The following is a 72,089-nucleotide window of genomic DNA, read 5'->3' as shown; positions in this document are numbered from 1 at the left end:
CTTCTCCTCTTGACCACAGACACATCAATTTGAACAGCAGAAAAAGGTTGGACACACGCGTCCCAGGAAGAAACGCCTGAGTGGAAAGTTACCTCTCCCCCTGGAGACCTAAAGATAACCTTGTGTCAGCCAAGTGAATGACCGAAACGGATCAGATAAGTTGCACAAAGCCTGGATGCAAATGTTACCCATTTGTGTATTTTAAATGCGAATATTGTAACGAGGTGTGGGTCACGCCTTGTAGAAGGGGATATTGGCCGAAGGGCTTGTGTGATAAGTGCCTAGAGGACAAACTGTATCTGACTAACCGTGTCTTAGAGCTCGCCACTAGTCTGGGTATAATAGAATTAGATTCCTGGGTGTGGTTTCGCCTGTTTCAAAATGGGGTGGGAGGAAAATTAAACTCAAAGGCTCAAATCATAACAGTTGCGTGTCGGAGATTAAATAAAGTACCCTGCAGCACAGATGCAGTTAAACTATCGAGGTGGGGCGCCTTTAAGAGGAGGTATACAGCTCGGTCCCAGTACAAAACCCCGGAAGAATATTCTTGCTGCCAAGAAGACGGCTTACCTTGCCGCTGGTGGCAACCCAGTGGGCGTAGGCAAAGGCAGAGGAATACAAATATGGGGAATCCTGATGAGCCTGAGTCTAGCCGTGTGCCGCACGACTAGTATGCACTTGGAAAACTCGCCCAGCATGAGGGGGCGGAGTCCAAGTAATGAGTGCGTACAGTGCATGCAGACTGTCCTGGGAGGACAAGGAGAGGCAGAGGCTTCAGCATACCCAGCCCCAAGAGACTGCAGCAAGGGTAAGCAAAGCGGGTACTGTTCCGTAAATGGCACTCAGCATGGGATATGTGAATTAAATGGAAAAATAATATGTTACAAAAGGCGACATCTAAGGACGGGCAGTCAGAACATAAAATATATAAGAGGGATGTTGGACAAATACCTATTCCTGTCTGTGATAAATATAATCGCACAGTATGGATCAGAGGGAAAATTGAGTCAGTATTTGTAGCTTATTTTCAGGCTAATAAAATGTGTTATGATAATAATCAGCTGGAAATGTGTGTAATGGGAGGAAAAACGTACTGGGTCGGAAGGAACTTGAAATATGAAAATAAGCTGTCTCTCAAAGATGATCCGGTTATTCTTGACCTCCTTGAGGATCATGATGACAGAGATTGTCTACAGTTTGATAGGATATTCTGCTTTTCAAGAAATAAAGAGGGAGTAGACCCAGAAAGTAAAATGAAGCAGGTAGCGCAGGAACTAAAAAGACAGGAGTCAGAGATGAGGAAAAGAAGGGTAGAACAAGAAAGGTTAAAACCCCTGAGTGAGCAATATGACCAACTGGAGAAACAGTATAACAATTGGGGATTGCCTGCTTCAGACAGGAACTTATTTATAGACTTGATGCAGGAAATTGCGACAGAATTGGGATTGTCCAATTGCTGGATTTGCGGAGGGCTCAAGTCAGCAGAAAAATGGCTTTGGAAAGGTGAGAGTCTAGCTCCAGAGCAACTTTTAAAATGGGATAATGCTAGAATTTTGACAGCAATAAAGAGACCTGAGGGATGGGTCTTAGATAAGAGAGTAATTGGAACAATTTGTATTAGCAGGAAAGGAAAAGAGCATACTGAAGTATTGGGATATACCCTGTGTATATCCACTCTAGCGGTAAACTCACATAACAAAAGCAGGGTTTGCAACCAGAACCTCCTGTGGGGTACTGGAGCCGTGAAAAAGGGACTAAATGTGAATGGAGTGATAAAATTGGACTCTGCTGGAACAAAGGCTCTGGAGCTAATCCTTACCAATCCCAGGAAGAACTAAGGGGTTACTGGAACGAGCCAGAAAGTACAAAAATTAGATGGAAAGCTCCTAATGGTATTTATTGGATTTGTGGAAAAAAAGGCATACAGCGAACTACCCCAAAAATGGAAAGGGTCATATGCTCTAAGGCTGATAAGACCTGTTTTCTTCACACTACCCCGGTCAGAAAGTAGCTCATTAGGAGCACCCTTGTATGAAACTTTAAATAGAAAGAAAAAGGAAGTGAAGAAAAAATTCCCTATTTTTGGTGGAAGTCAGACATGGGGTGAAGAGGAATGGCCTGCAGAGAGGATAATAGAATATTATGGCCCTGCAACGTGAGCCCAGGATGGGAGTTGGGGGTATAGAACCCAAATCTATCTATTAAACAGATTAATAAGACTCCAGGCAGTAGTAGAAATCATCTCAAACCACACCTCAGATGCCCTAGAACTGTTATCCAAGCAACATTCCCAAATGAGGGCTTTTGTATATCAGAACCGGATAGCGCTAGATTATTTGTTAGCCGAAGAAGGGGGAGTCTGTGGGAAGTTCAATGAATCAGAATGTTGTATAGAAATCAATGATTACGGAGAGACCATCAGAGGTCTGGTGTCAGAAATTAAAAGGGTAGCACATGTTCCAGTCCAGAAATGGAATTCCATCCTCCAAGCATCCTGGTGGGACCATTTGTTTGATGGAGTTTGGTGGAAGAAAGTAGTATTCCTCGTATTATGTTCAGTAGCTGGGGTCATATTCCTACCCTGCTTGATACCATGTTTTATCAGACTAATACACTCAGTGGTACAAGGCATGCAAATAGCAGCCATGCCCATGGACCCGGACTGTGCTACTGGAAAATTAAATCAGGTATCTAAAATAATGAAATTGGAAGAAGGAGAACTAAACAGTAAGGCAGCAGATGCCCTAGCCAAATTTGAGAAGCAAATAAAAGAAGACGGGGTTGTTTATAAAATGTATCAAGAAATACCATGGGAAAAGTGGGATAAAGATACTGAGTCTGGAGAGAACTAAGAGTTTTTAGGAGCACCAAATAATTAGAGCATGGAATAGTTACACGGGTTCAAGGGAAAATTCACCGGTAGCTGAAAAATGTAAGGGTTTTTAGAAGAAAAGCACAAATTAATGTGTTTATGTAGAAGGGGAGGGATTGTTATGTGTATTTTGGATAATTTGTGCTTATGAGAAATAGACGTATTAAATATGTTATGTTGATAAGAAATATTCTTATAAGGTTTATTAAGCACACAAGCCAGAGTTGGGAAGATTGCTTCACGGTATTTCGAAACCACAGCAGGCAGCAGAGAGAAAAGGACCTAATTTGCAAGAGAATGAATGTGGCTCCCTCAGAGATGGGTCCTTCTCCAAGGTGATCTGAGGAACACCCAAGTGATGAATACTCGATAAATATCTAAGATTGAGATAGCCAGAGCCATCAGGAAGATGCATCTCAAAGCTGAGTTCCAGTAACTCGATGATTGGCATACATCGCTTCCCGGACACGGTTTTGTTCAGCTCTATGCAGAGAAAAGAAACTACATGAATATGTGAAACTCTGAAAAGAAGAAAAGAAACCCTGCCTCAGGCAGAATAGACAGTATAAGAACTGCTCAGACTGAACAGTCGGTGTGAACATAGGAGATCCGATGCTGTAGAGGTTGGACCTGTGTTTCACCCAGCGCTGATCCCCGGGCTCAGCACTGTTTGTTTTTTTCTTTTTTTGATTGTGGCTATCTGCGACTGAATCTCAGTCACGAAATAAAAATCTATTTTATTAATTATTAATTTGGCTTGATAATTTTTTACTTATAACAACATCATAAAAATAAACGGTCATGGTTTGACACTGGCGCAATGCCAGCGCCCCCATGAAAATGCACCTTCCCTAAATAAATGCTGTGAGATGTTATCAGGAACAGAGCAGAGCAGGCCCAAGCTTAATAACAGAGGAAAAAAAAAACTTTATTAAACTACTACTACTACAGAAAACACATAAGCTAAATCCAGGATGAAGACCTTTTAAAACACCCCTCCTCCTCCCAATTCCAAAAACACCCACCATGAAACATCACCCGGGATTCCTGATCAAATTACCACCCTTCAGATAATCAATACTCAAACTATCAAGGGAGAGAGAAGTCTCTCTTGCGCCACAGACCCCCCAGGAAACACAGTTGCCACCTCCTGTGTTTCCCTGTCACACATGGCAACTGCCCGGAAAAAATCTGCCAGTGTGACACTCTCCATTCCATGTCACAGTGCTCTCACCACCATGCATGGACAGACTGCTCATAGGGCTCCTTTAAGGATGCTTTGCCATGGACCCAAAGATACAACAGTTCAGCTTCTCATCCTGGGACTACAGTCCCCCCCATTTTCCCCTGGGGCCGAGGGTCCAAGAACAGGAATCATCTTCTTCCCGAAGACAGAGGGTCTCCTTGGGTCACCACTGCATCCCCCTAAAATGCAGTCTCTATTGCAGGAGATTTTGGTTCAGTCCCTGGCTAACAAGAAAAGTCCAGCCAAAAGCTACTTCATCATCTCCTCCCACCTAAATATTTCTTCTTCTAACATCTCAGGTCCCGGACTATCTCTCTTCCACTACAAATCAAGGAGGAGTAATATTTTACAAAGCCCTCATTTCCTGGAAAGGGTTAAAAGTTCAGACTCCCTGGACGGCTGATATCTTGGTCCGGCGTTCCGTCTCCCACGCTGGGCACTATCCCCCCCCCCTTTCTCCTTCTCCTCTGCTGGCAAATTTCCAGGTGCCGTCAGGCTCTCTGTCACTTTCCCTCTGTGGGGGGGGGAACAAAGGCATCTCCGCTTCTCTCCACCCTTCCATCCAGGAGCTGGCTCGGTTCCAGACCCTCAGCCCCCTCGGCCTACCTGGACAAGGCCGCGTGGCTTCCCCTTCCCCGCCCAGCCTAAGGCTGGGCAGGGGAGAGTCTGCACTCTCTGACGACCAGAACCAAAAAGAGACAGTTCCCTTGGGAGTTCTTGCTTTTAACCCCCTGTGTTCTCAGAGGCGTGTCCATACTTTCAGTGGTCACTCCAGGTGCCAATATCTGAACCTGACCACTGATTGGTTTGACCCAACTTCCTGGAAAAAATTCACTTCCATGTCAAACCATGACATAAACCAAAAATAAAAATTTGCCATATAAATACCCATATCCTCAAAAATAAAACTAAATAAAAAAATAAAATAAGAATAAAATAAAGCTAGAATAAAACACCAAAATAATCAACAAATAAATCAAACTACAAAAATAAAAATATCAAAAATAAACTTAAATTAACAACACAAAAAGAAAACTATTCCTAACTAAACTCGTAATACCTCAAATCACCAAAATAAAAATACTACCTATAAATAAACACAATACCATAAAATAAGTTTAACCATAAACAATATTTCACAAATTATCCATAACTATAAAACATATACTATAATCGAACAAACCAAACAACTAAAACCCCTTTAATATAATAAATAATAATCCAAATATAACTAAAAAAACCCAAAACCCTACCAAATTACATCACACTACCCCAAACACACCAAAATAAACACTTTATACTCACAATAATACAAGCCACCACTAAATAATTAAAAACCTACCCTATACCTCATACTTCAACCCATAACACCACCCTAAACCTTAAAAAACATTCTATAAAAACATAATACCCCTAAAAAAATTAAATCAAACAACAAAACTCATTTCAAAAAGAATCTTATCAATACTTAAACTAAAAAAACATAACATTAAATAAACATACCATATTCCCTACCATACACCAACTATGAACAAAATACAAAAAAAAAAAAAAAAAAGGGAAGAAAAGGAAAGAAAGAAAGGAAAAATAATACAATAAACTATTAAGAACCACCTTAAAATCATTAAATAATATATCTTTCAAGAGTGTTATTAATATGACATGAATGTTTGCAAAAGGTTGTCTTAACCCCTTCAAATGCTTGCTGCTATTATATTGTTTATATAATGTGAATTCACTGATTTTTGTGATAAGAATTATTTATAAGGTGTTGTTATAGTATTTACAGCTGTCTTTCATATGTTTTACTATCTCTTTGTGTGATCACCTAAAAGATCACCTAAAAGTGTCTCTTCAGGATCCTGCCTTTATTTTCTAACTGCTTATACATCTTCTTTATCCAGACTGTTAGTCTCATAGTTTTCTTCAGTTATTATTACAGAGGTACTCCAGTAAATCAAAAATAACACCTAACAAAAACCACCTAATTAATTAACACCCGAAACTCTACCAACCAAATAAACCCTACCCACTCAAAACCCCCTACATATAATAAACAAAAACAAAATCCTGATAATACATATCAAAAATTTATTAAGGAAAAAAAAAAAAACACATTTAAATAAATTCTACCTCGAATACAAACAAACCTATCCATAAAATTATCTCTATTCAAAAACCAAATTGCACATAATAAATAATAATTAAAAAAGCAACACAATATATGCATCAAAAAAACTAATTGCTAAGTAAAAACTATATATAAATATCACTCTTTACTAAATATTACTACCATTATCTAGCTATAACTAAAATATATTTTAATTTTAATAATAAACTGTCAATATAACAACAACCAAAAAAAAAAAGAGGTGCAATTTACAGATTCTATTAAGACTCTGAATGATGCCAAGAAATTGCTGGGAAGCATCAGTTGGTTACGTCCTTATTTAGGGCTAACCACGACACAATTGTCCCTGCTGTTTAACATTCTAAAGGGGGACCCTGATCTGAATTCACCTTGGAAATTGACTCCTGTGGTGCAGCGAGTGCTGGAGGAAGTCCAACAAGCTATTTCTGCTCGTCAGGTTTATCGAGTAGATCCTTCCATTGATATCATGGTTTTCATTCCCGATCCAGATTTTCATCCTACAGGTATCATTGACCAATGGAGTGAAAAATGGTCCGATCCTTTGCACATTTTGGAATGGGTCTTCTTGCCCCATCAACCGAAAAAGACAGCACCCACGTTGTTTGAATTGATTGCTCATTTGATAATCAAATGCTGTCAACGGTGTTTGCAATTAATGGCAGCTGATCCTGCAAAAATTATTCTTCCAGTAGAACGGGAAGACTTTGATTAGAGCTTTGTTAACAGTACTCCTTTGCAAAGTCGGCTGCAAAACTTTTTAGGGCAGATTGCCTATCATCTGCCCAGTCATAAGTTGTTGCAGTTGGCAAAATCAACCAATTTGTCTTTGAAGCCAAAAAATAGTTGGGTGCCAGTGCAAGGACCCACCGTCTTCACTGATGGCTCAGGAGAAACAGGGAAAGCCATTGTTACTTGGAAGGATGAATCTGAGTGGCAGGTGCTGGAAGGCCATGAGTCAGGCTCAGCCCAGTTGGTTGAATTGAAGGCTGTTGCCATGGCATTCCAGTGATTTTCTCAGGTACCTCTGAATCTGGTCACTGATTCTGCTTATATAGCAGACATAACCAAACGTTTAGATTGTTCGCTTCTGAAAGAAGTCAATAATGCAGCTTTGTTTCAGTTGTTGAAAACTTTGTGGTGTGCAATTCAGGCCCGAATTCATCCATACTATATCCTGCATATTCAGAGTCACACCAATTTACCAGGTTTCATAACAGAAGGTAATGCCAGGGCTGACAGGTTAGCTAACCCTGCGTGGGTAGCACCTCAGCCTGACAAAATTGCGCAAGCCAAAGCATCGCATGATTTTTTTCCATCAAAGTGCACATACTTTGCAGAAACAATTTCAGTTAATGCCAACTGAGGCTCTTGACATTGTCAGTTCTTGCGCTGACCGTCATGGACTTCCTGCACCTCTACCAGTGGGGGTAAACCCTAGAGGCCTAAAGGCCTTGCAGCTTTGGCAAACGGATGTCACTCATATTGCTGAATTTGGCCGACTTAGGTATGTGCACGTGTCTATTGACACCTTCTCCTCTGCTATGTGGGCATCTGCTCATACTGGAGAAAAGGGTTGTGATGTTATTGCCCATTGGAGGATGGCTATTGCGATCTTAGGTATACCTTCTTCTGTGAAAACTGATAATGGTCCCACCTACGTCTCGCAGAAGACGCAGCAGTTTTTAAGTTTATGGGGAGTGTTGCATGAATTTGGTGTTCCACATTCTCCAACTTCTCATGGCACTTTAAAGCGTGTTCTTGAAAAACAAAAAGGGGGAATGCCTGGAGAAACCCTGCACAGCCGATTGGAAAAAGCTCTATATACAATTAATCACCTTACAGTCACAAAAAATTCAAACAATCCTGTCATTCAAAATCACTTTCTTTTGTTGCAGTCTTCAGGCGAGACGCACCTGCCTCGAGTGAAAGTCTGGGTATGAGATCTAACCACTAATAAGTGGGAGGGCTCGTGTGAGCTTAGCACTTAGGGCCATGGGTATGCATGCGTTTCCACAGATATTGGGGTACGGTGGATACCTGCAAGGTGTGTTTGCCCTGATTTCCAACACCAAAAGTAGAATGTAGCCAACAGGCAACATTTGAGTGATGATCAGAATGCCGATCATCAATCGGATGGTCCTTCTACAAGTAGAGAATGAGCATTCTTTTTCTTTCTTTGTTTCTGGAGTAGTGAATGTTGACAAGTTACACTGACAGTTCTTTGAGCAGACTAATGATGTTTTCTTTACTGTATTAGAATTAGCAACTGACTACTTACAAGAATGAACAACAAGACTTGATATTAGTTCTCCTGGACCATTATAAATCAGTGTCTGATTTAGGTTCTGTTTAGTAACCAGCAAATTACTAAAGGGACTTCTTGAGCTGTGCTTGTTCTCCTTCCTGCAAGAGCCCTGACGGGGATTTAAAATGCTGCCTTCTTTTTTAAAACAAAAAGGGGAAGTTGTGGACGCTGAGAGTCTGGTTAGAGAGAAAGTCAGATAAACTTTCCCAGACATTGCTCTGGGAAGTTTTGAGAAAGCTCAGAGAAAGAATTAAAGCAATCCTGCAGCTGATGTTTTGAACATCTTGTTTACTTGTAAGAGGTGCAAGAAGGGTGTTGTTCCTAATTAGCCAATGGTGTGAGGGGGTGTTGATTAAGCACCAATCAGGTCCGACCTTATCGGAATTATCTATAAAAGAATGTGTGGTTTCTAATAAACTTTGCATTTGCCTTCTGAGACCTTGGAGTCTATATGTCGCTTTATTCACCTGTCCTCAATACAACAGCAACAGTTACCCAAGACAATTTCACCTCATCTCTGAATGCTAAATGAAACAAGTCTTTCAGCAGCACCAGCCGTTGTACGATATAATTAGCATCTAACGAATATTTGAACCCTTCGAAAGCTGGTGAGGTATGCCCAAAGAAATGGGCGAAGGGTTGGGAGAAAACTTCCCCTGGTGTTACTTCCTCACAATGGATACCATTATAAATTAAACCCCAAAACATACACCTAGTGTGTGATAGCCATGTATCCACGTGCCCACATTCCAGAGGAAGTGAAAAATCCATTAATTCCTCACCTTATTGACCCATTGTGCAAACTGGATAACAGCCACAGCAGCCTTAGTCATAGGACCCATGTTTAGATAAGGATCTGCAAATGGGAAAAATGTAGCCACAACCATGTGCCAACCGAACCAGGGTAGGCTAGATCACATCATGCCGCTTAATGCGGTTTCTATATTCAGCACACAAAAATAGGTTACCCAGGAACTGGTATTCCTTTTTCACACTTTTCTCTTGATGCCCTCAGGCCCCACTGTTGGGCACCAAAATCTGTCCTGTTTTGAAGGACAGGTGTCTGCCAAGGAGGGCGGGAACCTCCCTTGGAATGGAAAATGTGACTCACTTCCCTCTGAATTATTATAACTTTGAAATTAGGGGGCTTTCAGGCAAATATATGGGAAAAGGAATAACAGTTCTTTACTAGAATATATATATATGACAAAGCAAAAAAACAACAACAGCAGCAATAAAAAACAGAAACAGAAACCCAACAACAGCTTTCTCTCAGCTGTCTAGCACTTTCCCCTTTTGTGTAGTTATGGTCACAGCCGGCAGGGGTGCTGTTGGCTCCCGGCCAGGCAGGGTGGGTACAATGATTCCCCCATGGCTGCAGGGGGCACTGTGGTGTGAGCTCAGTCATGCCTCTCTGCACATGGGTAATGGTGGGCAATCCAGCAGAAGAAATAGAAAAGGGGCTTCCTTTACAAACTCACAGGGGCAGCAGGTCTCAGTGCCTCTCCAGATGGTGAATTGGACTGTAGCAGGAACCTCAGAGCAGCAAGCTGGAACAGCAGAGGCGAGCAGACCCTGGGGTGGCTAACAAAGTATAGCAGAAACTCCACAGCTGTAGCAGGAACCGTGGGGGGGTCAGGCAGACATAGGGTGTTGGGTTAAAAGGTAGCAAAAATCCCAAAGCAGCAGCAGAGAAACAGCAGGGCTGGGCAGTAGCAGCCGGGTTTCTGCAAGCATCTGCCACGCACAGCCAGAAGACACCCCCTCTGGGAAGGGGTCGAGGGTTGGGGTCTCCTGCCCAGTGAGGTCAGGTTTTGGAAAGGTCCCAGTTCAACAGCTGCTCTTGTGAGCAGAAGCTGCCCCACAGTAAGTAAAAGCCATGCAGGATGAGAAATCCACAGTGGCAGTGAATCCTCTGGATAGTAACAGTCCGGCACCGAAAACTGCACCTCTCCACTCCGTTCCTGAGAGTAAGAGAGAGGAGCTGAGCCCAGCCCCTCACCCCCCAGCCAAAATTTCACAGTATCTCCACCCTTCCCAAGAGAAGACCCTCCCAGCTAAGAAAGTAGCCATGTACACCCTTTCCCCTCCTTGGTCACTTTTTTCTCTCTTAAGTACCAGTCGTTATCATCTCTTAGGCAATAATTGTGACAAAATTCCCTGAGAGAAAGAAAAAAAAGGAAAAATCCTAACCTCCAACACTTACTTATTGTCCTTCTACTGTTCAAAGCAGTAAGGCATTGCCTTCTCTAGGGCCCTGTCTTAATCAAGTTTAGCTAGATCAATCTTACATCACCTCCATGACCTCTTTATAGCTGGCCGTGGGTTTCCAACAGACACAAAGAGCAACCAATGGGCTCTGCCCATTTTCATCCCTTTGCATGCAGGAGTTTCAATTCTTTGTTGCTTGTATTACAAACAAAATGAAAAAACAGAGACTAGATCCTTCTTCTCACAAGAATCTATTATTGCTCAGAAAGAAGGCTTTTTCCGTTAAAACTTCATCCCCTCAAAGTGACTGGATCCAGATACTGATGGACTTTGCTAGCTCAAAAAATGTCCCCCTTCTACTTCTACATGGAAGAATTTGCCTTTTAAGTTTCCTGATGCCAGATCTTGGCCCACTGCCAGGAGCCCAACCAACTGTTCTCTCACCACCCTACCTCAACAGGAGAGGAGAACAAAACAGGATTAAGTTCCTTCAGGACATAGCCACCTGCCAGATCCAAAGGCAGCAGGGAAATACCTGTCCTGGACAGCATTTTGCCCTTCCTTAAATATGATTACACAGGGGTGCCACAGCTTTTGCTGAGTTGCTCAGCTTTGGCTCTCAGGGTGTCCCATGCCTAGCTGACAAAACCTAGCTGTGTCTAGCGCAGAGCAGACCCTGGCCTCTTCTCACAGAAATCACCCCTGCAGGCCAAACCTGGAGTGATGGATCCAGTTCTGGTTCCTATAATTAAAAAAAAAGAGGCAGACAGACTGGAGAGGGTCCCAAGGAAGGCAATGAAGATGATCCAAGGGGTAGAGAACCTGCCATATGAGGAAACCCTGAAGAATCTGGGTTTTTATCCCTTGGAAAAGGCTCAGGAGCAACAGCATCACAGTATTCTGGCTCTCAAAAGGCAGCTACAAAGAGAACAGAGGCTTTCTTTTCACAAAAAGCACATGGAGAAGACCCAACGTAAGGATTGTTCTTTATTCCTTTTTATCCTTACCCTTTGCTCCTTCCTCCCTCCAGCCTCAACATGGATAATTTTTGAGTTGATTTTGGTTTTAGATTGATTTTAGATTTTAGTTTGCTTTTTCTCTTTCTGCTTTCACTATTTAGTAGCAGTAGATTAAACCCTGCCAACAAACTTTGTCATGCTTTCACTTTTATATTAAACCTGCTTTTGCCAACACCTTTGACAGAAATTCTTTAACCAACCTAAAACACCCATTTGCACTAATGGGTGTAGTCAGCAGGACAGCAAGCAATAGCACTGACTACTTACAGAAGTGTGGAATAAGCCCAAGTCCTAAGTTCTCAGACAAATGGGTTTGGCATGATCGTAAAGCCATGGAGGAAAATGTAAAAGCAGCGAGGGGCTGCATGAATGCTAGCAATGAGAAAGGAATTGGTTGCAATAGGTTAGGAATCTGCCTAGGCTCAGGGGGAACCTCCACACAGTATTCCAGTACTTGAAGGGAGGGTACAAAGAGGACAGAGGCTCTCTCTTCACAAGAAGTCACATGGAGAAGACAAAGGACAATGGGCACAAGTTGCATCAGTCCCCATTGCTGGAGGTTTTCAAGATGCAATTGGACAGGGTGCTAAATAAACTCATCTAGGCTCCCTTTCCCACAAAAGGCTGTACCAGATGATCTTTCAAGGTCCCTTCACACCTGGGCTGGTCTAGGATACTACAATTCTCCAGTGGATCTGGGTTTCATAATCGTTGGCTCTCTCCGGTTTAGAGCTAAGTATCCACAACCTTGCCTGCAAGGCAAGACATAAAATTCTACCAGGCGCCTCAGACTTCTAAAACCTACAGCAAACACCCAGCTTCTCAAAATCTGCCCCTCTCCTCTGAAGCTGGAATGCCTTCTAGATGCCTTAGGGAGTTTACAGAAGCAGAACAATACATGTTACCTACCTCAGCCATTCAGTAAGCAAATACTGCACTAGTGTACTTTCCATCTACTTCAAGTAAATAATTTTCATCTCCTCCTCAGGACAATTAAATAAAGGTAAAGTCCTTGGGTTACTTACACACCCGCATCACCAAATTTCACCTGATTGCTTAGGTCTAACAAAGACATGAAGATGCCTTTCAATGGATGCCTCACATGCCTCAGTAATATCGGGTTCAAAGACAATGAAGGACCACTCGGCTTTCCCATGCCTATTTCCATTTTTTAATAGCTGTTAATGCAAAATGAAGTTTGCTGTCTCACTGCAATGTAGTTTTGGTTTGGGTTGGGCTTGGGATAGAAGTAACTTTCCTAATAGCTCTGGTTAACAGCTGGAGATAGAAAGGTGTTGATAGCACACCAATGTTTCGACTACTACAGAAAACTGCTCCCACAGCATGGAGGCTGCTGCTCCAACCTCTTGCCAACCATCCATTCACCTGGGGGTGGGCAAGAGGTTGGGATGGGACTGAACCAGAACAGCAGACCCAAACTAACAAAAGAGAGATTCCACCGTACTATGGAAGCATAACAGCTGTCAGTCAGACCCATTGTTTTCTCCTACCATATCCCTCCTCACCAGAAAAGGGATATCAATGGGGCCTTATAACACAGCCATTCATAAAGCGCTTCAACAGGAGGTGGATGCTTCCAACACAGTGCACCATGGTGAAACAACCCTTGAAAAGCACGCATGTAGCCTCACACACAGTATCTTCCACAGTCTTAGCAGCAGCCTACACGACCTTTCTGTATGTTGGTGTATATTGGTCTCACCCTTTTCCAGTGCAGTCTGGATCATTCCATGGCAAATGGTGGGACTGTGTTTCCACACTTGGCAGTGGGTTCCAGGTGTACCACAAACGCCTCCAGGAGGAAGCAAACTGTGGCCTGCACTCTGCTGAAAAAGAAATGGAGAATAATGCATTAGTGTTATAGGCTTAGGCTTCCCAGTAAATTTCTTCCAGTTATCATTGTGGAGGCACTGGGAGGGGAAAGGGGTAACTCCTAGATGAATAGCTAGAAATCAAGACACAAAAGGAGTAGCTAATAGCCCTGGGATACCAACACAACCGTTTTGGGGAGAGGAGAGGAATAGGGGGTTGGGGAGTTTTAGCTGGGGGGGGTGGGCACTTCCACTCAGGGGATCTGTGAACTGTCTGCAGCATGGTGCCGTGGGAGGTTGTGCACTCTGACACGGGACTTTGCTGCGCTGCAACTCAGCACTACGATTGAGTTCTGCCTACCTTCCCCACCTGTGCCCGCTGCTGATGAGAAGATTCCAGCCGCCAGCTGTCCACTGCCCGCACCTCGACCACTACTAACACAGAGACCAGCTGCCACCCCCGTGACTTTGCAGGAACTTTTGAAAAGGGGAAGCACCCCCTTTTCCTCTCTCAACTCAATGCCAGCCCAGGCCACCTGGGGAGGTTCCAAGCTCGCATCGGAGCGGCCTCTGCCAGCTGCAAATCAGCTACTGCAGCTTTTGCCTTGCCTCTCCTTGCGGTGTCCTTTTGGGTCTTTGAAATACCCACTCCTGAGGTAATCTATGCCGAGGATACACAGGGCCTCTGGACCAGTCACGATGGGGTGTTTGCGCCATTCCTTCTTGGTCAAGCTCACTTCAGCTTCCGGTCCAGTCAGCTGTTGGGATCCCCTTGTCACCCCAGAAATAGAGATGGATTCTGCCCCCACATTTCTCAATGGCATTAAAGTACATCGTGTGCCAGTGTCAACTAAAGCCTTATACTTTTTTGGGTCTGATGTGCCAGGCCATCGGATCAACACAGTCCAATAGAGCCTCTCCTCTACCTGGCCAGAGACAGGGCCCCTCTAGTTCTGGTCATGGTACTTATTGTTCCCTTCCTCTAAATATGACCTGGAGGTCCCTTCAAGAGGATTGGACGTAACATCATCACTCCTATGCTGCCGGGAGTATACTCTCGTGGAGTGTACACTCTCTCCTTAGCTGGGGGATGCCTGCTCCTAATAGCAGAGACTCTCGTCTGTCCTGGCGAGATAATGTCCTTAAGCTCCTTTCTTAGTTTCTAGTAGCCCTCTTCAATTTTCTCTTCCAGGCTCCAGACATGTTCAGTTTCATTTCCACAGGTGAGACGTGGGCCCGTAACAGGGCGGCGACAGTGTCTTCATAAATGCTGAGTTTACTAACCAATGCACCCACCTTATCTTCTCCCTCCCTCCATTGCAGCGTCGCTAAGTAACAGGAATATATTTCTGACCCGAGCTGAGCGAATTTCAGCCACATTTGTGATGCGTACTGGACACCGTCTAGACTTTTAGGGAATCCCTTGTCCTCTGAAAAAAAGGATCTCCAGCACAGCTCATTCCCTCAGGCATCGAACACCTTGCTCCATCATGTTCCACTGTCCTTGCGGCACATGGAGGTCCTCCTTACAAAGGTATCTTTCCCTCACACTTGACAGCAGTCGTCACCAGAGGCTCAGAGTTTCCTGTCTTTTCCCGATCCCCTGGTCAATAGCCATACCCTGGGACAGGGATCCCAGTTGCCTGGCTTCGCTACCATCTAGAATTGTATCATTAGCCATGGCATCCCAGATTCAGAGCAGCAAGGTCAATATGGACTCATTTGCCTTGTGTGTGAACTCTCTACACAGCTCACTCAGCTTGCCCAGTGATAGGGATTGAGTGATGTTTTCTGGCTCTGTCTCTTCTGCTGAATGTGAAGGTCCTGCCTCTTCCTCGTCATTCACTATGCGGATTTTCTTTTCTGAACAAGGGCAACTGCTACCAGCTTGGGCTGTCCTTCTGGTTCAGCAATGGCTTGCATGCATACACTGCCTGTTGATTTGTTTCCTTTTCCCTCTGGCTCAGATGTGGTTTGTGTGGACATTGTTCCTGTTGATTTGTTTCTTTTCTTCTCCTCCTCCTGAAAGTGTTGTACCATACCAAGCAGTGTCTGGTAAGCAATGGCCAGGGCCCAGCATGTTGCTGTGAGTTGTCCATCTCTGGAGCTGTCAGAGCCTTTTCCCTTCACATAACTTATTCTTTTAACAGAGTCCTTGCAGTTGTTCAGAGGTGAACCTCCACATCATTGGAAGAGAGAAGTTTTCCAAATACTGGCCCATCTCCTTCAACATCCTGTGCCACTCAGCATGATCTTTTCCCAGAGCAGGTCTTCAGACAAATTCCCTAGAAGCCTCTGTCCTGACTCTAAGCATGGTGTAGACAGTGCAAGCCATATAGGGAAAACTTAGCAGAACTAACAAGAAGATTATGCTGTCCTTAACATCTAGAGGGAACTCAACATTCTCAAAAACTGTTGTAGCAGGCCTGAAAGGCTGGAAAAAAACATTCTCTCCTCTTCACCCCACAGGCTTGATGCCTTATATTTTTCAAATCCTGTACTGCATTAGTCCATAACTCTGAACTCCATATAAAGTGTTAGCTAACTGTCTCCACATTTTAGTCAGACAAAACAATCCCTCTAGGCCTGAGATCAAAGGACACCCTACTGCCTCAGGCCCCGGAAAGTATAAGCAAAAGTGAACTGGAGGAGGGGAGCAAAGTGGGGGCATATGACTTCATTACCTGAAGCTGTACTTGGAGGACTAACCCCTGATATGTAAATGGACCAAACTTATATCTGTCTGAAAAACTCGTGACCATCGTCCATCTTGGGTGCAGCCTCTGAGGCTTCTAACTGCCCAAGGTGAACCTTTTGAAGGCCTTTAATAAATACCTACTTTTATTCTCTTAATCCTTGTCTAGCCTCTGTTCCAGGTAGCCACTCCAAGGCATCAGGCTGGGTGCCATTATTAATGAGGCCCCAGAGGTAGCAGCCCAGACTAGGATAGGCAAACAAGACTGAATACTTATTCCAAATGAAACTCATTGCCTCTGATGTTATCATGCCATAAACGCAGTAAATCAGCAAAGCAATTTTGATTCCTCTCCTGATCGTAAGGAGAGCATCATGATGGGCAAATACTTCCCCCTGTGCAGAAATATGTACAGGGCACAACATGCACGTGAATAGACCGAGAAACATGATGACCAGGAAAGTTGCTATACCCCTGTCCTAGCGTGACATTATGATGCTTGTAGCCCCAGTTGTCTGTTCTTTTTAAGCTGGATATTATGTTCTGCGCCTTCAAGACTGGCTCTGAAAAAAAAAGTTTTGTTTTGTTACCAGCCTGCTCACTCCCCCATGGTCTGCTGGACACAGACGGCGGTACATCGTGCTGCTTTTGCTTTTTTGCTTGTGCTTTTGCCTTCGCTCTTGCTTGTGCTTGTGCTTGCTCTTGCTTTTTGCTTGTTAGTTAGTTTAGCTAGGCAGTCCAATTTTTCCCTGGACTGTTTCTCTTTCCCTTTTTTTGGAACCATTCAAACCTGCTCCAGACTGGGACCTGGGAAAACACCAAGAGTTTTGCACTTTCTGGCCTGCACCAGCCATTCCCAGCACCGGAGGGACGGATAACAGAGCGACCACTCCCAGGAGAGACTTTCTGAATTTGTCATCTCTTCAGCGCAGTGAATAAGTTTTGTCATCTGGTGTTGTTCATTTTTTGTGCTGGGGAGTGCTTTGCCTGTTAAATAAACAGAGTTTTTTTCCACTTCTCTCTAAGGAAATTCTTCCCGAACCAGGTGGGGGGAGGGGCCGTGGGGGGTTTGCTTTCTGGGGGCTCCTTCTGGAGGTTTTCTCCCAAATTTGGCCTAAACTAGGGCAAATATTTTGGCGCCCAACACAGGGCTCGAGGGAGTGGAAAAAAACCCTGTTTTAATAATATTGTTTTGCAATTACTCTGTGTTGGTATAGAGCTGTTAGTAGCCGTGTTGTTTGAATTCAAAATGTCTCTTGGGATGGAGGCTTGCATGTGTTTCTGGTCCCTAGGCTTTTCTGAGGTCTTAAAACCTCTATGGTCCCTAGGTTTATTTTCTTATCCAGGAATGGCTCCAGTATTGTCCCGAATACGTAGTTTTTGCAGCAGAGCGGCACCCACCAGAATAGCTATCGGGCTGGGCTTGGTTGAAATGGCTTGTAGAAAGTTTATGAAGGTACTGGAGTCTGTTCCAGGAATGTATGGTTCATGGGTATGGTTATGCACCCAGTTTGTTAGAGGAGAAGCAGAGGATGAGGCTTTTCAGCCTTTGCTTTCCTTCTTCTCCTCTGAATCTGTTACGTCCCTCTTGAAGAATGTTCATTTTCCCCTGAATGTTAAGGAGACCATCTTTCTGGTATTTAATTTGGTAAGCTTTCTCTATACAGTCTGCAGTTTCTCTAGAATGAGTGCTGAGATTTCTAGAGGGGCTGATGAGACCCCTGACCCAGGAGTAGACCCAGGTGTGAGAAATCCTGAGTGGTGTGGGAAATGGGAGGATATGGGCCAAATCTTAAAAGAATTTTCTGACCCTAGAGTCTGGGACTTTCCATGTGAACAAATTCAGAACCCAGCTGAGGTGGGGAAATACCTGAAAGAGAAATGCCGTGATGACCCTAAGGAAAAAAAGATCGTTGCAGTGAGCTGGGCCCCGGCATATGCTTATTGCACACTGCTAGATACTGTAGGGCAGCAAACAGAGGAAGGGGGGCAGGGAGATAAATCAGCAGCTATCCCAGTCACTCAGGCTACAGCCAACACCACAGGCTTGAAATCAGACAGTAAGCCTCAACCAATGGCTGTTGCTTCTAGCACGAGAAGCGGAAAGTGCACAGACAAGACCGATCGACCAGTGGATGATGATGATGATGCAGGAGAAGGACCCTCAACGCCTGCTGACATAAAATCAGGAGTCAAAGCAACAGGCACAAGATCAGAAGCTGAGTCCTTTTCCCTGAAGGACCTTCGGGGCCTAAGGAAGGATTACACTCGATGATCTGATGAATCTATAATTAGTTGGTTAGTCCGTCTTTGGGATGCTGCAGGCGAGGCTACAATTCTGGATGGCACTGAAGCGAGGCATTTGGGATCCCTGTCACATGATCCCGTCATCGACCAAGGAATGATGAGGGGGGCTAACCCTCACAGCCTCTGGGCACAGGTCCTGGAAAGTGTATCACAAAGATACCTGTGTGCAGATGATGTCTATATGCAGCAAATCCAGTGGAAGACCATAGAACAAGGGATTCAACGCCTGAGAGAAATGGCAGTGGCAGAGATTATCTTCTCAGATGACATAACAACTAGGAATCTAGACTTGGTAGCATGTACATCTGTGATGTGGCGAAAAGTTGTACGACTTGGGCCACAGGAATATGCTTCTGCTTTAGCAATAATGAAGCGGGATGACAGGGAGGAGACCGTGCTTGATATGGAAAGAAGCTCTGAGCATATGCAGATGCTGTACATGGCCCAACACATGCCAGAATCACAGCGGTGGAAACACATCTGCAGAAATTAGAGGACAAGATAGAGGAAAATCATAAGAAACTTGGGGAGGAGATTAAAGAAGACCTTCTACAAATCTCAGCAGTACAGATCAGAAGTTCCGGTATCCAACGCAGACGTTCCCCAGATGGGGAGAGAAGGTACACCCCATGAGCTGAGCTGTGGTTCTTCTTGCGTGATTGTGGAGAAAACATGAGGAGATGGAATGGAAAATCTACTGCTGCTCTGGCACAACGGATGCGTGAATTGAAGGAAGACAGGGCTAAGAGAGGAAGTTCCACCAAAAGGAAAGCAGCTCCAGTTGCCTGCAGCTGAACTGCCAGGTATGATGATGATGATGATGATGATGACCTGTCTGATCCCCTTGAAGGAACCTCTAAGACATATGCCCAAGGAAAGGATAACCAGGCTTAGAGGGGCCCTGCCTCTAGCCAGGTAGAGGCGAGGGAAAACCGTGTTTTCTGGACTGTGTGGGTTCGTTGGCCTGGCACATCAGAACCACAAGAATATAAAGCTTTTGTCGACACGGGTGTGCAATGTACATTAATCCCATCAAGACGTGGGGGTAGAATCTGTCTATCGTTGGTGTGACAGGGGGATCACAGGACTTGACATTAGTGGAAGCTGATGTAATCCTGACTGGAAATGAGTGGAAGAAACACCCTATTCTGACTAGCCCAGAGGCCCCATGCATTTTGGGCATAGATTACCTCTGACGTGGGTATTTCAAAGACCCAAAAGGACTCAGGCGGGCATTTGGGATAGCGGCTATGGTGACAGAGGGTGTCCAGCAATTGAACACCTTGCCTGGACTGTCCGAGAATCCATCTACAGTAGGACTTCTAAAAGGGAGAAGAGCAACAGGTACCAATTGCTACTTCAACAGTGCATCGCCGACAGTATAGAACAACTCGAGATGCTGTGATTCCCATCCATAAGATGATCCGAGAGCTGGAGAGCCAAGGGATGGTCAGCAAAACCCACTCACCCTTCAACAGCCCAATTTGGCCTGTGCGTAAATCTGAAGGAGAATGGAGATTGACAGTGGAAGACCGTGCATTGAATGAAGTGACTCCACCATTAAGCGCTGCTGTGCCAGACATGTTAGAGCTCCAGTACAAGCTGGAGTCCAAGGCAGCGAAGTGGTACGCCACTACCGATATTGCCAATGCATTTTTCTCCATTCCTCTGGCAGAAGAATGCAGGCCTCAGTTTGCCTTTACGTGGAGGGGAGTGCAGTATACCTGGAACCGACTGCCCCAGGGGTGGAAGCACAGCCCCACCATCTGCCATGGACTGATCCAGACTGCACTAGAAAAGGGTGAGGCTCCAGAACATTTACAGTATATTGATGACATCACTGTGTGGGGGAACACAGCAGCAGAAGTGTTTGAGAAAGGAGAAAAAATCATCCGAATCCTCCTGGAAGCTGGTTTTGCCATCAAGAAGAGTAAAGTTAAGGGACCTGCTCGTTAGATCCAGTTCCTGGGAGTCGAGTGGCAAGATGGATGGCATCAGATTCCTACGGATGCCATCAACAAGATCACAGCTATGTCCCCACCAACCAATAAGAAGGAAACGCAAGCTTTCTTAGGCGCCATAGGCTTTTGGAGAATGCACATTCCTGAGTACAGTCAGATCGTGAGCCCTCTTTACCTGGTCACCCGCAAGAAGAACAATTTCCATTGGGGCCCTGAGCAGCAACAAGCTTTCGCCCAGATTAAGCAGGAAATCGGTCATGCGGTAGCCCTTGGCCCAGTCAGGACAGGAACAGATGTGAAGAACGTGCTCTACTCTGCAGCTGGGAGCCATGGTTTGTCCTGGAACCTTTGGCAGAAGGTGCCTGGGGAGACTCGGGGTCGACCATTAGGATTTTGGAGTCAAAGCTACAGAGGGTCTGAAGCGAACTACACCCCAACCGAGAAAGAAATCTTGGCTGACTATGAAGGAGTCCAAGCTGCCTCAGAGGTGATTGGTACAGAAGCACAACTCCTCCTGGCACCCTGACTACTGGTGCTGGGGTGGATGTTCAAAGGAAAGGTTCCCTCCACCCACCATGCCACCAGTGCTACATGGAGCAAGTGGATTGCTCTTATCACACAGCGTGCCAGTATTGGTAAACTGAATCGCCCTGGGATTTTGGAGGAAATTACAAATTGGCCCGAAGGTGAAAATTTTGGTGTCACAGATGAAGAACAAGAACCAGTGACACAGGCTGAAGAAGCTCCACCATATAACCAACTGCCACCAGAGGAAACATGCTATGCTCTTTTCACTGACGGTTCCTGTCGCATCGTAGGGATGAACCGGAAGTGGAAAGCAGCTGTATGGAGCCCCACATGACAGGTCGCAGAGGCCACTGAAGAAGAAGGTGGAGCAAGCCAACTTGCTGAACTCAAAGCCGTTTGACTAGCCCTGGACATTGCAGAAAGGGAGAAGTGGCCAAAGCTCTACCTCTACACTGATTCATGGATGGTAGCCAATGCTCTGTGGGGATGGCTGGAAAGGTGGAAAGAGGCTAACTGGCAGTGTAGTGGAAAACTAATTTGGGCTGCTGAAGAGTGGAATGACATCGCTACCAGGGTAGGGAGGCTACCTGTGAAAGTCCGTCATGTAAATGCCTATGTCTCCAAGAGTAGAGCTAATGAGGAGCACCAAAACAATAAGCAGGTAGACCAGGCTGCAAAGATAGGGGTGTCAAAGATAGACCTAGATTGGGAACACAAGTAGGAGTTATTCCTAGCTTGATGGGCCCATGATGCTTCAGGCCATGAGGGTAGAGATGCCACCTATAAGCGGGCATGAGACCGAGGGGTGGATTTAACCATGGACAGTATTTCTCAGGTTATCCATGACTGTGAGATGTGTGCTGCCAACAAGCAGGCCAAGTGAGTGAAGCCCCTATGGTATGGTGGGTGGTGGTCCAAGTACAAGTATGGGGAGGCCTGGCAGATTGACTACATCACACTGCCCCAGACACGCCAAGGCAAGCGCTACGTGCTCACAATAGTAGAAGCCACCATGGGATGGTTGGAAACCTACCCTGTGTCTCATGCTACTGCCCGTAACACCATCTTGGGCGGGGAAAAGCAGGTCCTTTGGAGACATGGCACCCCTGAGAGGATTGAGTCAGACAATGGGACTCATTTCAAGAACAGCCTTATCAACACCTGGACTAGGGAACATGGCATCGAGTGGGTGTACCATATCCCCTACCATGCACCAGCTGCAAGTAAAGTGGAGAGGTACAATGGACTGTTAAAAACCCAGTTGAAAGCACTGAGTGGGGGATCTTCCAAAAACTGGGAGCAGCATTTAACAAAGGCCACCTGGTTAGTTAACACCTGAGGTTCCACCAACCAAGCAGGTCCTGCCCAGTCTGAGTCCCTGAATATAGCAGACGGAGATAAAGTCCCAGTGGTACATGTCAGAGGTTTGTTAGGGAAGATAGTGTGGATCAATTCTGTCTCGAGTACAGACAAACCCATTTGTGGAGTTGTCTTTGCTCAGGGACTAGGTTGCACATGGTGGATAATGCAGAGAGATGGAACAACACGATGTGTACCTCAGGGAGATCTGATTGTGGGGTGAGAATGATATGCAAATATCACTGTTTGCTGGATGTTACTGCCATTGTCTGTACATTAAACCACACAGGCATGAGACAGAAGGAAATGTGTAAGTGTTGAAGGTCTGAGCAAGTGAACGATGGAGTTTTGAGTGAGGAAAATGAAAGTGAAGAATCCTGCAGCTCTGTAGTCTGGGGCCTGGATTCAGTGGTTTGGTGTGGGGATACGACAGGGGCATGATGGGTATTGATTGTAATTTTTGGGGGGAGCAGATGCAAGTTTTTACATGAAAAAAATGCATGATGTTTGACAGTATGCTAACGATATGGGGATAAGGGGTGGAATGCCCTAGGGTGACGTTATGATGGTTGCAGCCCCAGTCGTCTGTTCTGCTACTTATGCTTTTTTGCTTGTGTTTTTGCCTTTCCTCTTGCTTCTGCTTGTGCTTGCTTTTGCTTTCTGCTTGTTAGTTAGTTTAGCTAGGCAGTCCAATTTTCCCTGGACTTTTCCTCTTTCCCTTTTCTTGGAACCATTCAAACCTGCTCCAGACTGGGACCTGGGAAAACACCAAGAGTTTTGCACTTTCTGGCCTGCACCAGCTATTCCCAGCACCGGAGGGACGGATAACAGAGCGACCACTCCCAGGAGAGACTTTCTGAATTTGTCATCTCTTCAGCGCAGTGAATAAGTTTTGTCATCTGGTGCTGCTCAATTTTTGTGCTGGGGAGTGCTTTACCTGTTAAATAAACAGGTTTTTTTCCACTTCTCTCCAAGGAAATTCTTCCTGAACCAGGTGGGGGGAGGGGCCGTGGGGGGTTTGCTTTCTGGGGGCTCCTTCTGGAGGTTTTCTCCCAAATTTGCCCTAAAATAGCACAACCACAATACACAAATGCTTTAGAACAAAACTGTAATTCCGACCTCTCTCGAGCCTCACATTGGGCACCAAAAGATGTGCTGGTTTAAAAGTAAACTGGCAGGAGAAATTAATCCAATTCAACTACTTCAAGAGAGATTACAGGTCGGAGTAACGATTTACTCGAGATTACAAAAAATACAATCATACAGAGAAAACTGGTTTTAACCCACAAAGTCGGAGCATAAATTGGCACACTGTTCGCAAGGTGAGGGTCACAGTACTGTTGAAATTCTGGTCTTCCCTCGGATCCATCAAATGGTGGTGCCCCAAGGCCCCAAACCCAAAGCTCAGGTTATATATGCTCAGGTTCAGGTGAGAATGCTCAGTACCTCCCCCAGGACAGGGAGGTTCACAGTGGAGGAATGTAATACTGTGAGTCATGGGATATTCTGGGAGCCTTTCATGGTCTAAGTCCTTGCAGCTGCCTATTATCCTAGTGCCAGTGAGTCCATTATGGCCCATTAGCAGAGATGACCCCACAGGCTGGGTGGGAATGTGCTGGTGCTTCCCCAGAGGGGAGTTATCAGGGCTGAGTCATTTGTGTGAAGAAAAGAAACACTACCCTGCCTTTGAAGGTTTGCCTCTTCTCCCTTATCTCATTTAACACCCATCTTGTAGCCTGAGGTGTTGGGTGTACAGGAGGCAGCTACTGCAAGTGATCCATCATTAGCAGTTCATCAAGAATGACATAGAGGGTGGTACAATACAGTTTGCTTACATGCACATAGTGCTAAACTGGCACCCTACTCCTGTTACCAGGACACCCAGGTCCAACAGGAGGTGGATGCTTCCAACACAGGGCACCACGGTGAAACCACCCTTGGAAAGCATGCATGTAGCCTCACACACAGTATCTTCTACGGTTTTAGCAGCAGCCTACACGGCCTTTCTGTACGTTGGCGTACCACTGCCAAAGAGCTAAGACTTTGCTTCCTACAAGACGCAGCAGAGACTGCTAAGCGCTTCCAGCTTCACACAAACAGGCCAATCACTATCCGTCTCTGAAATGCTGTTATCTGGCTGAAACATTCCACATACTCGCATTCCAGGGAGACACCGTTTGAGCTTGCAGAACTACTTCCCCTCAGTAAGACACGCGAGACGGAGGTGATATCCCCATGACAAATCTTTATTGTGCAAATGCTGCTCAAGGCTTTTATTACCTTCCACAGACACACGGCAAAAAAAAATATTACACGTCAAAAGACGCTACATTGATGGGCAACAGACGAAATCCATTCAGTGGCGATTTGTACGCTTGCAGCAACTCTTGCGGTGCCAAAATCTTAGCCAGGCGGCCAGCCCAACTGACGGCCACCCAGAACGGGTAGATGTATGCGATAGACAGACTGCCCACCCTCGGGCCCTTCATCCACAACCATCCGGAATCCATTGGTCAGGCCCGGGTGAGCAACACACATCTTGCCAACAATCATTACATGCCCAAGAAGCTGGAGAAGGAAGTACAAACCCATAAATAAGTAAAATTAAAAGAAAAAGGAACACATAAAGAGGGCAGAGGGCAGGAAGGGAAGGAACGAGAGCAGAGAACCACCCAGAGAAAGCAGCTAGCCAATTCCTAGCAATTCAACCATTGCATGTCAAATTAATGGCCGTCTGACCGCCAGCAATGGAAGCGTTCCGAGCAAAGTTACCGATTACGCACGCCATAGGGGCAAAAGAGAGCTAGGCAATTTTCCTCAAGCTAAACAGCAAAGGACTACAAAACAGCCACACAAGCTGACTTTGTCTCCGGGTTAAAGCCCCCATTGTGCCTTCAGGCAACATAACCAATCCTGGTGGAAAAGAAACTTTAGGCTGCCTTTTGCGTGGGTTTACAACGTCTTTGAACATGGCTTTCATAGCTAAAAGCAAAACATCCAGCACCTCTCAACCAGCTTTGTCCTTCCTTGCCCCTGACCTGTCAAAAACCCCAAGCACTCTTCTGCAGGTTACAAGTTCTACTTCACTTACTCTAAACCACGACAATAGGCACCAGACTGCGCTCCAAAACAACACTGCATTTTGCACCAGAAGTACATACCCAGGGACCAGCACTGCTTGACAACACTGCTTTTAGTCAAAAAGCTCAACTCCATTACAAGCTAGAAGCAAAAAGATGACAGCGCCAGAAAAACCAAAGGAGCCTACTGTGCCCTATCAAGGGGGAACGGGGGAATGGGAAAGAGTCTAGTAAATGAGGAACTAGCTACAGGTACAGTTTAGCATACAGAAAGCTCACACAGTACTTACAGATTCACCAGAACCTCCTGCTTCAGACAACTCGATAATTGGCTCTTTAGGCATGACTAGGAAAAGCGTCCCGTCTAGGGGCAAAAGATCATGGAACGTACGGCACTGGAGGAAGATGAAACAGTTAAAACATAACCGGCTTTAGAGAAAGGTAAGAGCTTATGCAAACCCATCTGCCCCGCTGAACTCCTACAGAAGCAGATTACCAGATACCCCAAACACAAGCCAGAACATGGATTTTTCTTGCATGATCATAATGCTTTCTATACCCAAAACACCACATCTTTACAGAGCCCCCTCCAGAAGTGGGATTTGTCATGCAAGACAATGGGGGAAGGAGACAGGCCACTGCTTGCAATTAACAACCTCCAGTATGTTTTAGTTTGGGCTGATTGTTTTCTAAGCAGTTTTTCTATTGGATGTGGGCCATGCAGAGACTGGAGACAAATGGCTTAACTGAATCATCAAAGAGTTTAGTGAAGTGGAAGAGCAGTGGCCATTCGTTTCCCACAGGACAGGGAGCTCCCAAGTGCATAGGACGAGTCTGTCTTCTATACTGCATGCAAGCTCTGCCTTTAAAAGCAGAAGGCATCCCTAACTGTTAACGTTCAGCATTTTAACAACTAAGTCATATGGGATATTACCTTAAAGTTAACCTCGCATAGGCAACGGCTATATTGGTTTCCCCCGGGGCTAAGCTGCTCACTCAAGCTCCCAGTAGCAACATTCGTGACCCTTGCAAGCATGCTGTTATCACGGTCTTACTTCCCCACAGAAACAAGTTCTGGAAAGCCATTGCAGCCTGCAGGATGATCACTTTATATTTTTTTTTTTTTTTAACTAGAGAAAACAGTAATTCCTTGCCCTAATAATCCAGTTTGCGGGTTCAGAACCAAAGCCTAGCACAGCGAAGCTGCGAAACCTCTTCGATACTGTTAGGAGACACATTGAGGCCGAGTTACCGTCAGAGGTCCTTCTCTACGCGCGCACACGACACGGTGGGGGTGGAATGCGAGGCGAGTCCGGACAACACCGGCAACCCAGTACGGCCGCGGCAGCCGGAGGGGTGGGGGTGCGGCTCAGAACAAGCTTAGGGGATGCTGCAGTAGAGAGCGCCACAATCCAGAGAGGCCCCGTCCGTCCCCCGTCCCTGCACCCAGCCGCAGCAGCAGCACCCTGCCGCGCGTCCGGGCACCGCGCACCGGCTCCTCGCCTCAGATGCCCGCAAGCGCGGGAGGAGGGGGATGGGGGGGAAGGGAAGAGGAACCGCGCACAGAGCAAGGGTGCGGCTACCTCCTCGTCCTCGTCGCTGACGATACCAGAGAAACGCCTTGCCGGGAATCTTTCCGAAGACAGTAGTGGCGCCACCAGGGCCAGAGGCCAGCACCCCGACACTCTCGCCAGCCAAGGACAACGCCCGTGTCCACCCCGACACTTCCTCCACTAAGCCGGGCCCTACGCGGCGCCCATTGGGCCGACGGATTGTGGCCCGCGTCTCGATTTGCTGTCTCGCCTGTCATTTTCGCTTTTCCCCGCCCCCTTGGCGAGTCCGCCCTCTTCGACCTGGTGCCCGCGGGGCGCGGAGGGATCTGCCCCGTGTAGTGCTGCGACCCTGAGGGCGGGCTACGAGGTCGCAGAAGACGCTGTAGTAGCTACAAGTACTGTTTCTTGTTCTTTGTTACCACGTCGAGTTGTGAAAAATGCATGTTATATGATTGGCTCTTCGCAAATATTAAAATGAATACTATATGTGTTAGGTTGGAAAGTAGTGTTGTATTAATCCTTTTTTAGTAGTATTGTATTAATCATTTAAAGTAGTGTGTTAAATATAGTTTTAGGCTATAGCATAATATTAAAATAGAAGCTATGTGATGTAAGATAACTTTTTGTGGCCAGCACAAGGAACGGATGAGATAATCGAGAAATTCTTCGCACAGAGTTAACAGCAAGAGTTACTGCCTCCTTAGCAGAAAAGACAAACATCCTTCCACCTCCTCTCCGTCTTTAAGGAGCCACCAGTATTAAGGGGAAAAAGTCGACAAAAACCAGAAAAATCCCTAGTTTGCAAGGAATTTATGCATCATGTATGCGATATATGAATATGCAACAGGCTACTGCTTTTAAGGGCTAATCCTTTGTTCCCAAGGCATGCTTTTCGTGGCTTAGTGCCCGGGAGCATCCGGGTGTCCGTAATTCTTTGCTTTTATTGTCCTTTATTGTCCTAAATCTGATTATCCAAATTCTTATTGCTCTAATTTTTGTTACTGTTTTTATAGCTATTTTATTACTGTTAAACGTTTAAAATTTTAAAACAAGTGATTGGTGTTTTTCACAATTATGGTAGCAGAGGATGGTTACTAACACCCCGCTGCCGGTGCCTTAGGGGAGTCAGGGTGAGGAAGGCGCGCTCTGCCCGATTGGGCAGCCTTGCTCTGTTTACTCTAGTGTGACCAACAGACGCAGGTTACGATCGATGGACAAAAGGAGGCAGTAAAACAAAGAAAAGGGAAGAGATTCCCTAAAACCGCGGCAATTGGCCCCAAGACTTAAGTGTGCACGAAGACAAAGACCCGAGGATAAAGGATAGGTAAGTATTTCCTTGGAAGGGGTGGATAAGAGGCGGGGGTGTGTGTGGGGGGGGGTGGTGTGTGAATGCGTGTGATTGAGAGGCGGACTGGTTATCCCAGACCTGCCAAGTGAGTGATGAGTCTCCCATGCTGCGTTTTCGTCTTTTTGCGAGAAAAGCGGCCAGTAAAGAGACGAAGCCAGTGACAAAAAGTGTGAGAAAACCCCCCCCCCCCCGGGAAACTGGGACTGGGTCTCAGGGAAGGGGTGGGACCCTTTGGAGAGAGGGAGCCGAGGGTTTTCCTTGCATAATCCACGGGGAAAAACAGAATAAAATAAAGCAAAAAAAGTAGAAGGGGCCCCTAAAAATTCTGCCGGATTGAGGATATCCCCAAGAGAATCTGGGGTTGGACAAAACAGCTGGATTGAGGGATATCCGAGAGTACCGGGGCTGGCCAGTAATACCTGAATTTGTCACAGGTAATTTGAAAGTAAAATATACCTTACTGTTGTCTTGTGTGTGAGTCACACACGCAAACAAGCCATTCTTTCCCCCTTCCCCCCGGGCACGTGGAGGGGGGCCGTGCTTAAAGTGTGTGAGTGAGACGCATACAGCCTCACAGGTGAACTGGCACCAGAGGCAACCAAATTCGGGGAACTTCCCGGAGGCCTGGCAGTACTGAAGCCCAGAGAGGCTGACCCCAAAGCAAGGGGGGTACAGTATCGTGGGATCTTTTAGCACCACGGCTGCCAGGGGTAGTCGTATGACCCATTCCTCAAGGTGGGGGTGTGGGGAGTCCAGATCGGGCAAGGTGCGGAGGTCCGAACCCCTGACTCTGAGGCTATCTCTAGGGAAGAGGGATAGCCAAACCTCGGGGAGGTGGAAGGAGTCAGGGTGGGGGCTTACCCGATCTGTGATTCTCTGGCAACAGAAATCCCTTTGTGTAAGTCTAAGAGGTTTGCTAACGTTTCCTTCCTCTGTCCAATAAAAGGGAAATGTATGGAATGCTGAACCTGAGTCAGCGGTGAAACTTACGGGTGTCAGTACTTAAAGTTCTGGGGTGTCGAATAAAACCTTACACAGTCCAGGTGGGTGAGACACAAGAACCAAAAACTCGGCTAAGAAGAAATTTGAGAAGTATGAATGGACAGGCCTGAGGGTGTGAATGTGTGTGAGAGTGAGTGAAAAATAAAGGTGAATAAATGTAGATGAATGAAAGTACATGTAATGTAGATTGTTTAAACTTCACTTTATCTCCTTGGAGGGACCGGTATTGTATTGAATAATATTGTACTGAATAATATTGTGAGAGAAATGATATTTGTGTGGGTAGTTGAAAGAAGGTGGTATTCAGGTTGTTAGAGGAAGTGGTGTGAAAAACGCCAATCACTTGGTTTTTAAAATTTTTAAAGTTTAATAATAATAAAATGGTTATAAAAATAGTAATACAATTAGACTAATAAAAATTTAGAGTTAGGACAATTACAAGACAATAAAAAGCAAAGAGTTACGGACGTCCGGATGCTCTCGGGCACTTAAGCCACGACAAGCATGCCTTGTGAACAAAGGAATAACCTTAAAAGCAATAGCCTGTTGCATATACAAAACACTTCATGATTATGCATATATTTTATTTAAAACAAGAAATTCTTCTGGTACTTGTCAAAAAGTTTCTGTTAATTCCCAGGCGCCTTTGAGTCTAAGTCAGGCTTGAAGAAGTTAGTTTCTGTTGATAAGGAAAGCCATAAATTCCTCTCCTCTGGAAAATTTAGGGGTTTCTGTAATTGTTATCCTTGTGCAAAGAATTCCTTGATTATCTCATCTCTTTCTTGAGCTAGTTAAAAAGTATCTTACATAGTATAGTTTCTATTTTAACATTGTGTTATAACCTAAAAATACATTCAACACACTACTTGAGAGAATTAATACAGCATAACTTTCCAACATTACACATATAATATTCATTGTAACTATTGCGTAAAGCCAATCATAAAATATGCATTTTTCACAGTGGGAAACAGAGGCAGGGGACGAACAGATAAGATCTTGAAAAAAATTGGACAGAAAACCAGTAAGTTGGATACAGGAAAGAAAAAAAGGAGTAAAAGGGTACCAGTAGATATACCCCAAGACAGCCCTTTGGGAGTTATGTTAGCTAACTGGGATAAAAATCCTTGTACAAGGAGAAAGGACAAGGTAAAGATGGTTAATTTTTGTATGCTAGAATGGACAAAGAAGGAAATAAGATCTGACCACATTTATTGGCCTAGATACGGCTCTTTTGAAAATTGGATTTGTCAGGCTCTGAATATATTTGTAAAGTCAAAAGAACCGTTTAATCCAGAAGAAGGAGAATATGCCGCATGCTGGACAGGAGATTTTAGGAGAATAAAAAAATCTTTAAAGTATCAGAAACCCCCGAGACAAAGCAAGAAAAGATAAAGGGGAAAGAAAAGGGCGGGGAGCAAGACGAGAAAAAGAAAGAAAAAGGGTGGGATCCTTTGCAAGTATTGCCCCCCTCGTTCGCGCTTGCTCCCCCGCCGCTCGTGGCTGAGCCGCTACTCCCGGCCCCAGTCCCAGGTCTGGGCTCGCCGCCTGCGACTGCACCGCCGGTCCCTGTCCCGCCGCTCGCGGCTGCACCACCGATCCCCGCCCCCATCCCGGCCGCCTGGCCCGGGGCCGTTCCGCCGGCCGTGCCAGGCGGGGTCCCGTCGGTCCCGGCCGTCCCATCCCTGACTGCTCTTCCCGCGGTTGTTCTCCCCCCCCCCGGCTGCTCTGCACGTGCCGGCTGCACTAGGCACCGCCGCTGCTGCTGGGGCCGCCCAGCCTCCTTTGTCTGTGCCGAGAGCTGCCTCCATAAACCATGTGCGGGCTGTCCACGCTCCGGTTTGGTTTACACCGGAAGATCCCCCTCCTCTGGTGGTTCCGGCAGCAGACCCCGCCTGCGTCCCGCCCTTGGAGGACCAAGCCTCGGCGCGATGCCCTCCCCTCACCTCCCTTCCTGCCCTGAGTCCCGTTCCCTTGGTAACCACAGCTCCGGCTGTTCAGAGAAACTCTCTAGAGGAAGCACCTTATCGAAACACTAGAAGTTCAAAGACAGCCCTCTCCTGATCCTTCCTCAAAACACGGGGAAAAGGCTATAGAGGATAAAAACCAAAAGGAGTGGGATGAAGGGATTAGTCTATTTCCACTAAGAGAGGTTCCAATGGGAGGGAGTGGAACGGGGTTTGCAAATGCCCCTTTGCCTTCTTCAGAGGTCAGGAATTTTAAAAAAGAAATCAAAGGGATTCTGGAAGATCCCATAGGTACAGCTGAACAATTAGACCAATTTTTAGGTCCAAACATTTATACTTGGGAAGAAATGCAGTCTATAATGAAAATGATTTTTTCTCGGGAAGGAAGGCAATTAATCAGAGCAGCTGGAATAAAAGTTTGGGAAAAAGAAAACCCGCAAGGCCCTCCAGGAGAAAACAAAATGCCAACAACACCTCCTGAGTGATGTCAAAATAATGAGGAGGGGAGGAAACACACGAATGAATATCGTAATTTAATAATCAAGGGAATAAAAGAGGCGGCATCCCGAGGACAAAATGCTAAAAAGGCTTTTGAGGGACAACGTTGGAAAGAAGAAACTCCAACTGAATGGTTAGACAGACTTAGGAGAAATATGAAACAATATTCTGGGATAGACCCTGAAAGTGATGTGGGAAAAGCTCTGTTAAGGATTAATTTTGTCACTAATGCTTGGCCAGATATTAGAAAAAAAATTAGAAAAAATTGAGGATTGGCATAATAGATCATTAGATAATTTATTAAAGGAGGCTCAGAAAGTTTATGTCCGGAGAGATGAAGAAAAAGCTAAAGTGAAAGCAAAAATTATAGCAGCCACCATGCGAGAAAACAATTTCCAGAGAAATTTAAAACACTCAGTCACTACTCCTAGATATGAAGGTCGTAGAGACAGGGGAAAGGAAAAGAATAGAACCCCAATGCAAGCCAAAGCTCAGGAGCATTCCAGAAATGTCTGTTTTTACTGTGGGGTCAAAGGGCATTTTAGGAAATATTGTCCTAAGCAGGTAAAAGATCTGAAAATCTTCCGAGAGATGGGCACAGAAGAGGAATAGGGAAGTCATAGGCTCTATTTTTGGGGGGACAAATACCATCTGGAGCCTGTGATAACTTTAAAAGTGGATCCCCAAGAAGAAGAATTAGAATTTGTGGTAGACACAGGGGCAGAAAGAACCTGCCTGTTAAATATTCCAAAAGGTTATAGTGTGAGCAAAGATACTGTAAAAGTAACAGGGGCAAAAGGAGACAGTTTCACAGTTCCTGTCGTTAAAGATGTGGTAATTGAGGGAGAAACTAGAATTTGGATGGGGGATGTCTTATTGGTCCCTGGGGCAGGTAGCAACTTATTGGGAAGTGACTTGCAGGTGAAACTAGGAATAGGGGTTATACCAGAAGAAGGGAAAGTGACAGCTAGAGTTTTAAAACTTGGCCAAGAGGATGAGGAAAAAATTAACAAGGAAGTTTGGGCTGGGGAAGGAAATAGGGGAGGATTAGATATTGACCCCATAAGGGTTACCATTGAGGGAGAAGATTGTCCCATACGTGTACATCAGTATCCTATATCCTTAGAAGGACGGGAAGGTTTGAAGCCAGTAATAGAAGGACTAATAAAGGATGGGACATTAGAACCTTTTATGTCTCCTCATAATACCCCTATTCTCCCAGTAAAGAAGCCCGATGGGAACTATAGATTGGTACAAGATTTATGGGAGGTTAACAAAAGAACTCGGACTCGTTACCCAGTGGTACCAAATCCCTACACTCTTCTAAGTGAAGTTCCACACCAGCATCAGTGGTTTAGTGTAGTGGATCTTAAAGATGCTGTTTGGGCTTGTCCATTAGCCAAAGAGAGCCGAAATATCTTTGCCTTTGAATGGGAGGATCCACAAACTGGGAGAAAGCAGCAATTAAGATGGACAAAATTACCACAGGGGTTCACTGAATCTCCAAACTTATTTGGGCAAGCTTTAGAAACAATACTACAAGCTTTCCCCACTCCTCCTGGAATACAAATTACCCAATATGCGGATGATCTTTTACTATCTGGGGAAGCTGAAGCTGAAGTTAGAGAGGCTACTATAAAACTTTTGAATTTTCTCAGGGAAAAAAGATTAAGGATATCAAAAGGGAAGCTGCAATTTGTAGAACCAGAGGTAAAATATCTTGGACACTTGATTAGTAAGGGTAGCCAGAAGATCAACCCCGAGAGAATTGCAGGAATTTTATCTCTTCCCCCTCCCTCTTCAAAGAGGGAAATCAGAAAACTACTCGGATTACTGGGTTATTGTAGATTAGGGATTGATGGGTGCACACAGGCCGTAAAATTCTTGTATGGAAAATTGACAGAGGGAGATGATATCAAGTAGACCAAGGAGGATGATGTTAAACTAGAAGAATTGAAGTTAAAACTGGCCTCAGTACCAGCTTTAAGCTTACCCTCGTTAGAAAAACCCTTCCATCTGTACGTGAATGTGGAAAGTGGGGTAGTTCATGGAGTTCTGGTTCAGGAGTGTGGAGGAGTAAAGAGACCAGTAGCTTATTTATGAAAGATGTTCAATCCAGTGAGCCACGGCTAGCCAGTATGTATTCAGGCTATAGCAGCTACTGCAATCCTGGTAGAAGAAAGTCGTAAGCTTACTTTTGGACGTAAACTAGTTGTGTGTACACCTCATGCAGTTTGAAATGTGTTAAACCAGAAGGCTGAAAAATGGTTGACAGACTCTAGAATGTTAAAATATGAAGCAATCTTGATAGACAGTGATGATTTGACACTAGAAGTAAACAGAAGTTTAAATCCAGCTCAATTCTTATATAGAGAACCAGCAGATAACTTAATACATAATTGTTTAAAAATTATACAATACCAAACAAAAGTTCGAGAAGATCTTCAAGAACAAGCCCTTTTAGAAGGGGAAATAATCTATGTGGATGGTTCCTCCAGATGTCTACAAGGAAAAAGAATGTCAGGGTATGCAGTAGTTGATGGAAAAAACATGCAAAGTATTGAAAAAAGGAAATTACCGTCAAACTGGTCAGCTCAAACTTGTGAATTATATGCTCTAAAAAGAGCACTGGAATATTTAGCACACAAGAAAGGAACTATATATACTGATTCAAAGTATGCCTTTGGAGTAGTACATACCTTTGGAAAAATTTGAGAAGAAAGAGAATTAATTCAAGAGGAAAGGGATCAGTACATAAGGGACTCATTTTAGAAGTTTTAGAGGCATTAAAATTACCTGAAGAGATAGCTATAGTACATATTAAGGGACACCAAAAGGGAATGACCTCAGAAATAAGAGGAAATAATCTGGCAGATCAGGAAGCTAAAGATGCAGCAGAAAATGGGGCCAAAAGAGTTATGTTAATATTAACTCCAAATGAGGAAAAATTGGAAATTCCAGAGTTTAGTGAAGCAGAGAAAAAAGAATTAAGCAAGATAGGAGGAAAGCAAGATGAATCTGGGAAACGGAAACTTCCTGATGGGAGACAATTGCTTAATAAAACACTTACTAGGAAAATATTAGAAGACATGCATCAGAAAACCCACTGGGGTACCCAGGCTTTGTGTGACCATTTTTTAAGGAACTATGGGTGCATTGGGATTTTTGGAGTAGCAAAGCAAGTAACCGAAAGATGTATAACTTGCCAAAGGATAAATAAAAAGGTGATGAGAAAAACAACATCAGGAGGTTGTGAGTTAGCTCTTCAACCATTTCAAAGTATCCAAGTAGATTTTACTGAACTTCCTCAAGTACAGAGATGGAAGTATTTATTAGTAATGACAGACCACCTAACTCATTGGGTGGAAGTGGTTCCCACTGCCAAGGCCACAGCCAACGTGGTCAGTAAAACCCTTTTGGAACAGATTATTCCCAGATATGGAATGGTTAATAGGATAGACTCGGACAGAAGAACACATTTTATGTCAAAAGTGTTACAACAAATAACTCCAGCCTTGGGGATAAAATGGGAGTCACACCCCCCATGGCATCCACAGAGTTCTGGCCGGGTAGAGAGGATGAACCAGAATTTAAAGAGAACTTTAACTAAAGTAATACTTGAAACCCGAATGTCATGGGTACAATGCCTACCTTTAGCCTTACTGAGGATCCGAACACAACCCAGGTCCGTCCTGAGAGTGTCACCATATGAGATGATGTTTGGGTTACCTTTTCTAACCACCCAACATGAAAATGCTACCTATGAAGTACGGGAAATGAGTGTTAAAGGATATGTGAACACCATTGCAAAAACTCTTGAAACCTTGCTGTTAAAAGGGATGATCCCGCAAACCACACCTTTAGACTTTAAAATCCATAATATTCATCCAGGGGAGTGGGTGCTAGTAAAAACCTGGAACAAACAATCTTTAACTCCACAATGGGAAGGTCCTTTTCAGGTATTGCTGACAACCGAGGTTGCGATCCGGACCAGTGAACGAGGGTGGATTCACGCCAGCAGAATCAAAGGACCCGTAGAAGAACCCAAGGAGTGGACAATAACATCTAAACCGGGTGATACCAAATTGACTCTTAAACGAGGAATGGGTGGTAATTAACTGGGAAGACTCAAATGATCTAGGTAACGTACAAAGAATAACACCAGATTGGGAAATAAGACCGAGTTTATATCAGTGGTTTCAAGTACCGCTTGGACAAGTTCTGAGATGCCTCCGATACCCTCCTTGGGGAGGAATACTACCACTTCAAACAGGAGGATCAGAACTCTTTCGGACAGAAAACTCTTGTATTTTGGCCTTAGCCTGTGATTTATACAAAGAGGAGGATGAGTCACAACCTCAATCAGTGTCATATTATTTACCCTGTTTGATTCACCCAAATACCGGACATGCGAGTTGGGTTAAATATAAATGTTTGAATTGTGGGAAAAATTGGTATTGTAGTTCACACAATCGACGCCCTCGCTGTAGTAAGTGTCAAGTACCAAATAGATCCCCCTATCCAGGTCGAACTCGAAGCAACTGAAATAATAACTTTGTTTTGTGGATGGGAATTATTAGTGCCTGTTGAATGGGAGATACCTGAGGAACAGTGGGAAACCACAGTTAAGGAGTGTCGAAAACGATTTGCCTGGAAATTAGCTAAGAGAAAGTGACAAGGAAATAGAGGGCAAGACCGGATTGGCCTCTGTATTCGCCACCAAGAAGATCAAATACACCTGCTGTGGGTTGCAACCCCATAGGCATGGGAGGTAGGAGTATAAGCCATACTGGACCTCTGTTATTCCTTTTTCTGTCACTCACTGTTTGTCTTTTCCCTTTTGGGATATCGACAAAGCCATGCCACAGGTGTTACCAAAAGCTGTATATGGAAAGACACCGAGGTTCCTTTTTTATTTCTTACACTCATGTCAACAGTCACTGTTATAACCCATCCAAATTAGGCAATTGCATGCACAATGGGAAAAAGTACTGGATTGCAGAGAACTTAGGAATAAGTGGTAACAGAATGGGAAGTGAATGCACAAAAGGGGAGAGATGGACTTGTTTCACATACACTATTGGAAATAAAGCACAAGATTTGGTAAAAGAGCAATTGATAAACAAAAAGGCTAAGCTAGAACAACCACCTAAACCTGTGCCAATCTCACTTGACGATTTGTATACGAAACTTGAACAGCAATTAGAGAAAGAAATAGATATCTCAAGGATGGGTAAAAATCAGTTTGTAGAATTGGGGGAAAGAATAAGTAGGGAACTTAACCAATTGTTGGGTCTGTGGAGGGGCTTTGATGTCAGAAGAATGGACATGGAAAGGCAGCAGCTTAGGCCCAATTGAACTCCTTAAGTGGAACCAAACAAGTATAAGTGGAGAAAACCGACCAGAAGGGTGGATTTTAAGTGCAGTAGTGATAAGGGAAGAATGCCTCTGGTGCACTGGGAAAAAGTTTCTTCAGGAAGTAGGAAAAACTCCTTGTAAAAGATATAAGGTTAGTAATGGAACTTCTATGTGGTGGATCCCAGAGGAACCAACCATGTACTGGACCCAGGAAAAAATAAAAAAAGAAAATTGTAAGTATAATAGTAAAATTAGACTTTTTCAACGTAATGATACAGGCAAGACTCCTTACTTTGGCATCCCAGAAATCTCCAAATTTTGGGAGAATATAGATCAACAGAAAAATTATTATTGGAAAGCTCCAGATGGCCTATTTTGGATATGTGGAAAAAGAGCATACCCAAAACTCCCCTCTCAGTGGAAAGGGAGCTGTACTCTGGGAATCATACAGCCGGGATTTTTTTCTTTTACCAGGACCTGATGGAGATCAATTAGGGATCCCAGTTTATAAGGACTTAAAGATAAATAAAAGAGATTTGATTGGAGGATTCCAAAAAAGGGGAGATGAAGAATGGCCCCCTGAATGCATACTGGAAACATATGGGCCAGCCACCTGGGCACAAGATGGAAGTTGGGGATATCGAACCCCAATTTATATGTTAAATCGTATTATAAGACTCCAAGCTGCTGTAGAGATAATAACGGACAAAACTGGTCGGGCAAGGAATTAATATCAAGGCAACAAACCCAAACAAGAGAGTCCATGTATCAGAACAGATTGGCTTTAGACTATTTGTTAGCTGAAGAAGGGGGTGTTTGTGGAAAATTCAATACATCAGACTGCTGTAGATGTCGGTGAACCCAGTGGGAAGAATGATGATGTTTAACTCCATTTTAGAAGGCTGAATGATCTCTTTATTATAATTATGCTATAATACATTAATATGCTTGTGGTAGACAGGGACAGGCGAACGGAAGATCTCGGGATGTGACGGAAAGCTAGACCCTTCCCCCCTTCTTCCTGCTATAGTTAATCAATTACCCCTAAAGCATGCAGCCCCTCCTAAACTCAGTAGTTTTCCACTCCTTACTAACCCTAGCCAGACCCACCATCCCCTTCTGACGTAGTGAAGCCCCCTTGACTATTTAACCCCATGAGATAAGATAATAAACGCCATTTGACCATCCACCACATTGGTGTCTGTGCACGTCTGTGGCCCGAGTGACCCGGGTGAGGCTGGGTTGCCGTGCTGTGTCTCGAAACCAGGTCGCCCGCCTTCTCATCAGAAGGCGACATATGGTGCCGAAACCCTAAGGTAGCGGGAATCTCCTGGACGAGAGACAGCGGCCAGAACGGCCAAGCTGATTCTAGGCGGGGGAGACGTCCCCGGACCAGCGATCCACATGGAGGCCATCGCGAAGGTCGTGAGTTCGATTTATAAGCAGTGGGGAATTAAGTGTAAGCTCAAGGATTTTTACCTCGCTATTGCGAGACTCCTCGAGCTGGGGACGATTGAACGTCCCGTGGATATATTACACCCGGAGGTGAGGGGGAGATGTACGGCCGCATTAGCCGAGGAAACAAAAACCTCAGGCAGTGGGAAAAGCCTCAAGGCTTGGGGTAAGGTCGAGCGGGCTCTGCGCGAGGCGTTAGAGGAACAAGAAACATGGAGCGCGGCAAGCGCATGTTTATTAGCTACACCCAAACTGGGGGTAGGAGCGGCAACGCAAACCGCCCCCGACAGCGAGGTACCCGGGAGCGGGGACCCGGGGGGATCGGGCGCGTCCCCCCCCTCCCCGAGCCCGAGCCCAACCCCCCCCTGCGGGGCTTCCCGAAAAACTCGCAGACCCCCCGTACGTCCCTTCACCGCGAATCGGCGACTCGGCGCCAGGGGCGCGAGAGCGCGCAGTCCGTTTGGGAGGGACTGGCTAGGGAAGCCATAGACGCTGAGGGACGAGCGGCGCCGCCGCCGCCGCCGCTGCTGCTGCCATACCCCGCCGAACATGGCGCCCGCGACCCAGAGGATGGGCGGGGCGCGCATGCTCCCTGCGGGAAGACCCCGAACACCCGGATTCTCGCTAGTGCGCAACCGCGAGGAAAGGAGGAGGAGGGGGGCGGCGGAGAGCGCGTGCCCAATCAGGAGCCATGCTCAAAGTTGCTACCATCTAAGGGAGAGACCTCCCCCTGCGGGCGGCAGGGCAAGCCCAGGGGGCGGGAACGGCACCACCCCCGAAGGGAGGGGGAGGGACGGGGCCGGAGCTGCACGAAAAGGCACCGGGACCCGGAAACGCGCTGGCACTCGACTTCCGGCTCTGAGTCGAGCTCCACCAGCTCCGACAGCTCGGGAGAGCTGACGGACGCTGATGGGGACTCAGAAACGGAAAAAGCGGAGCTAACGCGGTTTGAAACAAAACCGAACAAAGCCTTAAGCCACATCGAAAGGCAATCACAACGCGAACCAGCCCAGTTTACCGACTGGGCTAGAATAAAGATAGCTTGTGCAAAGTGGACTCCTTCCGGGGCAGTAAAAGCCTTCCCGGTGAGGATCACCGGACCCGAGGGAAACCAACAACGGGTATATAATCCGGTAAACCCCAAAGACGTACAGGCAATTGTCAAAGCAATCTCGGAGAAAGGGATCAACTCGGCTATGGTCTCCACCCTCGTGGACGGCCTCTTTGGTAATGACGACTTGCTCCCCTTTGATATCAAACAAATAAGCCGCATGATACTCGGCGGTGTGGGAATGATTGTGTTCAAACAGGAATGGGAAGACAATTGTACGAGGGCTCTAACCCAGGCTTCTGGGGTGGGGCAGCCACTGCATGGTTCGAGCCTATCCAGGCTGCTGGGGAAGCATGACGAGATGGTTACACCTCAGCAACAAGCCGCATTGATGCGGGCTGAGGAGGTCAGGGCCACCACTCGAGCTGCTAGGGAGGCTATTCGGGCTGCCTCTCTGGTCGTGGCCAAGCCGTCACCGTGGTCCACTATAAGACAGGCAGAGAGCGAAAGCTTCACGCAGTTCGTAGACCGCCTGCAGGCAGCAGTAGACTCCTCTACCCTGCCTGCAGAGGCAAAGGGTCCCGTGGTGGCAGACTGCTTGCGCCAACAATGTAACTCCGTCACCAAAGACATTCTGCGCTCCCTGCCAACCGGAGCCAGCCTAGCCGACATGATCAGGCACGTCGTAAGAGAAGAACACCTAACACCCATCCAGGCAGCTGTTCACACCCTAACCAGCGCCATGGCGTGCTTTAAGTGCGGTCAGGCAGGCCACATTGCAGTGAGCTGTCCCCAGCCGGCACCGCAGTCCGCGGCGGTGCCCCCATCTCAGGCACGCCCGAGAGGGCCCTGCTGGAGCTGTGGGAAAAAGGGGCATTTCGCTAAGGACTGCAGGTCCCGGCCTCAGGGAAACGGGAAAGGGAGGGGGCGCACTGGCCGCACTCAGCCCCCTCCCACTGCGAATGCGAAGCGGCTCATTTATGTCAACCCCCAGTGGGGAGGGGGGCCCTCATACCCCATGCCCCCACAGGAGGCAGCCAGCCTTGCACCCCCACCAGCGACACAATCGCAGAGCTTTGCAGCGCCGCCAGTGGCACCTTCGTGTCCACCGCTGCCACAAGCCACGCTTGTGCCACAGGGCCAGCAGGGGACGCTCCAGAGCGGGACCCCTGGGTGGCCTTGGCCATGAAAATAGGGAAGGAACCCCTGAAGATGTGGGGGACATGCCGCCTTTACGGCAGTCAGGATCCCCACATCATAGGGCTTCAGTTCTGGGCGGACACGGGATCCGACTGCACAGTTTTCCCCCAAGCGCTTTGGCCTCAGCATTGGCAATGCAAAGAGGTCCCCCCAGTGAACGAAGTGGGAGGGCCATCCCGGGCGTGGAAAAGCACCCAGTTGGTGGCTATAACACTCCACACGAAAAAGGGACCGGAACGGACAGTGGCAATCTACCCCTACATTCTACAAAGCTCTCCACCCTTGATAGGAAGGGATGTCCTCGCTATGTTAGGAGCCAGAATTACAAATTTATCCTGAGGGCCACTGCCGTACACCCACCGCTGCCAATCAGACTGACCTGGAAATCGTCAGACCCCATATGGGTCGAGCAGTGGCCCCTGTCAAAGCCTCGAATGGCAGCCTTGCTGGAACTGGTCAGCCGCGAGCTGCAGAAGGGTCACATAGAACCCTCCACCAGCCCGTGGAACACCCCCGTATTTGTAATCCCCAAAAGGTCCGGAGAGGGTCATCGCCTCATCCACGACCTGAGGGAGGTGAACAGGGCAATCCAACCCATGGGTCCAGTTCAGACACTGCTGCCCACGAACTCAGCCATCCCCAAAGGGCAGCCATGTGCAGTGCTGGACATCAAGGACTGCTTTTTTTCAATACCCCTGCACGCTGAGGACAAGGAACGGTTCGCCTTTTCCATTGTGTTCCCGAACGGCGAGCGACCTAACCTCCGCTTCCAATGGAAGGTGCTGCCGCAAGGTCTCGTGGATAGCCCGACCATATGCCAGATCACCGTGGACAGAGCACTGGCGCCAGTCCGACAGTCCTACCCCGCTGCGACCATCGTTCAATACATGGACGACATCCTCGTTGCTGCACCATCGACGAGCCAGGTGGATCACCTGGTGACCGCGATCACGGAAACTCTCCAGGCCAATGGCTTTGAGATCGCGAACACGAAGATCAAGAGAGGACCCTGCGTGACCTTCCTGGGAGTGGGGATCACGGACTCCTACGTGACGCCCCCCAAGGTGAAGGTCCGCCGAGACATCAAGACGCTTCATGACGTGCAGCGCCTTGTGGGTTCTCTGCAGTGGCTCCGCAACGTCATCCTGGTTCCACCCGAGGTCATGGAACCCCTATATGACCTCCTGAAAGGAAAGCACCCCTGGGACCCCAAGGAGCTGACGCCGCAAGCAGCAAGCTCCCTCGACTTCATCGAGCACCAGATGTCTACTGGCACGCTTGCCAGGTGGGACCCAGATGCGCCACTCGATCTGTACGTCCACTTCACACAAAAGGGAGGAGTGGGAGCACTAGCTCAAGGACCTTCCGAAAAGACCCGGCCGATCCAATGGGTGGTCCTCGGAAGACCAACCCGGGCGTTTTCCCCGGGAGTTGAATGCGTCGCCAACCTCATCATGAAAGGCAGGAGACTCGCTCTGAGACACCTGGGAACCGAGCCGACAAGAATCCACCTCCCCTTTCGCAAGCGGCCAACCACGGAGTCGACCGCGATATCGGAGCACCTGGCCCTTGCTCTCACCGGCTTCGGAGGAGAAATCTCCTACGCCACCAGGCCACCTTGGACTCAGCTGCTGACCATCGTCGATATAGACATGCCGCCAAAGGTCATGGACCGACCGCAGCCGGGACCGACGGTCTTCACAGACGCTTCCTCCACGACTTCTACTGCAGCGGCAGTGTGGCAGGAAGGAGAGCAATGGCATTGCGTCAAAACAAGTGACCCCACACTGTCAGTGCAACAACTGGAAGCAGCGGCAGTGGTCTTGGCGTGCAGACTCTTCCAAGACGAACACCTCAACATCGTAACAGACTCTATATTCGTAGCAAAGCTTTGCCTGGCCATGTCAGGACCAGGCGTGTCGACGTCAGCAGCGGCCTCAATGCTAGAGGAGGCGCTCTCCTCGCGACGGGGCACCGTGTCTGTCATCCACGTCAACAGCCACAACCCAGTCAAGGGCTTCTTCCAGACCGGCAACGACAAGGTGGACGCCGCAGCAAAGGGAGTGTGGACGCTGCAGGAAGCTCGGCAGCTGCACGAGTCGCTCCACATCGGGGCCAAAGCACTGGCGAGAAGATGTGGGATCTCGACCGTGGACGCAAAACATGTAGTGGCCACTTGCCCTCACTGCCAGAAGTCGCCCCTGTGGACCAGCAGGGTCAACCCAAGAGGTCTCAAGGCCTCGGAAATCTGGCAGTCGGACTTCACCTTATGTCAACTGCTAAAGCCCCGAGCATGGCTTGCAGTGACAGTGGACACTTACAGCAGAGCGATCGTAGCCACACAGCACCCCAAAGCTAACTCTAAGGCCACGATGCAGCACTGGCTGACAGCTATGGCATGGCTTGGTATCCCCAAGCAAATCAAAACTGACAACGGTTCCAATTTCATTTCCAAACCAGTGCAAGAATTCGCCTCGAAATGGGGCATCACCTTAGTACAAGGTATCCCATATAACAGTACCGGGCAAGCCATAGTTGAGCGAGCAAACCAGACCCTGAAAGCTAAGCTAGAAGTATTGGCAAAGGCAGAGGGCTTTACCAATTCCGTTCCCCCAGGAGACCAAGCGCGTATACTGGCAACAGCTTTGCTAGCGCTGAATCAGTTCCCTAGAGGAGATGAAGCAGACAGCCCGGTTCGAAAGCACTGGGCCACTCGAGCCCTAGAGGAGGGCCCACAGGTTGCAATCAAAAACGAACTAGGCGAATGGGAATGGGGCTGGAGACTGGTACTCATGGGACGGGGGTATGCGGCGGTTAAAAAAGAGGGCAAGATCAAGTGGTGCCCACTTAAGTCAATCAAGCCAGACCTTCAGAATGAGACTAACGAGAATTGCGAGTTTCTCTTTACAGGACATGCTCGTGGGTCGTCCCCGTAACGCGTACATCCCGGTTCCAGAGAAAAGCGACGAACCACCAAAACGCCAGACAGCACCCAAGAATCCTACACCGGTGAGACCCAGACAGCAACGGTGGCATTGTGTGATCTTGCTATTAGGGCTCATCGCCGAGGGGCGAGCCAACCCAGACTATCACCCCCATCAGCCATTCAGGTGGGTCATGCAGCATCTTTCAAGTGACAAGGTGTTCAAAGAAATCACCACGGCAGGCACCCCATCCTTCGTGTTCCATATCACCGACCTGTTTCCAGGACGACCAAAACTACGACCCCATCACCCGCACATCATGTACATGTACCTGTCCTACTGGTGTCCAGCCTCCAACCCTGGGAAGAAGTACTGTAACTACCCGGGGTGGGGATATTGCGGGCACTGGGGCTGTGAAACCATTGTCACAGATGCCAGACCATCGGGAGAAGGGTGGGAACCACAAGAGCCCGATAGATTCTTGCAGTTCACCTGGGCACCTACCGGCTGTAAAAAGCCCGCCTTCAAGGGAGGGGTCTATGACAACTATCATACACAACCCAAATATCGGAAGTGCACAGACTATAACATGACGGTCCTACAGCCAGAACACCCTAGTTGGGCCACAGGCAGAACATGGACGGTAGTCCTCAAGGCGCCAAAAGAGTGGGTGAACGTGCGAATTATCAGGCTCCAACCACCGGCACCCCGACAGGTAGGACCCAATATGGTTATTAAGGATGTGCTAAAAGGGGAAAACGTTACCCATCCCAAACCACTACCCACAAAGGCCACCGATATCCCGACCGGCCATGCAGATGCCTTCCAAATAGGCCGCTTAGCCGAGTCGGACTCAGACCCAATCTTCCGCATGCTAGAGGCTACCTTTCTATCCTTGAATGAATCCAACCCAAACCTAACCAATTCCTGCTGGCTTTGTTACAATGTTAAACCTCCTTTCTACGAAGGAGTCGCTCTAGACACCCCCTTCAGTTACTCCACAGCCGAAGCCCCTCACCAGTGCAGATGGGACACCCCCCGTAGGGGAATCACCCTGAGTCAAGTCACAGGCCGGGGCAAATGCTTTGGCAATGCAGCCTTGGCGAAGCAGAAAGGCAACCTCTGCACCGAAGTCGTCAAGCCCAACAGAAAGATCAACAAGTGGGCGGTCCCATCCGCATCTGGGATGTGGGTTTGTCAGAAATCTGGGGTAAGTCCTTGCGTGTTCCTTGCCAAATTCAATGACGCTACCGATTTCTGTGTCCAAGTTCTAATTGTTCCTAGGCTCCTGTACCACTCAGACGAGGAGGTGTACCACATCTTCGAGGAGCCCGGCCGACTCCACAAAAGAGAAATAATAACAGGAGTGACTATCGCAATGCTGCTCGGCCTGGGAGCAGCTGGCACAGCCACAGGTATCTCGGCCCTTGCGACCCGACACCAAGGGCTTGCTCAGCTGCAAATGACCATCGATGAGGACCTGCAGAGGATCGAGAAATCCATCTCCTTTCTAGAGAAATCAGTTTCCTCGCTTTCGGAAGTGGTCTTACAGAACAGGCGAGGACTGGACCTCTTGTTCATGCAGCAAGGAGGTCTGTGTGCCGCCTTGAAGGAGGAATGCTGCTTCTACGCGGACCACACAGGAGTCGTTAAAGACTCCATGGCAGAACTCCGAGACAGACTAGCTCAAAGAAAGAAAGACAGGGAAACCCAACAGAGCTGGTTCGAGTCCTGGTTCAATCAATCACCATGGCTCACCACCCTAATTTCCACCCTAGTAGGTCCGCTAGCGATACTGCTCTTAACCTTCACATTCGGACCTTGCCTGCTAAACAGGCTGGTCTCATTTGTTCAAGCTCGCCTAGAACGGGCCAACATCCTGTTCATAGGCCGGCAACAAATGCTGTGAACCAAAAACCGAGGACACTGCCAGTCGCAGAGGTTCTCTAAACTTCCCTTGCGAAGATTACTCAGGTTTACCAAAAAACCCTTTTCCCTTATCACATTACAACTTTATACCTCACCTTAGTGCCTATGTTTATAACTACCTCATTCATTAGTAAAAAAGTGGGGGGGAGATGTGGTAGACAGGGACAGGCGAACGGAAGATCTCGGGATGTGACGGAAAGCTAGACCCTTCCCCCCTTCTTCCTGCTATAGTTAATCAATTACCCCTAAAGCATGCAGCCCCTCCTAAACTCAGTAGTTTTCCACTCCTTACTAACCCTAGCCAGACCCACCATCCCCTTCTGACGTAGTGAAGCCCCCTTGACTATTTAACCCCATGAGATAAGATAATAAACGCCATTTGACCATCCACCACATTGGTGTCTGTGCACGTCTGTGGCCCGAGTGACCCGGGTGAGGCCGGGTTGCCGTGCTGTGTCTCGAAACCAGGTCGCCCGCCTTCTCATCAGAAGGCGACATATGCTATATAAAAGAGGATACTAAATACTACATGCTACTTTCTCTAACTCTCATATCTAACTAACTCACAACTCGTGACCCTGTTCTCCAGAGTCCAGACACAGGTGGATCCGATTGGCCACCAGGCCCAAACAATCCACCATGATCCAACCAAGTGCTCACTTTGGGTAAACAATTCTCCAAACACATTCCACAAGAGAAAAACAAGGAGCAGAAATATAAATAGTTTTCTCTTTCATTTCTCTCTGTGCACCTCAATAAAAAATCCTGAGAGAGAGAGAAATGTGCTTGCCACATATCACCATTTTAATATAAATTAAAAAAAAAAAAAAAAAAACTGCATCTGCAATTCTTCTGCAGGGCCCTGCAAAAGAGAGCAAACACATCTCAATTTCAATCTCAAAATCACGTCCCCTTATCAATTTGTGTCGGAACTCAAGGTGTCCCTCAGACACTCTTAGATGTTCTGGGTCCAGGGCAGAAGCCTCTGAGACCCTGGCAGGCAGCCAGAAACCCTTGTGGTCTTGAGTTTGACCCATGGAACAATTTACCAACTTTGCAGGAAGAACAAGAAATGACAAAAGTTTAGATATTATAATAGAAGTAATCACAAAGTAAAAGGTAGGATTTTTGAGTGCTGTACAGGGGGGTTTTAGGCCTTGTACAGAGGGGTCTGAGTTTTGTACGTGGGGTCAGAAGTCTAAGATAGAGGGATTTGGGTGTGCCCTGTCCTCCTTCTTTCTTCTTCTTATTCCCCATGTTCTTGGTGGTGTTAGCACTCACAGATTGGTTTAGAGTAGAAAGTCACTGTTTAACATAGGTAATAGGCATTAGGGAAAAACTATAAACATCTAATACGTAATGTGTGATATAAAAGATGGCACCAACCCCTCGGGAGACAGAGACAGAGACGGAGACAGAGACGAAGGAAGACGAAGGAAGATGAAGGGAGACGGAGAAAGACGCAGAGGGAGAAGGAGTCAGGGACAATGTCAGGGAGTCTGTGTGCCTTGAGATAACATGCAATAAACTGCCTTGAGACCAGACGACTGAAGACTACTGAGTCTTTCTTTGAAGGCACGGGTTAGAGGAGAGACTTTACCACCACCCGGAGTCACCCCAGTCTGGGGGAAGGCTCCGGCACTTGGCGTCCCTGGGTGGGCAGTGACAAGAAACCAGTTTACCAGACGACCTCCAACTTCCACCCGGGAAACAGGCACACCCCGAAGACTCCGAAGAGAGAGAGAGCGGACAGCTCAAGACGAAACATCCTGACCTTCACCAAGACAAATCATTCCAAGAACAGCCCGGAGAGGAGAAAAACCAGAAGCGCGCCTGGAATTTCTCGCCTGTGAGCTGCTAGACAGTAATCAGGATCATCTCCGGACCGACCTTGCACTGATTCGGCTTTTGGTGAGAACAGTTGAGATTAAGAACATGGAGGGGGGATACTCCCAAGAGCAGATTTGAATCTTGTCAGCCCTACAGGGGGTGGCATCCACACATCCTGTGGAGATGGCTCCAAAAGAGCTAAAGGCCCTGTTGTTGTGGGTGCAGTGTAATTACCCGCACACAGAGACGCATCTCTTGTTCGAACCAAATTTCTGGCACGAGATCAACAGGCATTTGCATTATCTGGCCACAAAAAGAGATAAGAATGCCGCGAAACTTTTGCCTTCAGCGAGAATAATGCTAGAGTCATTTTCACAACGCGGCAAGGGGTCTCTCGTTTTACACCAAATAGCTCAGGCTCCTAGAGGAGCACAGGGAAAATTGCCCAGCCAGCAGCATGGGGCAGCTCTCTTCACCACAGATCAAGAGGAAGCAGAACCGCTTCCCGTGGAAAAGCAAGGGGACGATTTTCCATCACGTCCAGGGTCCCCAGATTCCCACAAGTCCTCAGATTCCCCTGAGCCCCCAGAATCTCTAGGGTCCTCCGATGCAGAAACCCCTCAGTCGGTTGCAGATCAGCCGGGGATAGTTATCACCCTCGGTGAGGGAGGAGACCGGGAACACCCCGAGTCTACACTCACAGCGGGGGGGGCTGCAGCAGCACCGGCGGAGGAGGGTGCAGATGGGACTGCAGAACCCAGGGAGGAGGGGGAGCCGTCTCTCACAGCGGCGGCGGCAGGCAGTTTGCAACAGCCCGCGGCGCCAGAGGGAGCGGGGGGGACTGTGAAGGCAAAGGGGACCAATGAGAAGGCGGGGGATGCAGGCGCGACGGTCGTACGTCCTGAGGGTCCCGTGACGCGTGCCATGGCGAGAGCCCGCGCTGCCGCAGCGGCAGCCGCCCGGCAGGCACAGGGTGATGGCTCCCAAACCACAGCAGCGGCGTTGGCCAGGCAGCAGGCTGAGACAGAGCAAAAAGCTACGGCAGATGCTCGTCTCGCGGCAGCGGCAGCGCGCATGCGTGTGATGGAGAAGCGAAACCCAGAAGCCGGGGCGGGGGAGGGCACCTCGCGTGCGGCGGGCGCGACACGAGCACAGACGGGACGGAAGCGACGCGCTCGGGTTGTGGGCGTCGGCACAGAGTCAAGAAAGGCGTGTCCCTGTGATGGGCAGTGTGGGGTGGAGACATCAGAGCCAGAGTGAGATCGGGAAGGTGGCGACGTCAGTCTCGGGGAGGATGAGAGCGCTCCCGAGGTCGTGGCTGCGCTGGGGAGAGCGAGGAGGAGGCGCGGTCAGGGTCGGGGCGAGAGCGTCCACACCCCCGTGGTGACACAGGCAGGGATGGGGCGTGTCCAGGGTGCAAACGTTTGCCAGGGCACCGCCCCCACACCGTTCCCACGGCAATCGACTCATGCGCACTCAGCCTGTGCCCACAGCCAATCCCAGCCAGCCTCAGACATTGTAAAGCTGAAACAGTTGATACAGCAAGAGTCGACATCCCAGACTGCGGGATTTGCAAGTGTAAATCAATTGTTACAAGAATTGCTCAGAGATTTATCAGAGATACAGATAGGGGAGCAAACGTCCGAGTCTTTTGCAGTGCCGACCTCAGCCGGTCAGACGACAGCGCCACCCAGTGGCAAGACAGCAACATTGCAAGAGGTTTTGCCGGACCCGGTTGCCCAAGCCATTGCGCCACCTAGTGGTGGGTCTACAACATTGCAACACTTTTTTCCAGTTTTATACAAAAAGAAGTTTAGGGCGAGGAAGACCACACCCGCACGACAACAGGAACCTTCGCTGATTCCAGAACGACATGAGACTCAGGACACTCCTGCTGAGGTGCAGCAACAAGATGATACTGTATGTATCACCGCTTCGGAGGGTGTCCCAGTCTAGACAATTCCAACATCGAAGTCTGCTGATTCTTCGCGTCAGGGAGAGTCAATTTTAATATCAAAAAGGGTTGTTGAGTTTCTTTTACAGTATTTAACCACAACCTTAGAGTCACATCCAGAGCTGTTGACTCATCTTGCAAAAATTTTTCAAACAATACAGGGCAGCCGTGTGTTTTCCCCTGCAGCAGACGTTCCATTCTCATCCGCAAGCACCCAGCCCTCATCTTCGCAGATACCACAGATGCCGTGGATGTCAGTGAGTTCTGCTGCACCAAAACCTCAGTCACAACAGATGACTCCACTCTACAGGCAAGTACCCACAAAACTTCCAGCTTTACCAAATGCAAAGCTAGACAAAAACCAAATGTGACATCATATAATTATCTAATACCAAAACACTGAATGTCATCCCAGAGACTGCAACAACTGATAAAACCAACTCTGGGCCAATCGTCAACCATGCAAACATACCTTTCTTGTGCAAAAAAACCATTACCAAATTTAAAAACCTGAAAAAATCTCTGAAATGCCATGGCCAAAACTCTTAAATCAACCACTTTTTTTCTTGTTTTTTGTCTTTTCAACCACCTCTATTTAATTAATCTTAAATCTAATTTTTTTTTTTTTTTTTTTTAAATCTTGGAATCAGAATGCCCAGCAAGTAGCAGGCTTTAAGACCCTGCGCAGCTGGCGGCCCCGGTCCATGCGCGCGGAGCCAAGATCCCAAACCCGGCCGTGGGGGGCACACAGAGCCCTCCGGCTGGGTCCTGGACCAATCGGTCCCAGCCCGACCGGCGGGGCGGGATCTTCATCTTCACAGCCCACCCCCACCATGCGGCCAGTGCCACGGCAAGTCTTCTAGCATTGTGTTCATCCCGCACCGCACCGCGCCTGGCCGTGGCCATGGCCGCAGCCACGGCCTCTCAGGACGCGGTTGCCCCCGCCCCTCAAACGAGGGCATGACACAAGAACTGCCCCAGGCCTCAGCAGAGAAGGTGTTTTCCCCAGAGAAATGCTGATTCTCAGGACCTGGGGCACGGTTGGGCTGGCACGCAGCTCTCTGACCCCTGGCGGCAGCACCCCCACGCTCTCCGGGCACAAGACCAGCGGCAGCATTCCCAGAACTCATCCCCCCTGTTATAAATAGAGGCGAATAATTTGTTCAGCCTTTCAAGAGTCAATCAGAAATTTATTGATTACAGCAAGCGATGGCAAGCAAACAGCGCTGGGTGCAGCCGGGGAGTCCCCGCTCCGCCTACGGCTCACACACCGTTTTCCCCCTTCCCACAGTCTTTTTATACTCTCTTTCTTCCGTGTCTGCTGTATCTCTGGGTGTACCCTGCGCTTGCGCCCTCTGTTGCTAGGGGGTCTTCTTCTACTCTCTGGTGGTCGTTTGATGAAGGCGCCTCTCTTCTTCCTTGGTGAAAGTCCACGGCCCTGTAATGGTCTTTTCCACCTAAGTTCTAATTACACAACTAGCTTAAGTAATCAACATACTAGCTAGTTTCTGTCTGGCAGTTTTCTGTTATCTACATAAGGCTTCTCCTTTGGCTCTCTGTTATCTTACACAAGGCTTCTCCTTTGATTTTCTGTTATCTACACAAGGCTTCTCCTTTCTGTCTTGATGAACAAAGAGTCTTCTCTAACTTATCACAATCCCCCCTTTTCTTTTTCTTTATTTTGTTCATCAAACTTTTTTAGTTATTTTAACAGTGTTATAAAATGGGGGTTTAACATCAAAACAAAGCTAACAATGTTCTGTAATCTGGGGGTTAGGTATGCTCCCTCTACCAGCTTCTAAAGGGTGTTAAATCGAGAATCCTCGCTAGTGGGTATTATTGTCTGGTTATCACTAGTTGAATTTTCTATTCCTGAGTTACTTTGATTACTGATTATTTCAACATAACCTGGCTCTCTATTTTTGGCTATTACTGGGTTAGGGCCTACTGGCCAGGTATCTGGTGGGATAGGCTCCTTCTTACTGGGTTTTATGTACCGAAAACCCCATGTTCGTCCTACTGTCCATCTTGGATCTGATGGTTTAGTTACATTCAGATACACAAATTGACAATTCCCTTGATTGACTATGCCGCCCGACCAGTCCTTCTGTGGAGCTTTACAGCCGTGGGGTCCCTAAGAAACAGTAAGCCATTGATCTCCTTCTACTGACCAATCTGATGCTATTGTTTCACAGCTCCAGTACCCACAGAAGTATTCCCCGGGGTAATTGCAATATCCCTTTCCTGGATTTGATGCTGGACACATCGATGGGGGCCAATGTGCATAATGACGATGTAAAACTAGGAGATCTGGACAATATCTGAGTTTGAATTTCCTTCCTATCTACTCGGGTTAATATCTACTTAAAGGGTTGATGTGAAAATTGAGAATATCTTCCTGGTAATAACATAATCAGAATTACAATAACGATAACTTGCCAAGGAGGATGGAGTCCTGGTTTTGTACTTAACTCATAATTTCCTACCATTTTTCCTTTAGCTTGTTGCCCTTTTTGTCTTCCTGGGGTGGTTGAGTCGGTACTTTTGGGGAGATTATCGAAACCCAGTCGGTAATATTTGGAGTATCTCTGCATTATTCCACTTGGGATTGGGAAGAGCCTGGTTCTTTCCCCTCTGCCTCGCCCGCCGACTCGGGTGCTTCGAGCCGCGGGGATTACCATCTTCTCGGCAGCAGCGGTACTCTCCAGCGCATCCATTCCCTTTTCCCCTTCTAGCCTTATACTGCTCCCAGTTCTTATCCTTGACCGGGGATGAGTCACATGGGATTTCTTTCAGCTCTTTCTGACAACACCGGTTTACAATATGGGCAACAAGGGGGGCAGGTTCATTCAGGTGGAAACAAAAATTCTCAGGGTTAACCCCTTTTCTGTAAACTTCCCACTACTCTTCTTATTTGAACCTTACCCACTTATTCTCCAATTCTCCTAACTCTAATATGATTCTTGTTAATCCTCGCTCTAGCTTGTAGCAGCTGGAGCAAATCCCAGTAGGGGGCTTTCCTTTGCGGCAATGGACCCACCACCGTTCTTGGCAAGTTTTACAAACAAAGCACACAAAAGAATAACAATCACAATATATTTCTTTACACACTACTCCATAATCATCAGCCAAGGGGTAAGTGTATCTTTTCTGTTCCCCTTCTTGGTCTATCTGGATTACCCACACTGAGTCCAACAGTTTTTCTTCAAGGTGACCTTCAGGTTTCTGGGTTGGCTTGTTACTCTCCAATGGTCAGCTGTAGTCCTTTTGTCTATCGGATCGTAACCTGCGTCTGTGGGTCACACTAGGGGAAGTACAGTGAGGCTTCCTAGCAGGGCAGGATGCATACATATACTTTTATTTGTCCACATTCACTTAACTTTATTTTTCACTTACTCTCACGCACAACAAAACAATTACAACAACAAGGTACCTTTTATTTTTCAACACACTTATTACACTTTTAGGTTTCCCTGGCCAGTCCCAGTGTTCTTGGATACCCCTCAATCCAGCTGTGTTGTTCTTAACTCCAGATCCTCTCAGATTTATCTTCAAACCGGCAACATTTTTATTCAATTCTGGGTGCTCTCAAATATTAATATCTCAACCCAGCAAACTTAATTCTGGGTGCTCTTGGAACATTAATCCCTCAACCCAGCAGGTTTGAAGCAACCCTGGATGCTCTTGGAATATTAATCCCTCAACCCAGCAGGTTTGAATCAACCCTGGATGCTCTTGGAATATTAATCCCTCAATCCAGCAGGTTTGAAGCAACCCTGGATGCTCTTGTGTCGCTTTTCGTTCTTTTCTTCTCTCTCCGACTTCCTTGTTTTCGCTGGCCAGGCGTTTCCGGGGCCGCCGGAGAGAGAGAGAAGCAGCAAACACCTTTGCAGGTTCGTTTGATACGGACACAGCTGTTTAAATAGCGCTAGCAAGACCGAGATAAAGAGACTGAAGAGAGTGGACACTTGTTGTGCAGTCCAAAGTAGGTTGTATTTGCCCGATCGCCGCATGTACAAGTGACCCCGATCTCGGGTCCAAACAAAGGTTTTATAGGGAAAAATAAGAGATAAGGTGAGACCAATAGAACAATGCCCAGTGTGAATACATTATAGGTAAAATCCAATGGGAATAACTTCAGGGGGAAGGATGAATACACGTAAAAATACAGAATAGAAACTTCAGCTTTAGGTTTAGAAAATAGAAACTCCCATCTCAAATTCACAAAGCCCTTTTGTTCCATTTGCGTAGCTGCACACTGCAGAACATCTCCCTCTTTTTTATTTAATAAAATGAACGGAGCTTTGGGGGAAGGAGGAACTGCGGCTATCAAACTGCAGTGTTGTTTTGTTTTCCATCTTCCCACCATTCTCCTCCTGTGGAGGCAGCAGCAACCACAACAGGTGCGGAGGCTGCAAACTTGGAGGAAGCAATGCTAAAAATGATTCGCTTGAAAATCCCAAATGATAGCAAAACTAAAAAGATTGCAACTACAAAATAACAGATGTCCTTTAGAAGGGACAACACCCACCCAGAAAGATCCCAGCCTTTAAACATGCCCTTGAACCAGTATTCATTCTCCTGCTTCACGCTGCCAATGAGGTTTCTCATTTCCTGGATGGATGACTGAACAATTTTGCCTTTTGATGACAAATTGAAGCAACACAATCCCTCAAATTCTTTGCATCCATGCCCATGTGCCAACAGCAGGAAATTGATAGCTACCCTGTTTTGCAGGGTGGCTTTCCTGGTAATTTCCTCGTCTGCAAGGAGGTCACTCAAGGCTGCCGATGTTAAACTTGCCTGCTTCGTCACCCAGCATTCCAAATTGCCTAATTCACTCAATGCTTTGGCTGCCGCTACCCATGGTAGGAACACAGAGACAGCAACCCTTTTTGATTTTGCCCAATGGTAAATTTCGGCATCACAATGTTCGTCAAATTGACCTGCACTCCGTTTAGTAATTTTTGTTTCACCTTTTGTTTGCCCAATTGGAATTTGAGTCATGTTGGGGAAAGCAAGGGAAAGACGCCCCATAGTGCATGGACCTCCAACCAGACGAGAAGGGATTCCTGGATATGCTCTATCCCACAGATGAAAAACATTCCCTTTTCCAGCTTGCGGGGATAGAAATCCGTGGTGCTAGGGACCTTTAAAACAGCAACAGCTGTGCACCATTGGCTTGCTCTGAATTCCATCTTGTATTGTCTGACCTGTGCATACTGTTTTATTTCTTTATCTGGAAAAAAATTAAATTGAACGCAAAATTCAGCTTTTGTGGAGCCCAGAAGTTCTAATTCCTGGGGCTCTCCATCAGCAGCGGGTAAGTCTAGAACAAACCTTTGCCACAGGAGCAGGGGATTCTGAACAGGTATTTTAACACGTTCTACAACATCCTTGTGCTTGTAGAACTCTGCCCAGATATTTGGGGGATTGTTCTCATTCAACTCAGTTTGCAAATGGATCAAAGACTGTGGAAATTCTTGCCCCTTGCTTGGAATCCCTACCAGGCATGTGGACATCGGATTTTCTGCTGAGGCAGTGGCTAGACACAGGTGTTCTTGTTTCAAAGCTTGGGCAAGGGTGACCCACACATTTTTCCGTGGCTGAGGGACGATCCATGCGTCCCCTGTGGACAGGTAGAAGGTCATTTTCTGGAGCCAAACGAGGAGCAGGAACGTAGAAATTGACATCTTGCTAGTCTGAAAGAAAAATGAAACCATACAACAAGGTAAACTAACTATAAAAATTCTGCCAGTATAAAGGAAAAACAGGAATTAGGGTTTTCTTCCTCCCTTGCGGCGTTTCCTGTTTGACGCAACGGCGTCATCTGTGGGGTCTCCAACACCCCCTTGACCCACCCCATTTGTATCATCACGCAGGGTAGGTCTGCGCTCCCCAATTAGTTTTTTTGCTGGTTGGAGAATTCTCCCCACCCCCCTCCCTTCCCCCCTGAGGAGTTGCTGTCCCCCGAAAAGGGCACTGGCTGGTGAAATGGCCTTCCTCATTGCAGTAATAACACCTGCGTTTGGGAGGAGGAGAACTCGATGTTGGAGTTTCTGAGGTTGCTGATGTTGGAGCAACCACTTTTTCCTGAGGACTTTCCACTAAGTCCTCTGCCATCAGGGTGGCTTTTCTTGTGCACTCCTCGATGAGCCGATCCAGCGTAGGTGGAGGTCACGCTGGAAGAGCCATGATGACTCGCTGACAGGCATCATTGGCATTTGTGGTGACAATTTCAAACGTGATTTCGTCTCGCGCTTCTTGCCCTTCCGCCTTTTTCTAGACTGCGTCTCTCACTCGATCAACAAAATCCATGAATGGCTCTGAAACAGACTGCTTGAGAGCAATATAAGGTATTATAGGTTCTTTTGAGGGCATACTAAGAAATGCCCGTTCTGCTGCGTCTTTTGTGAGATCTAACACTGGTTTTGGAATCCCTGCTGCCTGTTTTTGGGCTTGATTCCAATCTTTTTCACCCACAAGGTGTTCGAGGGTGATCTCATCATCCTCTATGTCTGTTGCATAATCGGGACTCTGCAAAATTTCTGGAAGAAGGTCTCCTGCAAACCTTTTCCAAGTTCTTTCCCACATTCTGTATTCTGATGGAGGGAGCAAGCAGCTGAACAAGCGCTTTAAATCAGTGGGAACTAAGGTGTTAGAATTGAAAGTTGCTTTTAACATGCTCTTAAAAAATTTGCTTTTTTGCCCAAATTCATGTTTCGTTTTGCAGAGTTCCTTTATGCTTTCGTATGAAAGTGGTTCCCATCTGGGGTTTTGCCCTCTTGCGTTGTACAACACTGGCGTGAGAAACAAGGAGTTTGAATCCCTGCCTACTTTCTGTTTCCCGGCTTTGGCCTCCCCACCTTTCCCGTTGCTATGGGAACCAGAGGCCGGGCCTTGGGAAACAGGAGGAGCGGGAGCAGGGTCCGGAGGCTCGGGGGTGGAGGTTTGTGTGGGAGTGGCTGAGGTTGGTGATGCCGTGTGGAGCGGGGCGGGATCGGGTGGTGCAACCTCGAGAGGTGGAGCTGAAGGAACCACCTGGAGGGGCGGTGCTGTGGGCGGAGGCCTGCAGTAGCATTTTGGAGGGGTTTGGTCTGCCGCAAGAGAGGAGGAGGAGGGGTCAGGACAAAGGGAAGGAGGGTCAGGGACTGGTGTGGGGGGGGTACCTGGGAAGAAGGAGTTCCCGCCGTGCTTCTTTGTCCATCTGGTGATGAGACAAAGACCCCAGCTATGCGGCCGCCGCCATCTTGTGGCGGTTCATCCCGTGGGGAGTGAGGGAAGGGGTTAGAATGAGTACAGAAGTTTTGGGAACAGCAACAACCCTGAAAAGAAGCAGAAGGTTTAGGAACAGAAGTTTCAACAGAGCGATTAGCATTTTCAGACAGTGGGGGTCGGGGAGATGGGGGAAACAAAGCAGATGGACTCTTTTCAGTTTCCTGTGTTTCCCGACTGTCTGCACCCTCTTTAACAATGTCATAAACTAACAAAAAGATCCTCATGAAACCCTTTTTCACTGAAGGATCCCCCTTCTTGGTGCCTTCTGTTAAAACTGCGCCAACCCCTTTCCAAAAAACTTTCTGCCTCACATCCTGAGCTGAGACATTTGGAAACTTTAAAGTCAACCACTTTATAAACTTTTTCACAAAACTTTTAGAAAAACCTTCTCCTGACTCTGTCAGGGTTAATTTTACTTGGTAATAAATCTCTTTTTGCTGCTTGGACAACTTCCCACCCATGTTGCCCATCAGCAAGCCTCACCCGCCTGCTGCTGAAAAATCAGAGAAAAAAAACCCGAAAAAAGTCTAAAACCCGACGGCGGCTACCCCGCACGCAGCGTGCATGCGTGCCCTCTGCCTCAGAGGGGGCGGGGGTTGCCTCCACCCAGATCCACTAATCGGGGCCTTCCCGCATTAGTACTGAATCTTATCTATCCGTCGACCCTTAGAAAACAAAAAACAGCAACGGTTCTCGGTCTGAAGACGTCTTCTGGGGTGTGCAGAAGTTGCGTCCTCTCTCTGCTGGAAACCCGGAAGTTGGCAGGAGCCGGAGGAGTTTCTCAGCAGCGATAGGTCTGCGGAGCTGAGCGGAGGGAGAGGAAGCCCCCTCGGACTCGCTGTGGTCCGAGCGTCTTTACCGCCGGGCGGACTCTGGCGCTGGCGGCTCGGTGCTAGCAGCCGTGTCTCCCACGTCTGGAAAAACCCCAAACCGGAGCGCTATCTGCCGCGCTATGAAAACAGTTTCCGCATCAAAGCCACACGTTCGGGCGCCACTTGTCGCTTTTCATTCTTTTCTTCTCTCTCCGACTTCCTTGTTTTCGCCCGGACACTTTCTCCCGGAACGCTGGCCAGGCGTTTCTGGGGGCCGCCGGAGAGAGAGAGAAGCAACAAACACCTTTGCAGGTTTGTTTGATACGGACACAGCTGTTTAAATAGTGCTAGCAAGACCGAGATAAAGAGACTGAAGAGAGTGGACACTTGTTGTGCAGTCCAAAGTAGGTTGTATTTGCCCGATCGCCGCATGTACAAGTGACCCCGATCTCGGGTCCAAACAAAGGTTTTATAGGGAAAAATAAGAGATAAGGTGAGACCAATAGAACAATGCCCAGTGTGAATACATTATAAGTAAAATCCAATGGGAATAACTTCAGGGGGAAGGATGAATACACGTAAAAATACAGAATAGAAACTTCAGCTTTAGGTTTAGAAAATAGAAACTCCCATCTCAAATTCACAAAGCCCTTTTGCTCCATTTGCGTAGCTGCACACTGCAACACTCTTGGAATATTAATCCCTCAATCCAGCAGGTTTGAAGCAACCCTGGATGCTCTTGGAATATTAATCCCTCAACCCAGCAGGTTTGAAGCAACCCTGGATGCTCTTGGAACATTAATCCCTCAACCCAGCAGGTTTGAATCAACCCTGGATGCTCTTGGAACATTAATCCCTCAATCCAGCAGGTTTGAAGCAACCCTGGATGCTCTTGGAACATTAATCCCTCAATCCAGCAGGTTTGAAGCAACCCTGGATGCTCTTGGAACATTAATCCCTCAATCCAGCAGGTTTGAATCAACCCTGGATGCTCTTGGAATATTAGTCCCTCAATCCAGCAGGTTTGAATCAACCCTGGATGCTCTTGGAATATTAATCCCTCAATCCAGCAGGTTTGAATCAACCCTGGATGCTCTTGGAAGATTAGTCCCTCAATCCAGCAGGTTTAATCAACCCTGGATGCTCTTGGAATATTAATCCCTCAATCCAGCAGGTTTAATCAACCCTGGATGTTCTTGGGCATTCTTATCCCTCAATCCAGTAGAATTTTTAGGGGCCATTCCTGCACATATTTCCTTTTATTTTTCCCCAATATATTATGCCAAGAAAGCCCTCTTTTTTTTTACCTTTTAATTAATTTTTTTTTCTAATTAATTACCTTTTATTCCCCCCCCGCCAAGGGGTCCCACTCTTTCTCTGAGACTCAGACCCGGGGGGGGTTCTCTCACTCTTTTTATCACTCGCTTCGTCTCTTTACTGGCCGCTTTTCTCGCGAAAAAGACGGAAACGCAGCATGGGAGACTACTGCTCTCGCTTAGCAGGTCTGGGGTAACCAGCCCGCCTCTCATTCACACACATTCATCTCCCCTTTATTCGCCCTGTAATGCAAAGGATCTCCCAGTGACAGCTTTTAACACTAAAGGGCAGTGCTATTGTATAACAAACACTTAACTCTTAGCCCAGCCGGGCTCGCTGGCTACTTTTGCAAGCTCTTTACCAGCTAGCGATGCTTGTAAGTGGTGCTTGTAACTCCTAGCTTGTACCACGCTCCCACTAGCTGCACTATCAGCTAGCGGCGTTCAAAGCAGCTCCTCAAACCGCGGCTTGTGCCTGCGCGCCCGCTGCGCTATCAGCTAGGCTGCGCCTAAAGGACCTTTGCAAGCCCCGACTTAAGCCCCGCACCGCGCTGCCCCCGCTTGCCAGGGACAGCCCGTACTACGCATGCGCACCACCCGCTCCATCAGGTGGTGTAACTGAACTGCCCCGCGCATGCGCTCTCTGGCACCGCCGCGCCGCATCTCTGTATCTTAGTAAAGCCGCACCGCGCTTCACACATACACACACAAAAAAAAGCACGCACGTCCGGATGTAACAGACACACCACACCGAAACTGGGGCACACCACACTGCAATCGGGACACAACACACAACACACTGAAATCGCGATTTCTTCCTCCCCGAGCCGCGCTATCAGCTGGGGAGGTCCTCCCGCCTTTTCCTAGTCTGGCTTCTAGTTACCCGCTGGTTATTCCCCTGGAGCTCAACATTCACCTCATTCTTACCTCATCCCCCTCCGAACCGGGGCAGAGGGACGTTGTGGTGAATGTGGAGGTAGGGGTGGAGGGGGAGGAGGTATGTAGGGTGGAGGGGTGGAATCGGGTAGGTCTGTATCCTACCTCGTCCTTTCCTGGAGGGGAAGGCATCCTAATTTTTAATCATAAGTCCTTATTGAAATGAACAGGGCTAATGCCTTTATTAATGTTCAGCTCTTTATTAAAAAGATCAGCTGGGCAGGGGGCTCGACGCAGAGCTCACCCCCGCGGTCATAGGTTTCCCAGGCAGCCGAAAGGAAGGAGGCGTGCAGAGTCGGTCACTGGAGTCCCGAGCAGCAGCTGTCCTTTTTCCTTTCCTTGTGGCACACCGGTGGCCCGAGGATGAGGAAGTGTGGCGTGCAGAGTCTGTTGCTGAAGTCCAGAACAACAGCTGTCCCTGCTCCTTCCGTGGTGGCAGCACCAGGGCTCTCTGTCTCTCTTTATCGCCCTGCTTCTCAGAGCCTAATATAGTCTGTTCCTTCTTAGGTGATGGCGACAGTTAACAGTCAATCAGGGGATGTGTTTCCCTCTTCCTCAGCTAGGGCATTTGCCTAGACTCCTCTACTGTGTTCAGTTTTTGATTTATATTCTTTTTTTCCTCCTAAAAATACTCCCATGATCCTAAGGGGTTTCTATTTGCATGTTAGTCTCAGAGTGGCAGCGTGGAGGGGTGGGAGGCCGGTTGTCCCCAGGTAGTTTAGAGAAAACAAACAGAGCAATTAGCTAATTAGCATTTCAATATCGGTACTTAGCTAGAGTTAGTAGTTTCTTTTAGTGTTGCCATGGGAACTAGGGAAGCCCTGCCCGCATCTCTGGGGAACACCTGGAAACTGTTCATAACAAATCCCTCCTCTATTTCTTTGATCGGGCTTAAGCCCGCATCAACTTACAGTCTTTGGCTTTTGAGGGCTGACTTCTTTTGGCATTTGTATGCTTTTACTCAGGCCTGAGGGTAATTCTAGTGTTCTTTAGAAACCAAGTTTTTTTAGGTAACTCCTTTGGCTAAAGGACACTTAGTCTTATTAAACAATTACCAAGTACTTAAACCTTTTCTATGGTACTTTAACTCAGAAACAGTTATTAACACCTTACTGTATATCAGCCTCTAGCAAGTCTTCTTTAAAGTTGAGTTTAAGTCCTCTGGTTTCTTAATTACTGTCCATGCACAAGAGGAGGCGGGTGACACTGTTGGGTCTGGTCTGGCGTCTGGGGGTGGCACTGGTCCTTTAACTCTGGTGACATGGGTCCAGCCTTTTTCTTGGGTCCGTACCGCAGTGTGTGTGGTGAGTAGTACCTGGAAAGGTCCTTCGAATTTGGGGGTTAATGGAGTGGTAGTGTACCAGGACTTTATCAACACCCAATCCCCAGGACTGATGTGGGCATTGGCGTCCAGAGGGGAAGTTTGGGAGAGATACCCCTTCTTTCGGAGGCCTTCTAGGGATTTTCCTATGACCTCTAAATATTTCTGAGTTGCTGCCTCCCCTTCCAGATAATCTGCTGTACTGAAAGGGGTGATTAAAAAAAAAAAGGGAGTCCAAACATTATTTAATAGGGAGTGACCCCTGTGTTGCACCAAGGTCTGGTTCTGATGCACAAGAGAGCGAGAGGTAAACACCTGAGCCAATTCATCTTTGTTTCTTCAATTAATTTAGTTAACACATTTTTAAGAGTTCTATTCATACTTTCCACTCTTCTAGAGCTTTGAGGATGCCATGGGGTGTGCAACCTCCACCTTATCCCCAGGGCTTTTGTTACTTGATGTAAAGTTTGAGCGACAAAATGTGGACCTTGGTCCAAGTCAATGTTATTGACTAGCCCATATCGTGGTATGATGTTTTCTAAGATTATTCTTGCAACTTCCTGCACAGTTTCCTTTTTTGTTGGGAAAGCCTCCACCCAGTGAGTGAGGTGATCTACGATCACTAGTATATGTTTGTATTTTAATTTTCCCTTGCAGGATCAAGTTTTGGGCTTCTTTTATCAGGATAGCTGCTGCTGCAGCGATTACTTTCCCACTTAAATACATTCTTAGGGCTTCTTTGAGCAACTCATTGATGTTCTTTGCTTGCCAGTCCTCTATCTTTTCTGGGTTTTGTCTAATATCGGGTCAGGATTTGGTGGCAAACTAGACCTTTAAGAGGACTTGACCCTCTGGGCTATCTGGGTCTATATTTGAATATAACTGGAAATTTCGTTTTAGTTGGTTAAGCCAAATTGCCGGGGTCTCATCCTTCTCCTGAGTACCATCAAAGGCCAATTTCGTGTTGCTTCCCCTAGGGATACTCTTTGATCCCTCTTATCATGAGGGACCTATAGTCTCTCATGTTTTGCCTACCTTCTTGTTGGCTGGGACTCCAGTTGGGGTCCACCAAGGGCATCCCCTGGTTCCCTGGGGGCCCCAATCCACCCTCTCTTTCCCATATCTTTACCCCTGCCGCTCAGATCATCTGGACCTTTCTTAGAAAGAACAGAATGCTTAGAATAGCTCAGGTCTCCCCAGGTACAAATACTCAGCCCTAGAAATTAGTCCAACTGGCTAGATATTCCAGCGGGGTCTTCCACTAAATTTCTTAGCTCTTTCCCAAATCCCCGGACTTCGGAAGCTGCCAAAGGTGCATCCACAAACCTAACTCCCCCAGCTGCTCTACCCACAGGAACCCCTCTAAGGGGAAAGAGCCCCTCCACCCTTGGTGCTTTGGATCGGGTGCTACAATACGGCCCTTTTTCTAAGACACCAGGCAGGGAAATAGTAGTGGAGACAGACACTGGAAGCCAGGGGGCATGCCAGGTGATGAACCAACCCTGGGCAAAGGTAGACTCAGCTCCCAAGTGGGAGGAGGCAAGGAAACTCCAGCTGGAGAAGGGGAAGAGGGAGTTGGGGAGATGGTTGAGGAAACTAAGGGAAGGGACGATGAAACAGAGGTGGGAAAATGGGGGAAAGGAATCAGGGACTCAATAGGAGGGGCTGAAGGACCGACTGGGGAAACTGTTGGGGAAGTAACAGGAGCAGAAGGGGACAGGCAATCGAGGGGGTCCCATTCCTTTATTTTTCTAGTCTCCCCCTCTCTATTCCCTTTGTCTTCCTCTCTATTTCTTTGTAACTTGCATATTCTCACAGTCTCATTATTTATAAAATTCTCCAGCCAGCAAGCTGCATGAGATAGTTGTTCTATATCAAGGCACTCTCAGTTTTTGGGGTTTTTTTGTTTGTTTGTTTGTGTTTTTTTTTTTGTTTGGTTGTTTTTTTTTTTTTTTTTGGTTTGTTTTTTTTTTGGTGTTGGTTTAACTGATTACACATCCACTGATCTTGGGTTCCATACCACGGCCACTCTCCCTGTAATTCTAACTTCGGCAATACTTCCTATACTGTAATGTATCATCTTACTCTTGTTTAGACCCTTCGTGGCTTCCAGAGAATTCCATTGGTCTAACAATTGCCCTAAGGGGCTGTTAGGGGGAATCCTCTTGGCTTTCTCTTTGGAAGGATCTGCTCCTTTACTATAACCTCTTCCCATTATCAGGCCTCAGAAAGAAAGGGAAAGAAAATACTTTAAATGGTGTATCTATGTAAAATGGAATATACTAACAGGCAACTAAAGCTCCATTCCCACAACTTAGTATTTTGAATCACTGGACTAAACTTAATCTCTTTTAACTAAATTCCCACTCTTGGTCCTACCCTCTTGGCACTTTACATTGTCTCTTGGCCAGGACAATCACTAGTCACACTCTCATCTATTGTCTTCTGTTCTTTTTCTCTTTGGCCTAAGTTTTGAACTTCTTGATGGACTTTCTAGGCTTGTACCCCTGCTAAGTCCTGCCCAAACACTTACTTGTCCTTTTGCCTAACCTTCTTACTAGGCTTGGGAAGCTTGGTCTCCCTGCCGAGGTAAGGTCGAACGTCCTGCCGAGCCTTACACTCGAACTCCGGCCAAGCCCCCTTGCCTGACCCTACTAGGCTTGGGAAGCTTGGTCTCCCTGCCGAGGTAAGGTCGAACGTCCTGCTGAGCCTTACACTCGAATTCCGGCCAAGCCCCCTTGCCTGACCCTACTAGGCTTAGCTTGCTTGCCTTCCTGCCTTTCTGCTTACTCGGGTTAGTGCCTGCTCTGACGGGGACATCCTGCCCTGCCTTCCAGGGACATTCCCCCATCTGCTCTGACGGGGACCTCCATCCATGCCTGCTTGGACATCCTACCTGCCCTGTTATCCTGCCTGCCTGGCAGGGACATGCCTTTTGCCTGTCGGGGACATGCTCTCTGTCTGCCAGGTACATGCCCTCTACCTGCCAGGTACATGCCACTCCTGCCTGCTAGGACACCCCGCCCTACCTGCCAGGGACATCCCACCTGCCGTCCTATCCCATCCTGCCGGCGCCGGGGACATGTCCTCTAGGACCTCCACATCCCACCTGCCCTGCTGGGGATATTCCCCTTGCCCTGATTGCCAGTGACTTACTTTGCCCATAGGGCACCTCCACACGCTCGGAGGAGGGCCTGCTTTACTTCTAAGGAGACGCCTCAGTCGCTCCTCTATTCCACTCGCTTCCCCCGTTCCTGGCCGGCCCCTTCGCAGGAGTCCGGAAACGCGGTACTAGCGGGTCCCTCTCGCTTCGGGGGCCCGAGCTGCCGGCCCCCGTCTCACTCACTCACTCATTCGCTCGTCTCCCGGTTTTTCTTACCAATCCGACGCTCCTCTGCATTGCTTGTCTCACGCTGATCCTAGGGTCCAAAGGTAGCCAGCGACTCCCGAGGGTCCCTCGAAGCAGGTGGTTGAGCTGTCCAGCTGTCCGGGGGTCCTCTTCGGGTGTGGCTATCCCGGACGAGCCCCCAATTGAAATGAACAGGGCTAATGCCTTTATTAATGTTCAGCTCTTTATTAAAAAGATCAGCTGGGCAGGGGGCTCGACGCAGAGCTCACCCCCGCGGTCATAGGTTTCCCAGGCAGCCGAAAGGAAGGAGGCGTGCAGAGTCGGTCACTGGAGTCCCGAGCAGCAGCTGTCCTTTCTCCTTTCCTTGTGGCACACCGGTGGCTCGAGGATGAGGAGGAGTGGCATGCAGAGTCTGTTGCTGAAGTCCAGAACAACAGCTGTCCCTGCTCCTTCCGTGGTGGCAGCACCAGGGCTCTCTGTCTCTCTATCGCCCTGCTTCTCAGAGCCTAATATAGTCTGTTCCTTCTTAGGTGATGGCGACAGTTAAAAGTCAATCAGGGGATGTGTTTCCCTCTTCCTCAGCTAGGGCATTTGCCTAGACTCCTCTACTGTGTTCAGTTTTTGATTTATATTCTTTTTTCCTCCTAAAAATACTCCCATGATCCTAAGGGGTTTCTATTTGCATGTTAGTCTCAGAGTGGCAGCGTGGAGGGGTGGGAGGCCGGTTGTCCCCAGGTAGTTTAGAGAAAACAAACAGAGCAATTAGCTAATTAGCATTTCAATATCGGTATTTAGCTAGAGTTAGTAGTTTTCTTTTAGTGTTGCCATGGGAACTAGGGAAGCCCTGCCCGCATCTCTGGGGAACACCTGGAAACTGTTCATAACAAATATGGACTATCTGGAGCAATTTGGAGAAGCTTTACAGGGTTTCCCCTACCCATGGGACCAGAGAGCTTGCTTTTCCTCTGTCCCATCTTCCGGAGTGCCTTCTTACACACACACCTCTACGCTTCCCTCAATTCGTGGCCCAGACCTTCGCCGGGTGTGGGAAACGCACTACTATGAGGTCCACACACATGTCGTCTCACAGAGACGTCTCACTCATCACACTCCGGGATCCCAACCCCAACCGAGCGGGCCCCGCTCCCTCTGAATGGAGCAACCTCAGTAGCCCCGAAGGACCACTGAAAGGTACTTACACAGTCCTGTGTCTTCGCCCGGGACTTCATGCACAAAGATTAAGGGGTTGCCGGCTATTCTTTGCTTGCCACAGAATTTTGGTTCGTCGGTAAGGGTCTCAGAGGGAAGACTCCTCAGCGGGGCTCGCTGCCAAGGCAGCGAGGGCGCCTCCCCGTGAGGAGCGTCCAACGGATAGCCCTTATCCGAGTCACGGCACCAGATTGTTATAAATAGAGGCGAATAATTTGTTCAGCCTTTCAAGAGTCAATCAGAAATTTATTGATTACAGCAAGCGATGGCAAGCAAACAGCGCTGGGTGCAGCCGGGGAGTTCCCGCTCTGCCTATGGCTCACACACCGTTTTCCCCTTCCCGCAGTCTTTTTATACTTTCTTTCTTCCGTGTCTGCTGTATCTCTGGGAGTACTCTGCGCTTGCGCCCTCTGTTGCTAGGGGGTCTTCTTCTACTCTCCGGTGGTCGTTTGAGGATGGCTCCTCTCTTCTTCCTTGGTGAAAGTCCACGGCCCTGTAAGGGTCTTTTCCATATAAGGTTATATGTTATATGCACCTACGTTCTAATTACACAACTAGCTTAAGTAATCAACATATTAGCTAGTTTCTGTCTGGCAGTTTTCTGTTATCTACACAAGGCTTCTCCTTTGGCTCTCTGTTATCTTACACAAGGCTTCTCCTTTGATTTTCTGTTATCTACACAAGTCTTCTCCTTTCTGTCTTGACGAACAAAGAGTCTTCTCTAACTTATCACACCACAGACATGGAAGAAAAAGTGTGTAAAAAGACTGTGGGAAGGGGGAAACGGTGTGAGCTGTATGCGGAGCGGGGACTCCCCAGCTACACCCAGCGCTGTTTGCTTGCCATCGCTTGCTGTAATCAATAAATTTCTGATTGACTCTTGAAAGGCTGAACAAATTATTCGTCTCAATTTATAACAGTCTGCATATTCAAGAAACTCCAAAAAATCATCATCAGGGATAGAAATTCCATTGACCCGAGCCAAATCTCTCCAGAGGGCAAGTATAGGGCCATGTACATAAGAAAAACCAATGTCGAAATCTGCAGACATCTCTTCCCAAGGTTAAGGTCCACCCCAGATCAGGGTAGTACTATTATCCGAAAATCAGTACCTTTCAAAGGAAGGCAGAGGTGTTATAAACTGAGGCGAATAATTTGTTCAGCCTTTCAAGAGTCAATCAGAAATTTATTGGTTACAGCAAGCAAAGGCAAGCAAACAGCGCTGGGTGCAGCCGGGGAGTCCCTGCTCCGCAAACGGCTCACACCGTTTCCCCCTTCCCACAGTCTTTTTATACTCTTTTTCTTCCGTGTCCGCGGTATCTCTGGGTGTACTCTGCGCTTGCGCCCTCTGTTGCTAGGGGGTCTTCTTCTACTCTCCGGTGGTCGTTTGAGGATGGCTCCTCTCTTCTTCCTTGGTGAAAGTCTACGGCCCTGTAATGGTCTTTTCCATATAAAGTTATATGTTATATGCACCTAAGTTCTAGTTACACAATCAGCTTAAGTAATCAACATACTAGCTAGTTTCTGTCTGGTGGTTTTCTGTTATATACACAAGGCTTTTCCTTTGGTTTTCTGTTATCTTACACAAGGCTTCTCCTTTGGTTTTTTATTATCTTACACAAGGCTTCTCCTTTCTGTCTTGATGAACAAAGAGTCTTTTCTAACTTATCACAATCCCCCCTTTTCTTTTTCTTTATTTTGTTCATCAAATCTTTTTAGTTCTTGTAAGCTAAGGGCTAAGGTTTCATTAGGCTCAGGATCCTTCGGTATGGGTTCATATTTGGCCCTTATCAACATGAGGCGAGCGGCCTCCAATCTCCCCTTTACTCTGTCTATGATCCTATTAAAAATACACGGGCCAAAGGTTAGTCCCAAAATCAGCAAAATTAGGGGCCCTGCAATTGTGGACAATAGGGTAGTCAGCCACGGGGAACTGTTGAACCAGGTTTCATACCAACTTTGTTGGGCTTCTCTTTCCCTTTTTTGTTTCTCTAATCTTTCCCGTAGTTTTGTCATTGTATCCTTGACTACCCCTGTGTGATCTGCATAGATACAACACTCTTCTCTGAGTGCTGCACATAGCCCTCCTTGCTGGTGGAACAGGAGGTCCAATCCTCTCCTATTTTGCAACACCACTTCAGATAGGGATCTTACTGATTTCTCTAAGGCTGATATCGATTGCTCTATTTGCTCTAAGTCCTCATCCACTGCTACCCTTAGAGAGTGAAATTCTTTCATTTGTTTTACTAAGGAGGCCACTCCCGTGCTTACACCCGCTCCCCCCATGAGCATTAAAGCAGCCACTGTAAGTGTAGTAAAAGGTTCTCATTTTTGTAGATGGTGCGCTGGGGTAGTTTGTAGGTTATATACATAGTCTTGAGGGTGATATATAATTTTTGGGATTATGACTACTTATATGCAGTAATCTGAGGTCTCATTGAAAATTTCCAGGGAGATGCAGGGTGTGAGTCCTCCTTTTGCACAGATCCACTTTGTGTTTTTAACCGGGAGTAACCACTTGGCTGGCTTATCCTCTCGTTTTGCTGTAGTTATTGTTTCGCACAGGGACTCCATGTGCTGAGGCACTCGGCCAATGCATCTCCCCTTCCCTGTTACTGAAGCTAATGTGATTCCTTGCTCCCGCGAATCTTTCCAATTACATGAAGGGGGGTTACTGCCATTTGCACGTCTTGCCTTTTCTGATATTCCAACAGCTTCATAAAATGGGAGTTTAACATCAAAGCAAAGCCAACAATGCTTTGTAAGCTGGGGGTTAGTTACATTCAAGACCCGGTACGCTCCTTCTACCAGCTTCCAAAGGGTGTTAAATCGGGAATCCTCGCTAGGGGGTACTATTGTCTGGGTAACAACAGTTCAATTTTCCACTCCTGAGTTACTTTGATTACTGATTATTTCAACATAACCTGGCTCTCTGTCTTTGGCTATTACCGGGTTAGGGCCTACTGGTCGGGTATCTGGTGGGATAGGCTCTTTCTTTATGGTAAACATGGTACCTCTGTCCTTACCGGGTTCCACGTACCGAAAACCCCATGTCCGTCCCACTGTCCGTCCTGGATCTGATGGTTTAGTTACATTCAGATACACAAATTGACAATTCCCTTGATTGACTATACCGCCCGACCAGTCCTTCTGCGGAGCTTTACAGCCGTAGGGTCCCCAAAAAACAGTAAGCCATTGATCTCCTTCTACTGACCAATCTGATGCTATTGTTTCACAGCCCCAATGCCCACAGAAGTATTCCCCGGGGTAATTGCAATATCCCTTTCCTAGATTTGATGCTGGACACATATAGAAACCTATTTTATTTAGACATGGTTTGATGGGGGCCAATGTGCATAATGACGATGTAAAACTAGGAGATCCGGATGATATCCGAGTTTCAATTTCCTTCCCATCTACTCGGGTTAATATCTATTTAAAGGGTTGATGTGAAAATTGAGAATATCCTCCTGGCAATAACATAATCAGAGTTACAGTAATGATAACTTGCCAAGGAGGCTGGAGTCTTGGTTTTGCACTTAACTCATAATTCCCTACCATTCCCCTTTTAGCTTGTTGCCCTTTTTGTCTGCCCGGGGTGGTTGAGTCAGTACCTTTGGGGAGATTATCAATACCCAGTCGGTAATATTTGGAGTATTTCTGTATTATTCCACTTGGGATTGGGAAGAGCCTGGTTCTTTCCCCTCTGCCTTGCCCGCCGATTCGGGTGCTTCGAGCCGCGGGGATTACCATCTTCTCGGCAGCAGCGGTACTCTCCAGCGCATCCATTCCCTTTTCCCCTTCTAGCCTTATACTGCTCCCAGTTCTTATCCTTGACCGGGGATGAGTCACACAGGATTTCTTTCAGCTCTTTCTGACAACACCTGTTTACAATATGGGCAACAAAGGGGGCAGGTTCATTCAGGTGGAAACAAAAATTCTCAGGGTTAACCCCTTTTCTGTAAAGCTCCCACCACTCTTCTGATTTGAACCTTACCCACTTATTCTCCAATTCCCCTAACTCTCATATGATTCTTGTTAATCTTCGCTCTAGCTTGTAGCAGCTGGAGCAAATCCCAGTAGGTGGCTTTCCTTTGCGGCAATGGACCCACCACTGTTCTTGGCAAGTTTTACAAACAAAGCATACAAAAGGATAACAATCACAACATATTTCTTTACACACTACTCTATAATCATCAGCCAAGGGGTAAGTGTACCCTTTCTGTTCCCCTTCTTGGTCTTTTTGGATTACCCACACTGAGTCTGTTAGTTCTTCTTCAAGGTGACCTTCAGGTTTCCGGGTTGGCTGGTTACTCTCTAATGGTCAGCTGTAGTGATCGGTCCTTTAACTCAACTCGCGTGGTTCCATCCCTTCTCGGCGGTCCGAATTGCTGTCTCTGTGGTGAGTAAAACAACGAAGGGGCCTTCCCAACGAGGCGTTAAAGAATTTTCTTTCCACGATTTAATGAGTACTCTATCTCCAGGCTTAATCTTATGGATTGTTAAGTCTAACGGAGGTCTTTGAGTTAACAGCCCCTTTTCCCTCAATTCTCTCCTTCTGTTATTAATTTGCACAATGTAGGTATTGATCTGAGAATCTTTCAACCAAGGTTGATCTACAGGGGCCTCCATGTCATAGGGCATTCCGAATAGCATCTCAAAAGGGGATATCCCCACATCAGTTCGGGGTTGAGTGCGGATATTTAATAGAGCCAAGGGCAAACACTTGACCTAAGACATCTTTGTTTCTAGCATTAATTTAGTTAACTGTTTCTTGATTTCCCCATTCATCCGCTCCACTCTCCCAGAACTTTGCAGGTGCTATGGAATATGATACTTCCACTGAGTCCCCAGGGCGGTGAGGACATCTTTTGCTATTTTTGAAGTAAAGTGAGAGCCCCTATCAGAATCTAGGATCTCTATCATCCCGTATCTAGGTATGATTTGTTCTAAAAGTATCTTAACCACTGTGGGAGGGGTTCCTGCTCTCCCTTGGGAGGCAGCAACAGTGTAGAAAAAGGTTGCCAACCAGCTGCTGCTCTCCACCCCACAAGAGCTGTCCATCAATGTTTAGCATACTCCCCAGTTCCAGAAAGTTCAGTTATTCTGTTACCCCCATTGGCTCCTGTTAGAATACCACTCCTCCTCTGTACCCTGATTAGTTCTCTGTATGTCACCCCACTCTGTCTCCCCCCTTTTACCCGTTGCCGTTGGCTGTTTTGTACCCTAACCGCACCCACTTCTTTGCCCTTAATACCCAGCCCCGCTTTTCCTCGGGGCTTCCGGAGTTCGCTCCCTTCTGGAGAGTTCGTGTCCCTCGTTTCACCCTCCTGTTCCTGTGACGCTCCTGAAATAAAGCCTCTAGGAATAAAGCCACTTCGGAGCCCTCTCGTCCTTACGGTGGAGCTATCCGGGTCCCGCCACATCCTCCCCGTGGACCAGTCCTCTGAGGGTTTTCCCCCGGACAGGCTGGGCACCCGGGTGAAGCCCGGAGGACTTGTATTTTAATACAAACCACCACATGAGATGTTGTTCTGGTGGTGGGGAATGCTTCTGCATAGTGTGTCAAGTGATCTATTAATACCAACAAGTACTTGTATCTCCCTATTTTGGGTAGTTCAGTAAAGTCCACTTGTATATGAGAGAAAGGTCTTTGTGCTAACTCTCTCCCACCCATTGGTCTCTCTCTTTGTTGCTGCTTGTTTACCTTTTGACAGGTCAGGCAGCGTTGGGTTACCTGTTTAGCCAGAGTATAGATCCCTATACACATGTATTTGATGGCAAACTGATCGACTAAGGCCTGGGTGCCCCAATGGGTTTTATCATATATAGCCTGCAGGATTCTCATGGCTACTCCTTTCGGGAGTACTTCTCAACCATCGGGTAATACCCACTTGCCTTCCTCTTTTTCCCGTATTCCCATTTGGTCTAATTTTTCTTTTTCTTGTACTGTGAATGTTAATAAATATTTATTTGAGCCATGATACCAGCAATGTTTCTTTTGGGGGTTATCACAAGCACATCTGATGGAATCATCTCCAAATATTTTCCAACATGACTAACACGGTGTTGTTCCTAAATCATCCCCACAAGCGGAGCAATCCTCCCTCCGCGTAACCTCAGGCTTATGTTTTAAAGTCATTAGCGCTGCTCTCTTGGCCTCCTCATCAGCTAAATTGTTTCCCCTAATGGAGGCTCCCATTCCTGTCTGATGGCCACAGACATGCACTAC

This window comes from Vidua chalybeata, assembly GCF_026979565.1.
Source record: "Vidua chalybeata isolate OUT-0048 chromosome W unlocalized genomic scaffold, bVidCha1 merged haplotype SUPER_W_unloc_1, whole genome shotgun sequence".
NCBI lineage: Eukaryota > Metazoa > Chordata > Aves > Passeriformes > Viduidae > Vidua > Vidua chalybeata.
Note: the sequence above shows the minus strand (reverse complement) of the source record.